The sequence below is a fragment of the Nerophis ophidion genome, linkage group LG08, assembly GCF_033978795.1.
Source record: "Nerophis ophidion isolate RoL-2023_Sa linkage group LG08, RoL_Noph_v1.0, whole genome shotgun sequence".
NCBI lineage: Eukaryota > Metazoa > Chordata > Actinopteri > Syngnathiformes > Syngnathidae > Nerophis > Nerophis ophidion.
This window is the reverse complement of record NC_084618.1, coordinates 44,861,256-44,933,344: the sequence shown is the minus strand read 5'-3', so window position 1 is coordinate 44,933,344 and position 72,089 is coordinate 44,861,256. Positions and strand designations below refer to the sequence as shown.

The 72,089-nt window shown below is 39.6% G+C and overlaps 2 protein-coding genes across 4 annotated transcripts in view; one reads left to right on the top strand and one right to left on the bottom strand.

Moving 5' to 3' along the window:
• Positions 1-22,769: 22,769 nt before the first annotated feature.
• Positions 22,770-61,081, top strand: csnk1db (casein kinase 1, delta b). Of its 3 annotated transcripts, none has more exons than XM_061908665.1 (10): positions 22,770-23,242; positions 35,462-35,572; positions 38,543-38,691; positions 47,599-47,827; positions 47,921-48,091; positions 48,195-48,343; positions 48,478-48,646; positions 50,969-51,102; positions 51,556-51,621; positions 59,811-61,081. In XM_061908665.1, exons 1-9 carry the CDS (start codon positions 23,167-23,169, stop codon positions 51,604-51,606), a joined length of 1,239 nt encoding a protein of 412 aa, XP_061764649.1. In that variant the 5' UTR covers positions 22,770-23,166; the 3' UTR covers positions 51,607-51,621; positions 59,811-61,081. The 3 variants fall into 3 exon arrangements, with proteins under 3 accessions (XP_061764649.1, XP_061764651.1, XP_061764650.1); XM_061908667.1 differs by having other exon boundaries at positions 22,771-23,242; positions 51,551-51,621; XM_061908666.1 differs by lacking the exon at positions 51,556-51,621 and having other exon boundaries at positions 22,772-23,242.
• A 4,473-nt stretch (positions 61,082-65,554) lies between these two features.
• slc16a3b (solute carrier family 16 member 3b) overlaps positions 65,555-72,089 on the bottom strand; it is a 36,475-nt gene continuing 29,940 nt past the window's right edge. The window contains exon 6 of the mRNA XM_061908664.1: positions 65,555-72,089. This exon is cut by the window's right edge and continues 778 nt beyond it. The gene's annotated coding sequence lies outside the window, so the exon portion shown is untranslated.

Genomic DNA, 72,089 nt, shown 5'->3' with positions numbered 1-72,089 from the left:
AAGTGTTTTCTAAGCTAGATGCATAAAAAGGGTTTTGGTAATGTGAATTAGCCCCAGATTCCAGACCACTAACAAGTTCATCACACATAGTGGATGCTACCGCTTCAGAAAAGTTCCCTTTGGTTTATCAAGGCCACCAAAAGCCTAAAAGACGGCTATGGACTCTATGTCGCATGCCTGGTACTGTTTGATGTGGTGATTCAGAGAGAACAAAGAGTAACTTGAAAAGGGACTGAGACAAGTCTTCCAGGGATTCCAGGAAAGAGCTCTAACACTCAACAGAGAGAAGTGTATATTTTCGGCTGACCATATTCTAATATCTCAAAAAAAGGGCACATATAAGCACGCCAAGGAAGGAACTTAGGTGAAAATTTGCCAATGATAATTGAACTTCCTTTATAAATAATATATTCATTTAAATAAAGCATTTTTTCCTCCTCTGTTGACAGCAGTGTTGGCGCTGGTAATTTTCAAAATGGGGTCCTATGGACCCCATCAAGTTTTAAAAATCTGGTCCCACAATAAATTTTTGGGGTCCCACTTTTTTGTAAGCGTTCTGAAAACAAATGATAAACGTATCCATTGTCCTGTTATATCTCACATTCTATATTGTGTTTTGGAAAAAGGTTGTCATAAATGTTACTTAATTCATTAAAAAAAAATATGTAAAAAGAAGACAAAATTGTATGCATATATAAATGTATTCAGTTATAAACATTCATTCAGTTTCTTCTTTTCTTCATGGATCTAAACTTTACCGCTGCTGTTAGTTTTTTTATGTTTTTATTTAATAAGTTGTAGGTGTATTTATTTCAGTATAAAAGTGTAAAAAGTGTTTTGCTTCGGTCATGAAATGATGATAATGGTGTGCCAGGGCATACATACATTTTTTATTTAACGCTTAAATCTCTGGAGTCGACATCAACTTCAGATCTATTCCTCATTTCAAAATGTTCTAGTTTTTTATGTTGTTTTTTTGGTTTGTTGGTTTTCCGCCCTTTTTTTGTCAAACAAAACTATGTTTTTTTATGGCAAACACAAAATATGCAAAATCTTCCACCAAAATTATTTTTCAAAGCGGAATATTTGATGTCACGTAATTGGGGTTGAGGTGGGAGTGGGGGGTAGGGAGTAGCGGGGAGGAGGGGGTATATATTGTAGCATCCTGGACGAGTCAGTGTTGCAAGGGGTTCTGGGTATTTCTTTTATTGTGTTTATGTTGTGTTATGATGCGGATGTTCTCCCGAAATGTGTTTGCCATTCTTGTTTGGTGTGGATTCACAGTATGGCACTTATTTGTAACAGTCTTAAAGTTGTCTTATACGGCCACCCTCAGTGTGACCTGCATGGCTGTTATCTAAGTATGCCTTGATTGACAATCAATCCACTACCTCGCTCTCTCTGGTCTGCCCCTCCCTCACGACTGTTGCTGCTTGCGCACAACTTCACAATTTTTTTTTTTAACCCTATACGTACATTGGAAATACACGCAACCTTGACACACAACGCCGGACATTTGAGGCAATTAAGAAACCCCGTCCGGACACCCAAGACAGTCGCACAAAAGAGGACATGTCCGGGGAAAAGAGGACGTATGGTCAGTATAGTATATTTGGACATGCATCAAACCAGATTCGAGAAAGTCTGCAAAGTACCCAGACCTGAGAATGTCCAGATACTATGCTCACTCCTGAGCACCTGTACATTCTTTATAAAATGCATTCTAAATTATGCAGATTTGTCAGAGCCAGTACTGAAGCTGACTAAAAAAGAACTAGTGTGGGAGTGGACAAGTGAAACTGATAAATCATTTCAAGCAATCAAAGAAGCATTGGTGAGAGAGCCATGCCTGGCCTACTTTAAATTAGTTGCATCCACATTAGTGATGCAAGCCCACTAGGACAAGGGGCAGTTTTGCTACAGACCCAGTTGGATGGACAAAGCAAGCCAATAGCTATGAAAGCTGTTCATTGACTCGCAAAGAACGCCACTTTTCTCAGATAAGAACGTGAGGCTTTAGAATGTGTATGGGCTGTAGAACATTTTAGAACCTACTCCAGTTTTTGGATATGTTTTTATTGAAGGGGATCCGCTTTCGGGTTATATCTCGCACTTCGAGACTGGCGCATGAGCGACAGAAGGGGTTCCTTTGTAGCATAACACACCCCATCTGGTTTTCGCATAATCGAGGTGTGTTAGTGCAGTGGTTCTCAAATGGGGGTACGCGTACCCCTGGGGGTACTTGAAGGTATGCCAGGGGGTACGTGAGATTTTTTTTTAATAATCTGAAAATAACAACAATTCAAAAATCGTTTATGCATATATTTCTTGAATAATACTTCAACAATATATGAATGGAAGTTCATAAACTGTGAAAAGAAATGCAACAATGCAATATTCAGTGTTGTCAGCTAGATTTTTTGTGGACATGTTCCATAAATGTGAAGAAATTTTTAGAATTGAGTTCATGAATCCAGAAGAATCTCTATTACAATCCCCAAAGAGGGCACTTTAAGTTGATTATTACTTCTATGTGTAGAAATCTTTATTTATAATTGAATCACTTGCTTATTTTTCAAAAAGTTTTTAGTTATTTTTATACCTTTTTTTCCCCATATAGTTCAAGAAAGACTACTACAAATGAGCAATATTTTGCACTGCTATACAATTTAATAAATCAGAAACTGATGACACAGTGCTGTACTTTACTTCTTAATCTCTTTTTTTCGACCAAAAATGTTTTGCTCTGATTAGGGGGTACTTGAATTTAAAAAAATTTTGACAGGGGGTACATCATTGAAAATAGGTTGAGAACTACTGTGTTAGTGTGTTAGTCCAACTTTTCAAAAGCCAAATACAAACAGATTAAGGTGTTTTCATGTGTTGTATAATGCTTCTTTAGAGTCAAATTATTTGAGAAATCAAACTAAATTAGTGCCCGTAAACATGAACTTTCTTAATCATATAACAGTCAAATAACAGTCAAACATGACCGGACTATGGTCTGAAAATACTGCATTAATCACAAATACATTGTCAACAGTTAATAATAAGTTAATATAGTATGTTAATACAAAGTCAGTCTAAAGTGTGTCTGTGACTTGGTGTAGGTCCAGTGACATTCTGTTGCAAATTAAAAGCATCAATCAATTCTAAAATGTCTCTCCCTCCTGACTTGTTTTATTCGTAGCACCCAGATTTTCATTCTCTGCAGTTGTGGAATCAAAATCAGACCACAAAATCACCGTCAACATGTTCAGTCTCTCAAGGGGATGCAGCCATTGCGGGCAGTGTTGGCATAAGCGACTTTGGCCTTGTTGTTTTTCTAAAGAGCCTTCCAAATTTGGTGTGTTGCAGATTGTGTTTGGGTTTGCTTTTCTGTCCCTGCCATGAAGCAAAACATGACTAAGCTGGTTGGTAGTTTGCCTTTGTTTCCTGCTTTTCATGTCCACGGTCAACTTGGCTCAAGCCCAGACACACTCACGCAAATGACGCAAGAGCAACTACACTAAAGCCCAGACTGACAGAGGAACAAGTGAGAAAAATCAGTGAGAATTAGTGGCAGTAGGTGTGGAAAATGTGTGTGGAAAATGTCTTGAGGGCATGTTGCCGATTGTGCAAGTGTGAGATACCAGCTCACAGGTTTAATTCATCATGCTAATACTAAGAAGCACAAAACAGCAAATTAGACAAGATGCATGAATGAGCTAAAATAGCCACGATGTAGCTTATCCTACATTAAGTTGGTTGTTGTTGTCTAAGTTTATTTTGAACATGCATACAGTTCCAATGTGATATACAGTGCATTCAGAAAGTATTCACAGCGCTTTAATTTTTCCACATTTTGTTATGTTTCCCCCAGTGACGTGCGGTGAGGTCCATGGCTGGTGAGGCACTGACTTCATCACAGTCAGATTTATAAACATATGAACCCTCTCGAGTATCTTATTCACCATTTGATTGGCAGCAGTTAACGGGTTATGTTTAAAAGCTCATACCAGCATTCTTCCCTGCTTGGCACTCAGCATCAAGGGTTGGAATTGGGGGTTAAATCACCAAAAATGATCCCGGCCGCTGCTGCTCACGGCTCCCCTCACCTCCCAGGGGGTCAACAAATGGATGGGTCAAATGCAGAGGACAAATTTCACCACTCCTCGTGTGTGTGTGTGACAATCATTGGTACTTTAACTTAATGTAGCAGGTACTTTAGCTACTATAGTAGAAGTTCTCAATATTTGGGGTAATCAGAAGTCTAGATTACGACTTGGAGAGAGTAGGACGGACACAATTAAATACTTTAAATGATACTGGTGTTCAGTTCTGTAATTCATCGTTGCAACGAGCTTCACGGTGGAAGAGGGGTTAGTGCGTCTGCCTCACAATACGAAGTTCCTGCAGTCCTGGGTTCAAATCCAGGCTCTTTCTGTGTGGAGTTTGCATGTTCTCCCCGTGAATGCGTGGGTTCCCTCCGGGTACTCCGGCTTCCTCCCACTTCCAAAGTCATAGACCTGGGGATAGGTTGATTGGCAACACTAAATTGGCTCTAGTGTGTGAATGTGAGTGTGAATGTTGTCTGTCTATCTGTGTTGGCCCTGCGATGAGGTGGCGACTTATCCAGGGTGTACCCCGCCTTCTGCCCGATTGTAGCTGAGATATGATGGATACTGGTGTTATTTAAACATGTAAAGTGCAACAAATAGTGGACAGACATTAATAGGAATGGCCATTCAAAACAAAAGAAAAAAACAGAAAGGAATCTCAACAAACAATGTTGGTTTAGTTCAGGTAATTCATAAAGAGTAATATCAAAAGTTCTTCAAGTTTATAGGAGCCATATGAGACTGATTGCAGTACATATGTGCATTCGCAGTTCATACAGCCACACGGGTTGGCGTTGTGGATATAGCAGTTTGTAGTGAAAGTTCAGTTTATGGGCAGGTTGTGTATGAGGTAGTGCAAAACACCGCAGAGCAATGAAGTGCGAGGCAAGGCGTTCGGCTATAAGCCTCCTACTGGCTCGACCAGAGCAGGTGGAGTTCAGGGGTTGAGGAGGTGGAGATCCTTGGGCTCGGGCTCGAGGTCTATCTGCAGCTCGCCATTCAAGACTTAGGGACCTGGCCTACGTAAACACAGGACCCGGAGTTCAATCAATGAACGCACATAAATATCAACATTAAGTCATCTATCGTTCGAACTTCAATAAATAAATTACACTTATTATTATCATTATTAGCGATAATACTGCTAACATTAACAATATTAAACAATTACATGTATGTACAAAATAAAAAACACGACAGTACACAGTGTTGTCACTATGACAGGTGTAACACAGTGTTGTCACTATGACATGTGTAACCGCGCTCCAGCGGCAGTGTTGTGAAGTGAATTATGTTTATATAGCGCTTTTTCCTCAAGTGGCTCAAAGCGCTTTACATAGTGAAACCCAATATCTAAGTTACAATTAAACCAGTGTGGGTGGCACTGGGAGCAGGTGGGTAAAGTGTCTTGCCCAAGGACACAACAACATTGACTAGGATGGCGGAAGCAGGGATCGAACCTGCAACCCTCAAGTTGCTGACACGGGCGCTTTACCAACCGAGCTATACCGTCCCATTCATTATCTTTACTGTAGCATAAAAAATGCAGATGGCCTTAAAACGCCACAATACTCAGTCACCATATTTAAGCACCCAAAATAAAGACTCGACATAAATATAATTTCAATCGGATCAGAAACATTGGAGGAAACAGGCTTAAAACCCGATGCTAACCGCCCATAGAAAATACATGGGTACGGCTAGTAGCTACTATTAGCAAACATATTCACTTACCAACTCGGCTTAATATCTCAACATCGACACACTCTTTCGTCGCAACTCGGCCCTGATGGTCAGCACCTATAAGTTTACAATTAGTTGTAAAATGTTGGACGGTTGTTTTTACGATATGCAGGCAAACGACAACTTTAAAACATACCGGCTTCAGATGTCCCCAGGCCTAGCCTGGTCGCAAGAATGATCTCTGGGATCACTAGTGGCCTCTACCACCAGGAGGCGAGCCTCACACAGTGCGTCTTTGCAGCCGTTTTATGATTGCCCAGCACAAGAAATACGTTACACACATAGAATTGTTGACAAAATACACTGTACATTATATACCTCGGCTAATTAAACTATGGAAAAGTATTATATAATTCATATAGCAATACGGTCTCACTGCACAGCAGCCAGCAGTTAACCGAGTCATTGCGCAATCCACGGGGAGGCTCAACTGGCTGTGACTCACCGCAAGTCTCTTCTCAGTATTTGAACGGCAAATGTGAAAATTCAGCGATTTTGAATAAAAATAATCTAAAACTGGTGAAGTTAAATGGAAAATAACTTTATGGTATAATCACTGGATACCTATAACAATTATTATTTTTTTTCTTTTTACATTTTTTTTCTTTCAATTATGGCACACGAGGCCCCGCCTCACCTGCCTCCCTTGACTGCACGTCACTGGTTTACCCCCTTATTCCTAAAAGGAATAGTTTAATTTGTGTTCTCAAAATTCTGCAGACAATACCCCATGATAGCAATGTGATTTAAATGCACATGTGTAAAAAATTAAACATTAAAAAATCCAATGTACTTAAGTATTTCAAACCCTTGCTCAATACTTTATTGACGCACCTTTGCAGCAATTACAGGCTCAGGTATTTTTGAATACGTTGCCACAAGCTTGACACACCTTTCTTTGGGCTGTTTCGCCCATTCCTCTTTGCCCATTCGTCTTTGCGGCACCTCTCAAGCTCAATCAGATTTGATGGGAAATGTTTCATCCAGGATTTCATTATATATTACTGTATTTATATTTCCCTCTATCCTGACAAGTCTCCCAGTTCCTGCCTCTGCAAAAAACTCCCCACCGCATTATGCTGCCACCACCATGCTTCACTGTAGGGATGGTATGGCCAGGTGATGAGCGGTTTCTGGCTTTCTCCAACATGATGCCTGGCATTCACACTAGAGATTTAAATCTGTGTCTCATCAGACCGGATCATTTTGTTTGTCATGGTCTGAGAGTCTTTCAGGTGCATTTTGGCAGAATTTGATGAAGGTATGGCTTCTGCCTGGCCACTCCACCAAGAAATGGCTTCCGTTTGGCCACTATACTACAGGGCTTGAAAATGTGACGTGAAAACGCATTGCATTGTGGGTCCTGCTGGACGCTTATTTATATGGCTGAATGGAAGACTCTGCTTCAGTTTTTTTTTTTCTTTAACAAGTTCAACACATTGCGCGAACGTGCAACATTATTAACAGCACAATGATGATCATGATCATGATCACTTCAGGGGAAAAAAAGATTTGGAGAGATTTTACTTATGTGTAGCATGAACGCAAAGCCGTAAGAAGTCGGGCTATGAAGCTGATAAAGAGTCAGCAAATAGTCTGGATAGCAGCCGTGAGACCACCAGACATGACTTTTAATGCCATCACCTGGTAGATGTTGGTGTGTTCATGGTCATTTCAGACTGGTACGTTTGAATCAAAGGATGTTTTATTCTGTTTCTTTCTGTTGAAATGCTTGTTTTCTGGGTCACGTGGCGCAGCCAAACTGTGCGCAATTTCCTCCTGTCTACTTAAAAGCTCTCCGGTACCTTCACTCGGTACCAGTACATTTCCCAATGGTTCACCCTTCTAGTCGTGTACGTCTCCTCAGCTTTGGCTCTACGCTCGGCTCTCATTCCCTGTGGCTTAGTCCTGGCGTTGCATCATAGTGTTAACTGTTACTTTCCCAAACCTTCTATCTACTATTTATGTTATTTTTACATGTGCATTGTTAGTTATTTTCCCTCACTCATTTTTGAGTGTCTTGTTGTTATTTTTCTTGTTTATTTTTTGCTCTGCGTTGGGGTCCTGCTGCAGCAAAGGCGATTGTGAGATAAAGCCCTTTAAAAAAAACTGCAAAAATACTTAATTTACATGTCGTGACCTGCATATTAACTCTACTATTAGCGATATTGTTATTATTAGCACTAATGCATGCAGACTTATGTGGCTATATTGACATACTGTGCGGGTGAGCTACTGCAGCACCTTTGAGGTGGTACAAGTTAAATCTTGAATGCATGCAATCATGCATTTTACAATTATAGTAGAAGGTTGTTATCATAAAATGAGAAGTTGGTCAACTTTGACATTCAACTTAAACAGACATGAAAAGACACTAATTTGCGCAAACCTTTTTTTTTTTTTTTACTTGTGTTAGGATTATGATAAATACTTCATCCAAACAGGGAAGCTATGAACATCCCATCAGTTAGCATCCCAGTGAGAGTAGAAATTGTACAGTAAGTGATTGTTTTATTAAGTTCATACTTTGTATTTCTTATGTCTGTTTCATTTAGCAATAGTGCTACTTGCAGGATCTGCTTATCACTCTGCTTCTAAAATTTGTAGCTCATCGTCAATATATTCAGGCTCAAAATTAGAGGTTCTGGATCATAAATTGTCCTAAAGTAGTCGTTGTTGGCTCTCATTAAGTCTGCCATGATTAGCGGTAGTTGTTGTTACTGAAGGAAATAGCGTCTGTGAAATTAAAACACAGCTGTATTCTTAAAATGACCAAAATACGCAAACATTACATGTTATTATGAATGTGCCTGTTACTTCATTACATACTTTACATTACAGCATGTATGTAAAACATTAATGGAGGTTTTTGAGGGAGCTTTTTAGGCACATAAGAGTGAATCCATTAAGCTGACTTTTGCTTGAGTTTATTTATGAGTAAAAGGACAATCTAAAACATTTTTGTTGTCTGACTTGTCTTCTGTTTTTCTACTATTGGTTTTGCGGAGCTTTCAGCTGATGTCCTGCCTGTTACGTGGATGTACAAACCTCGTTCCCATATGAATTGGGAAATTGTGTTAGATGTAAATATAAACGGAATACAATGATTTGCAAATCCTTTTCAACCCATATTCAATTGAATGCACTACAAAGACGATATATTTGATGTTCAAACTCATAAACTTTTCTATTTTTTTTTTGCAAATAATACTTTACATAGAATTTCATGGCTGCAACACGTGCCAAAGTAGTTGGGAAAGGGCATGTTTACCACTGTGTTACAACACATTTTCTTTTAACAACACTCAATAAATGTCTGGGAACTGAGGAAACTAATTGTTGAAGCTTTGAAAGTGGAATTCTTGTTTTATGTAGAGCTTCAGTCGTTCAACAGTCCGGGGTCTCCGTTGACGCTTCATAATGTGTCCAGACAGGTCTGGACTGCAGGCGGGCCAGGAAAGTACCCGCACTCTTTTTTTTACGAAGCCTCGCTGTTGTAACACTTTCTGAATGTGGCTTGGCATTGCCTCCTGAAATAAGCAGGGGCGTCCATGAAAAAGACGGCACTCAGATGGCACCATATGTTGTTCCAAAACCTGTATGTAGCTTTAAGCATTAATGGTGCCTTCTCAGATGTGTAAGTTACCCATGCCTTGGGCACTAATGCACCCCCATACCATCACAAGTGCTGGCTTAAGAACTTTGCATCGATAACAGTCTGGATGGTTCGCTTCCCCTTTGGTCCGGATGACACAATGTCAAATATTTCCAAAAACAATTTCATATGTGGACCACATAACACTTTTCCACTTTGCATCAGTCCATCTTAGATGATCTCGGGCCCAGAGAAGCCGGCGGCGTTTCTGGATGTTGTTGATAAATCGCTTTCGCTTTGCATAGTAGAGCATTAACTTGCACTTACAGATGTAGCAACAAACTGTATTTAGTGACAGTGGTTTTCTGAATTGTTCCTGAGCTCATGTAGTGATATCCTTTAGAGATTGATGTCAGTTTTTGATACAGTGCTGTTTGAGTGATCGAAGGTCACAGTCATTCAATGTTGGTTTCGGGCCATGCCGCTTACGTGTAATGATTTCTCCAGATTCTCTGAACCTATTGATAATATTATGGACCGTAGATGTAGAAATCCTTAAATTTCTCACAATTGGACTTTGAGAAAAGTTGTTCTTAAACTGTTTGACTATTTGCTCATGAAGTTGTGGACAAAGGGGTGTACCTCGCCCCATCCTTTCTTGTGAAAGACTCAGCATTTTTTGGGAAGCTGTTTTTGTACCCAATCATGGCACCCACCTGTTCCCAATTAGCCTGCACACCTGTGGGATGTTCCAAATAAGTATTTGATGAGCATTTCTCAACTTTATCAGTATTTATTGCCACCTTTCCCAACCAAATTATTGATTATTTGCAAAAAAAAATGTTTATCAGTTTGAACATCAAATATGTTGTCTTTGTAGCATTTTCAACTGAATATGGGTTGAAAATGATTTTCAAATCATTGTATTCCATTTATATTTACATCTAACACAATTTCCCAACTCATATGGAAACGGGGTTTGTATATCACGCGTATGTTGATACAAGCGTCGCATAATCTCCTCATTTATTTAGAAATGGATGACACCGAAGGAGTGAAAAGTGTACTCCGATGGGAGTGGTGGGTCTTCTGGTATCAGTCAATTATCTTGAATAAACAGATACTCCGTACAAACAGGCTTTACAAGGTAGGGAGGAGTTACACAAGAGCATTCCTGTGTGCCATTGTACCAGCATTATGCCCATGTGTTGAGCTATATTTTATAATTAATTGGGTTCAACGTCATGGAGAATTTTAGTTATTACCTTCAAAAAAAATGTTTGTGTACATTAAGGCAACTATTTTGCAGCGCAGTGGAATCAGGACACTATTTCCTTATCAAATGTAAATGCAGTTGTAGTTTTTAAATGCGTTCTTACAATGCATAAGAGGTTACAATTTATTTCCTTTTGAATGATGAATGGATACATATTTGTATTGTTATATTGCTCTTTGACTCTACCCGCGTTCTAGCCTTTATTTGAAGGTCAAAGGTAAATGTTACAGCGTTGGTCTCACTCCAGCAAAAAACGTAGATTTTTTACGTAAGCACCACGAACGGATGCCTCCACATGGAAGCTTCTGCCAAAAGGAGCACCAATTAAAAATGATTTACTGTCTTTTTAGTAGAAGACCAGACAAGTGATTTTGGTCAAAGAGTTCATAATCAAACAGTGGGGGTGAGTACAAAACTATAAACGAGGATTTTTTTCAAAAGTTTGGTAACTAATTATGATTATTAAGCTCCAGTGATCCCCCGCGACCATTGAAAAGGGACAAGTGGCAGAAAAATGGATGGATGGATGGATTATAACATAAATATATTACAATCTGAAACTAGTTTCTCCTTTCAGAGAGTGTGTGTGGCAAAATGTGCTCCACTTCAGGATCGATAATTTTACTCAGACAATATGGGGATTGTTTTTAAGTTGCCAAGTAAGCACTAAAACAGGTGCAGAACAAGCTGGGAGCCGCATATGGCTAGCCAACAAGTCAGTTGCATGTGTCATTGGAAGGTTGACTCCCGACTCCGAGCTGGAACGAGGGGGGTGTGTCGCTCGGGAGCGCTGGTTGTCAGTACACGCGGGACAATGAGTGATGGTATGTCTCTGTGGAGAGGCGCAGCCGGCTAACGAGCAGCGGGGCAGGGCACGCTTTAAGCCGGCCCCGCTGCTCTTCGCCGGCTGAGCCTCTCCACAGTACCACTTCACCACAACAGAGGTAGAGACACAAACGAGGCTGACGACTACTTTGTACTTTTAGCAGAGGTAAGACGGCTGCCACCCAGCTGCATGGCCTCATCCATAAACGGCGTGGCGGGATACTTTGCGGCAGGAAATGCCGGTGTAGACGTCAGCTGTCTGTAGGCAGAGACGTTCCTCCTGCTGCAGTCACCGGTGGGTCCCTGCTGCAGAAGCCGATCCTCCTCTGTTCACTGAGACGGCTCTTAACGATGAGGTCGTCAAGCTCGTTTGGGGTGTCCAAGTGGATTATCTGGTTTTGGATGTGGTCCGCGCGTGACCTAGGATATGAGCGTCCAATAGCACTGGGGCATTCCAATCATACTGGGAAGCAAATGCGCGGAAGTCAATGGAAAAGTCCAACACAGAGCCCTCCCCCTGCCGCACTCTCCACAGCGACCTTGCAGCCTCTTTGCCCAGTTCCACAATCTGCTCCATTGCTTTGCCGAATGCAGGGTAGGTGTAGCATACAGGTGTTCTGCAGTTCCACCCTCCAGTTGCCCAAGTGGCTGCCTTACCCGACAGACGGGACATGACGAAAGCCACTCACGCTCTCTTAGTGCGTAGGACGCCAAACTGCAGCTCTAAGTGCAGCTCACATTGAGTTAGAAAGGAGCGCACCTCACCTGTGTCGCCTGAGAACTTCTCGGGCCTTAAGAGCAGAGGACTGAGGGCTGGTGTGTGGAAGCAGAGATTGAATTTACAAAGTCTTTATTGCCATAGAGCAACAAAAGTCTACAAAAACTTGTTTAGCAGTACCATTAAAAATTAAGGAATATCAAAAAGACACAAAATAACCTAAGTCGAGAAGTCCGGCTCGAGGCGAAGCAGCACCAAAGCAGGGGAGACGCCAGAGTTAAGAGAATCAGTGATACGGGAGCTGATGTGGGAAACAGCAACAGGAAAGTAGTGTAGTCCGCCTGCAAGCGGAGAAAAGACAGGCTTCTCTGAGATTCAGCCCCTCAGCTTAAGAGGCTGATGAGGCAATCACCCTCAGCCGGCCTTAGAACGTCTGAAGAGAGAGGAACAGACTGGAGCAACCAGGCATTGTGGCCGAAACATAACATGTAACAGTTTCCATCTATTTACTGTATGTTCTAGTGTGTAGAGTCTCCAGGCGCTACAGTTTAAAGTTACAGGACATATTGGTGTGCTGGTTCCTAGAGCCAAGACAAACCTTTGTTGAAAAAAAAAAACTTTACAATATGCTGCTCCAAAGTCCATCCATCCATCCATTTTCTACCGCTTATTCCCTTTTGGGGTCGCGGGGGGCGCTGGCGCCTATCTCAGCTACAATCAGGCGGAAGGCGGGATACACCCTGGACAAGTCGCCACCTCATTGCAGTGCTCCAAAGTCATTGAATGAATTTCAAAAGGATCTGAATTCATCACTTTCGAGGAATTTAAGGATCAGCAAACTGGTTTTGGGCACTGTACTTGTTTTAAATTGTTTTAATTGTCTTTACTGAAACGTTTGATTTTTTTACCTATTGTTGGTTTTTTGTATATTAATGTTGTAAGTATTTAGTTTGTTGTTGTTGTTTTTGTTATGTTTTATGAAATCTGTTGTGCCGGCCTATTGGCCAGGTCACTCTTGTCAAAAACATTTTAATCTTGATGATTTTTTAATTTGTTGAATAAAGAAAATGAAAACTCAATAAATGAATAATTGAGACATTCCTCAAGGCATCTCTCTAAAGGGGAACTGCACTTTTTGGGGGTAATTTTCCCTATCATTCACAATCCTTAAGTAAGAGTGAACAGAAGTAATCGGATTCGCTCTTACATACACACTGTACTTATACAGTATATGTAATGTAGTAACAGGCACATTCACAATAACATGTAATATGGCATTTTGCTCATTTTAAGCATTACAGCAGCGCATTATTTTCACAGACCCATTGCAACGTTTGCTGTTTCTTTCAACAACAACTTCTAGTCAGGGCAGATTTCATGAGAGACAACGACTACTTTGGTACAAATGATGATACCGAACAATATTTTTGAGCCTGCATACGTAGGATGAGTGACAATTTTTAGACGCTGAGTGATAAGCAGATCCAGCAAGTAGTACTATTGCTAAGTGCTAAACAGGAAATACAAACTGCTAACATAATAACACAATACCTTACTGTACATTGACTGCTCTCAGAGGGATTCCAACTAATGAGATGTTTATATTTTCCCGTTTAGATGAAGAATTAATCATAATACTCACAAAGGTAAAAAAAATATTAATAATGGTAGGCGCAAACAGGCGTCTTTTCCGGGTCAATGTCAAAGTTGACCAACTTCTCGGTTTATGACCACAACCCTCTATCACACTATACAAGTGAGAGGCATGGTTTGTAATCTAGAATTAACTTCCACCTACTCAGAGGCGATAGAGCAGTTCGATATGTCAATAGCTACATAAACTAGTTACCTCTCTGTGATCACATCGCCGCTAAAATTATTTCCTCGGTATCAGTGCTTGTAATAAAAATATTGCTAGTAGTGGTTAATATTCAGGTCATGACATGTAATTAGACCACTGTTAGCAGTTTTGGATGTTTTTTGAGAAGGCTTTATGGGCGCACGCGCAGTGGGAGACGGTCCCTGGTTCAATCCCCACCTAGTACCAACCTCGTCATGTCCGTTTTGTCCTGAGCAAGACACTTCACCCTTGCTCCGGATGGGTGCTGGTTAGCGCCTTGCATGGCAGCTCCCTCCATCAGTGTGTGAATGTGTGTCTGAATGTGTGAATGTGGAAGTAGTGTCAAAGCCTTTTGAGTACCTTGAAGGTAGAAAAGCGCTATACAGGCACAACCCATTTTTCATTTATTTCTTTAGTCCCATTAGCGTTATTATTTGCCAACTCATATTTGCCGTATATTACAAATAAGAATGCATAAAAAAAAAAAACACATACATGTTGTTGTATTTTATGGGGATTGTGAATGATACGCAACATTTTTTTAAAAAAAAGTGCAGTTCCCCTTTAAGTTTTCTCCTTTTTGGCAGTTACACATCTTTTTCTGTAATGAGATTCAGTTACTAAGGTGCTGTTGTTGTCAGGAACTGTTGGTGATGAACTCCAAGATGCAGAGACGGCAGGCTGGATGCAGGGAAACATGATTTAATGTCCAAAAAATGCAGGAAAAACACAAAACGGGAACTAGGAACAGCAGACTGGAAACAGGGAAAAGGAACCAGCAAACAGGAAACGAGGAACAAGAAGAAAGCAAGCCAATCATGGCACCCACCTGATCCTAATTAGCCTGCACAACTGTGGGATGTTCCATATAAGTGTTTAATGAGTATTTCTCAACTTTATCAGTATTTATTGACACATTTCCCAACTTCTTTGTCACGTGTTGCTGGCATCAAATTCTAAAGTTAATGATTATTTGCAAAAAAAAACAACATTTATCAGTTTGAACATCAACTATGTTGTCTTTTTAGTATATTCAACTGAATATGGGTTGAAAATGATTTGCAGAGCATAGTATTCCGTTTATCTTTACATACAACACAATTTCCCAACTCATATGGAAACGGGGTTTGTATTTACAACCCGCAAAGCATGTAAAAATTCAGTCGGCCATTTTTAATATTCCGCCCCGAACATCTTCAGCAATTTCCGTAGCTTCTTTGTCACTGTAGCAACGTCCCTGCACTCTGACCATATTATTAGATCAGTCATACTGGAAATGCACAAAAATCGGAAAGAGCTGTGCCGTTTATCACTCAAAATCCTTCTGTAAGGCAAGAACACATATGCTTGGCTTTATTTATGCATTCAAAATTGTAAATAAATAGCTAACAATTGAGTCAACAGAATGAGTGTCCTCAATTGAGCCCATTAGGTGACTCTGTTAATCTCACCCAGTTGGTCACTTTCCCACCAAGCCTAAACCCAAAATTCCAGATATATCTACCTTGATTGATTTGATGTTAACTAATGTGCCTCATACTGTAAGTTATCTTCCTTTGGTGTATTCTGTAATGATTTGTGTGATCATTGTGTTATTGCTGCTTGTACCAATACTCGGATTCCGAACTGCAAACCTCTAATTTTTTCATCATAATTTGCCTATTGTAATAATAATAATAATAATAATAATAATAATGGATTAGATTTATATCGCGCTTTTCTATTGTTAGATACTCAAAGCGCTCACAGAGAAGTTGGAACCCATCATTCATTCACACCTATTGTGGACTGGGAACATATAAATCTAATAGCAGATGTAGAGCTAGCTTAGTATTTTTTTAAAGGAATTTTTATGCAAATTATTAAAAAATATGCACTTTTTAAGAAATACAAAGTGAAGGGATATGAAAATCGCAGTTTTTTCTCTAGAACTGGCAGACATCATTCATGAGCGTAATAAAACATAGGATAAGGCAAGACAAAATAACTCTGCAACTGATTTGTCATATTTTAGACAGCGTTGAAATCAATGCATTTTGCGTATCAAAAAGGCCAAATCAGAATATGTTTTGTCTGTGACCGCTGAGAACCTCAACAACCCACAGAAATTGTGGAAAGTGATCAAATATCTGTCTTTGAATAAAAATAACAAGCATTTTTTATCATCCGGTTCTATATTTGCCTTAACAGGGACAACTATAGGGAATCCTTGTACAGACTCTCTCATGTTTTCTGGAGATCCTTTCAATGTTGCTCCATTTACTTTTCTTGAAGTGCATAAAGCCCTAAAACCATTCGACCACGGAAAGTCCCCGGACCTAACTTGATTGAGCCTTATTTTTTAAAGCTAGCAGCTGATTTAATAGCAGAGTCACTTTCAATTATTTTTAATTTATCAGTTAAAAACAAAGACATTCCATCAGTTTGAAAATCTGCATTTGTCCTACTTGGGCTTCACGGTGGCAGAGGGGTTAGTGCATCTGCCTCACAATACAAAGGTCCTGAGTAGTCAGGGTTCAATCCCGAGCTCGGCATCTTTCTGTGTGAAGTTTGCGTGTCCTCCCCGTGAATGCGTGGGTTCCCTCCGGGTACTCCGACTTCCTCCCACTTCCAAAGACATGCACCTGGGGATAGGTTGATTGGCAACACTAAATTGGCCTTAGTGTGTGAATGAGAGTGTGAAAGTTGTCTATCTGTGTTGGCCATGCGATGAAGTAGCGACTTGTCCAGGGTGTACCCCGCCTTCCGCCCGATTGTAGCTGAGATAGGCACCAGCGCCCCCCGTGACCCCAAAGGGGATAAGCGGTAGAAAATGGATGGATGGATGGCATTTGTCCTACCTTTATTAAAAGGGAGGTGATCCAGAAGTTCTTTCTAATTATAGGCCAATATCGAATTAATGTATTGTCAAAAATTCTGGAATCTCTTGTTTGTGATCAGTTGAAAGAGTTATTTTATTTTAAAAAAAAAATTGTAAATATCAATCAAGCTTCAGGAAACCACAGCACCATCACTGCGACAATGAAGGTGGTATATGACATCATTGCAGCGCTTAATAAAAAACAGTACTGTGCCTCACTTTTGACTGATCTCTCCAAAGCGTTTGACACAGTAGACCACTGTATTTTAATACACAGGCTGTTTCTCATTGTACTATCCGAACATACGGTAGCTCGGTTTTCAAATTATTTAGAAAACAGGACCCAGTGTATTAAATGAGGGCCTTAGTTCGGAATTTTTCACTGTTCTTATTTATCCTATACATCAATGATCTCGAACAACATTTCTCTGATGCTAATATGTATTTTTATGCTGACGTTACAATTATATATTGCTCTGGATCATCTGTTGAACAGGCTTTTAATTCCCTGCAGACAGCTTTTGTCGCTGTGCAGAATTCACTTATTTACTTAAAACCGGCTCTCACTGCTGACAAGACAACACTTATGCTGTTTTCCAAACAAAGGAAGGTGCCTCAAACTCCTCCGGTAGTGTCCACTCTTGAAGGGAGTGGCGAAGTTGGGTGAGTGGCCGTGCCAGCAACCTGAAGGTTCCTGGTTTAATCCCAACCTTCTACCAACCTCGTCACGTCCGTTGTGCCCTTGAGCAAGACACTTCACCCTTGCTCTGATGGGTCGTGGTTAGGGCTTTGCATGGTAACTCCCGCCGTGAATGTGTGTGTGAATGTGGAAATAGTATCAAAGCGCTTTGAGTACCTTGAATGTAGAAAAGCGCTATCCAAGTATAACTCATTTATCATTTACAGTGCTAAAGTGTTTAAAAAAATCTACATTCGTTTAGCACTTGGCTTCTGAAACTTATTGCTCATCCTTTTCGTGTTCGGGCTCAAAAATATAAGGTCCTGGATCATTATTTGTCACAAGTAATCGTTGTTGGCTCTCACTGAGTCTGCTTGATTTGCATTGTTGTTGATGGGAAGGAATCTGTGGTTCATAGCTCTGCGCCACGGATCACGTGACTTACTGGCTTCCTCATTATCTCTCAAAATGGCTCGGGACTCTCCCTTCGATTGACACTATTTTGATCACTTATTTAGATTAGATTAGATAGTACTTTATTTATTCCTTCAGGAAAGTTCCTTCAGGAAAATTAAAATTTTCAGCACAATCCCATTCAAGATCAGACAAACGTTACAGGGAGACAGAACAGGATCACTGACGGGTCTGCCGGCTTCCAGCGCCACTTACAAAAAAGGTGAGATACAGGTACACAAGTGGGGCGAATGGGAGAAAAAAATAGAAGATTAAAATAAAAGAAAATATAATAAAAAAATCAGTCTAAGTCTGGGCCCTGGAGAGGAGGTCCAGACTGAGGCCAAGGGAAAAAAACAACAACAACTCATAGCCATAGTACACATCCCTCTCACATGTGTGTAAGAGGGAAACATCAAAAATCAAAGAATACAAAAGACATTAAAGACATTAAAGCAGCGGACACAACCAGCCACTTCTACACACAGCTATGAATAAAAACTAAAAGAAACATAACCACTGTGGTTGCCTCTGCGGTGTTCCACGCCATCGTCTGCTGGGGTGGAGGGAGCATAGCCAGGGACAGGAGCAGACCCAACAAAGCAACCAAGAGAGCCGACTCCACTCTCGGCCGCCAGCCAACTCTCGGCCAGTGTCCAGTCCCCATTATTCGCAAACTTTGGAAGTCTTTTGGTGTCCATCCATTTCCATCCATTTTCTACCGCTTATTCCTTTTTGGGGTCGCGGGGGGCGCTGGTGCCTATCTCAGCTACAATCAGGCGGAAGGCGGGGCACACCTTGGACGAGTCGCCACCTCATCGCAGTCTTTTGGTGTCATAAATCATATATATATATATATATATATATATATATATATATATATATATATATGTACACTTTATGTACATATTTATATACATATTTATATACATATTAATATAATATTTACATATTTATATAATATGTAACTACAAGCTCCATTCACAGACAGAGTCCCATTGCTATTATGAGCGGTCGAGCGAGTCAAAAGCCGAAAAAAAAAATATTTATTTTTATTTTTTATTTTTTTATTTGTGGTGGCCTTAATTCTTTCGTGGCGGGCTGCCACAAATAAATGAATATGTGGGAAGCCCTGCTTGATACTGAGTGTCAAGCAGGGAGGTAATGGGTCCCATTTTTATAGTCTTAGGTATGACTCCGCCGGGGGTTTGAACTCACAACCTATGTATCTCAGGACGGACACTCTCACCAAAAGGCCACTGAGCAGGTTGGTCCCTAGTGTGGCTGTCTATCTGAGTTGGACCTGCGATGAGGCGGCCACTTGTCAAGAGTGCACGCCGCCTTCCGCCCAAAAGCAACTGGGACAGGCTCCAGCCCCACAACCCAAAAAGGGACAAGCATGGATGGATGGATGTTTTGTTTTGTATATATGTTCTGATAAAGGCTGTGCAAAAAGAAAAAATCCAAGCATAATATGGCTGCTACCAAACAGTTCACAATAAAGGTGATATTTTGGTATGGCGATAATCAATATATTGCTCCTAATAACCTATGTTTATAGCTGTGAAAAAATGTCATAGTTTATAATACAGTAAGCAGCATCATTTAACATGTGATGAGATTGATTGATTGATTGAAACTTTTCTTAGTAGATTGCACAGTGCAGTATATATTCCGTACAATCGACCACTAAATGGTAACACCCGAATAAGTTTTTCAACTTGTTTAAGTCGGGGTCCATGTTAATCAATTCATGGTAGGCGGCGACTTGTCAAGAGTGTACCCCGCCTAGGGCTGGGCGATATGGCCTTTTTTTTAATATCTCGATATTTTTAGGCCATATCGCGATACACGATATATATCTCGATATTTTGCCTTGGCCTTGAATTAACACTTGATGCATATAATCACAGCGGTATGAAGATTTTATGTGTCTACATTAAAACATTCTCATTCATGCTGCATTAATATATGCTCCTTTTTAAACTTTCATGCGGAGAAGGAAATGACAACTAAGTTAATTGACCAAAACTGTATTTATTAAACAGTTATTAAGCAATGGCACAAACGTTCATGTCATTTTCAAAACAGAAAGTACAACATTGTCAGAGACATTTTAAGTGTCCTGCGATGAGGTGGCGACTTGTGCAGGGTGTACGCCGCCTTCCGCCCGATTGTAGCTGAGATAGGCACCAGCGACCCCAAAGGAAAGAAGCGGTAGAAAAAATGGATGTATTTTAAGTGTCAAATAAAAATTTGCTTCATAATAGGAAATCAAATAGTGCTCGTCCTTTGCTATGTTTTAAGTTACTATGGACGTTATTCTGTTGTTGACTATATCTGTTGTTGATCTGAAAATGTTTGCCTCGGCATTTTGATGGTGTGGGCGTGTGGCACCTAATGGAGATGTTGATACGCGGCATAAGCACTCTTCATTTTCTAGCAGGTGCCTTTTCAAATGATGCTACGCATTAGCAGTAATGGTACTTTTTATAGCAACACTTTTGCCGCATGCTTGACTTATTTTGGTTGTCTGTTCGACATATTCCCACTTGAAGCCAAACCACCGCCAGACAATGGACCCCCTGCTGTTTTTCTTGGGAATTACTTCTTTCTTCATTCGCACCTTCTTTCTCTCGTAGTACCACTCACACGGCTCTGCTAGCATCACAGCTAACATTAGCCATGCTGCTACCTCTCTGCTCCGCGAGGGCGTGTACGTATGTGATGTATGACGTGACAGTATGTGACGTGTGTAAGAAGGTGCGCTTTTCTGTGAGAAGGAGACACAGGAAAGAGCGAGAAGAGCCTGTAATGTAATGCCTGCAGCTAAAAGCAACTGCATTAGAACGTATACTCAAATATCATGATATAATCATTTTCTATATCGCACAGAGACAAACTCGCAATATATTGTTAATATCGATATATCGCCCAGCCCTAACCCCGCCTTCCGCCCAAATGCAACTGGGATAGGCTCCAGCCCCCCGGCGACCCAGAGAGGGACAAGCGGTAAGAAATGGATGGATGCATTAATTATTATTTTAGTCGATGCAGGTGCACCCACGCAACACAAAGGGGCAAAAATTCCCATATAGGTTTAAAAAAACAGAGGGAAATTTCAAAATGATACTCCAGTCACACTAGCATCAAGCCAATAGTTATACTATCCAACAGGAAACTAATTGGATATTCTAAAATGTGTTGTTATTGCTTGGCCTAAGTTGATTTTTGTCTGGGTTCCAATAGACTTCCTGGACTATAAAACAGCAGAGTACATGCACTAGGGCAGGTGTTCTCAAATGGGGGTACGTGTACCCCTGGGGGTACTTGAAGGTATGCCAAGGGGTACGTGAGATTTTTTTTAATATTCTAAAAATAGCAACAATTCAAAAATTATTTATAAATATATTTATTGAATAATACTTCAACAAAATATGAATGTAAGTTCATAAACTGTGAAAAGAAATGCAGCAATGCAATATTCAGTGTTGACAGATAGATTTTTGTGGACATGTTCCATAAATATTGATGTCAAAGATTTCTTTTTTTGTGAAGAAATGTTTAGAATTAAGTTCATGAATCTAGATGGATCTCTATTACAATCCCCAAAGAAGGCACTTTAAGTTGATGATTACTTCTATGTGTAGACATCTTCATTTATAATTGAATCACTTGTTTATTTTTCAACAAGTTTTTAGTTATTTTTATATCTTTTTTTGCAAATAGTTCAAGAAAGACCACTACAAATGAGCAATATGTTGCACTGTTATACAATTTAATGAATCAGAAACTGATGACATAGTGCTGTATTTTACTTCTTTATCTCTTTTTTTTAACCAAAAATGCATTGCACTGATTAAAGGGTACTTGAATTAAAAAAATGTTCACAGGGGGTACTTCACTGTAAAAAGGTTGAGAACCACTACAATAGGGCATCCCTATTTAATTTTTTTTTTTTTTTTTTTTAAACTACATGTGTCTTACATTTATTTCTCCCAAAGAAAATGTCCTTAACGTTTTGGATGGTTACATAAAGCGTGTATTCATGAACGTACGTCTTTACGGAGTGTAATTGGTCCAAGATGAACACTATCAGGTTGTGTTAAACCTTTAATCCTACAGGGTGTGACCACAGCATGCACACGCCATGAAGAACATTGGAGTACACGTGCCAGGCGGTTATCCAATCTGTACAACAACAGTTTGGCCATGTGAGCGTCCTCTGTCCGTATTCTGATTGGCCTGCTTGACAACCAATGAGAAAAAACCTCTGCAGTTGGAGCACCGTCGTCCAATCAGAAAATACCAATTGGCGGAGGTGACGACATATTTGGGCGGACTCGCGTTTACCATTATATTGTATATAAAATGCCTGCTAGAAATATAATTACGGGAGTTTGTATGCCAACATAAATATGTTTGGGTACCAATAAGCCTTAATCATTTTTCGATTGCAGTCTCCAAATATTGTTTGTATCTTCAGAAAATTAAAAAAACGCCCCAAATAGTGTTCATAGTTTTTGATAAAGACAACAATTACATTATTACACTGTTACCAAATTTATAAATTCTACTATTTTCAGGAAAACACTAACTCGGCACGCAAACATATGTTTTTATTTCCATATCTGCTCGTGGTTGCTAGGGGAAGTGACGTCAGTGACAACCAGCTAGCCCGACCTCTATGATCCCAACGAAGGGGGAAAAAAATAGCCTTACGCTAAAAGGGAGTTGTACGAGAACTGGTCCGGGGTTCCAATCCGTCTCAATCCTCTCGTTTTTTCCTCAAAATGAACCCCCAACATAAGAGAACATAAACTACGTGTTTTACACTATCGATTGATACCAAAATTATAGGTATCCGATATTCGGACAAGGAAAAAAGGGATGGTGAATTTTGGACTGCACAGAAGAATCCGAATCCGGGGAGACAAGAATTGAGCTTTTTTTTTTTTCCCCCGAGGTTGTCAAGTGAACAACCACTTTAGGACACAAATACAAGGAGGACATAGAAGACACGTAAAGGTTGAAAATAAATTAAGGATTAACTTGTGTAACGTTAGCCAGCAGCAGAATGGAGCTAAGAGTGGGAAACCGATACAGACTCGGCAGAAAAATCGGAAGTGGATCATTCGGTGACATCTATTTAGGTAAGAATTAAAATGCTATTTCTGTTTAATATCGTCTGTTTGTAGTTGGGGTGTGTGTGGTCGTTACTGGACTTGAGGATATAGAGAAGCTACCGTGTTAGCTTCGCTTGAAATTCGGCCAAAATTAACATTGTTGTTAAGTAATCACACTTTTATGTCTGGTACAACTGAAAGAAGGGCCACCCTCAAGTTGCAGTGGTTACAGCCATTACGCAAAGGTTGTTGTTTGGAGTGACAAAACAGTTGGCCGCGGTTGCACAATAAGCCCGTCGACAAGGCCGCAGGCTCGTCTTTCTCATGCTATGTGCGACTGGAAATGATAGCAGTTCCATTTGTTGGCGTCGTCATATGTTTAAATTGTTGTAAAATAGGCCTACTTTCAATCTACCTAACGTTCCTCAATTTTGTAATCATTACACAAATGTGTTGCACTGCTCACAAATGGCTGTCAGTTTGTGACTTAAGTCATTCGCTATTGCTATTTCGTTGAAAGCGTTAATTGTATTTTCATTGGTAATGATAATTCACCATGTCAATTACCTCAGATGCCTCCGTTGAATAAATAGATATCGCACATTTGTCATAAAGTACATCTAATCGTTGTTTATCTTCGACATGACCAGCTGACGTGTAGCATTTGTCTTTAGTCAACTGCTTTTGTTCCCTCATCATCTTGAGCCATTATTGGGTGTAAATGATGACATGACAATGCACCAGAGCAGGGCTTCTAAACCTCTTTGACCTGCTCTATTATTAACACTGAATTAATCATTTTACTCTTGATTTTAGTCGTATTCAACAATTATATCTAACTTACTTACATTTTACCTGGTTAATAACCTTGCCAAATGATATTGAACACAAACTTTAGGCTTTGGTCAGGCTGATTTAGGAAAAAAGCATTAATCATATATACTGCATAAGAAGGGATGCATAGATAACGGATGAAAAAATAAATGTGCATAAAACTGTTGTGCTATAAAGGTAAACTAAATTAATAAATAATATTAAATATACGTGGGTTCCCTACGGGTACTCTGCCTTCCTCCCACCTCCAAAGACATGCATCTGGGGATAGGTTGATTGGCAACACTATAACAAAATTGGCCCTAGTGTGTGAGTGTGAATGTTGTCTGTCTATCTGTGTTGGCCCTGCGATGACGTGGCGACTTGTCCAGGGTGTACACCGCCTTCCGCCCAATTGTAGCTGAGATATGGCGGCCCAACAACGGGCCCCCGCCCTATGGTTAAGAAACTCTGCACTAAAGATTAACATATTGCAGGTTTATGTGGACTGCAGATGTCTGGTCTGAATAGTTTCGTTATCATCCAGACATCCATTTTCTACCGCCTGTCCCTTTCGGGGTGGTGTGGGGTGCTGGAGTCTATCTCAGCTGCATTCGGGCGGTAGCCGGGGCACACCTTGGACAAGTCATACAACCCTTTAATTTTTTGAAGATGGAGCATCTATTTTCCAAAGGGGGTACCAGGGGGCTGACTGTTGTATGTTTTACACATTAAAAGGCCCCTTTGAAGACTATTTCAATTCCATCCATCCATCCATTTCTACCGCTTATTCCTTTTGGGGTCGTGGGGGGCGCTGGTGCCTATCTCAGCTACAATCGGGCGGAAGGCGGTGTACACCCTGGACAAGTCGTCATCTCATCGCAGGGCCAACACAGAGTGTTAATGTTGTCTGTCTATTTCAATTTAGCTTATTAATTATTTTATCAAATAATTTGTAGAGAGAAATAAAACGATCCACTTTTCAGAAAGTGTCTTTAGATACAGTACAGGCCAAAAGTTTGGACAACCCACCTAATTTCAATGCGTTTTCTTTATTTTCATGACTATTTACCTTGTAGATTGTCACTGAAGGCATCAAAACTATGACATCTGTGAAGTGAAAACCATTTCAGGTGACTACCTCTTGAAGCTCATTAAGAGAATGCCAAGAGTGTACAAAGCTGTAATCAGACCAAAGGGTGGCTGTTTTGAATAAAAGACAATATAAAACATGTTTCCGGTTTTTCACCTTTTTTTGTTAAGTACATAACTCCACATGTGTTCATTCATAGTTTTGATGCCTTTAGTAACAATCTACAATGTAAATAGTCATCAAAATATAGAAAACGCATTGAATGAGAAGATGTGTCCAAACTTTTGTTCCTTTACTGAATGTACCAATTAGAATTCAGATCATGCAGTGTACTCACAATCCTAATTAGGTTTTCCCCGAGATTGCCAAGATACCTGTGGCGGTGGGGGCGTGGTCTATAGGACGTCATCACACTATTTGTTCTTATAGTTTTAACATATTTGTTCCTTACAAAATATGGTGTTGCTTTATTTTTCAATTGTTGCTGTTTATTATGCAATGTACTTTGTTGAGAAGTTTTATTTTTCATGTAGATATTTCTCCAATCCTTATAGTTTTTTTTGGAACAATCTTAGTTAATTGAAAACGACTAAAAACAACTTTAGCATCTATTTCTGGTGTTATTAAAAAACTGTACTCGTGTTTACAGACTCTATACTTCTGTCTCTCCATGTATGCGACGAAAAACGAGCTGCAGAAAACCTGGCGTCACACTTCCGTCGCGCTAATTCAAACCTGTCTCTCAATAGTCAACACCGTCATCTTAAAGTTTGTTGATTGCTGTCCGCGGGTATATTCCAAATACATTAAAGTACGTCCACAATCCGAACATGCTGCATCTGCTTTGTGTATGGCTTACAGGTTCACAACATCCGGTTTCCAAGACGTGCGTGCGCGGAGGAAAAAAAAAACTTGTTGGAATTGGGCCCGCTAATCGCATACTATTGGCAATAAAAGCTTAGAAAGAGTGTCAGACTTTGTATGTCTTCTTCTAAATGCTACAATACATTATGTTACCTTATTTTATTTTCACTTTTAAAAAAAACCCTAATTTTTAAGGTGTGGCGGCTAATATGGTGCCATAACGCACCGCCACAGTACATCAAAGAGGAAACCCTGCTTGTGCAAGACAAGCTCACATATGTTTTTCTTTTTTATGTACTCTAACTAGTAAATAAATGCAAGCAAAAGTCCTCTTATAATGGAGCCTGAAGGAGTCGCTTTATTCTGCCCATAAAGCCCTTTAAAAAAACAACCAAACACTTCCATTAAGGTCTGCTGATTTCAAAAACGTATCACGACGTTTGTTTATATCCTTCAAAAACATCACTGGTAACAATTCCCTGCAGATTTCATGAGACTCAACAAACATAATTATACATCAATTACTGTACATTGTCTGCTCTCACTGGAATGCTGACTGTTGGGATGTTGATATATTCCTATTTGGATGAAAAATGACTCATAATCTACGCAAAGAAAAAAGGGCATCTTTTCGGATCTTTTTTGCCATTTCCGGTTCTAAGTTGGTTGACAAAGTGTACCAACTCCTCAGTTTATGTCCATATAATTTTGCTATCCAGATTAGCGGTATGATTTATAATCTCAAAATAACTTTCACAAGCTCTGAGGTGACAAAGCAGCTCACCAGCTCATGATGTCAGTACATCAGCATAAGGAAGTTGCCTCTTTCTGAGCAATGCGCTGTTAAGGTAGGTCCTTAACGTTAGCGCTTATAATAACTATATCACTAATAAATGGTTATCATTAAGGTTACAAAATGTAAATTGAGCGTTGTTGGCGCTTTTTGGATGGTTATTTATTGGGTTTTATGGTCAGAATAAATGCAATAGACGCAATGACACCATGGTTCCCAGTTGCTCCATTGTAAGCGTATTTATCTTTCCCTGTGTACGCAATTAACAGGGAAGGAAGGCCATGTGTTCCCAAACAAGGTTTTTCAAACCCTTCCACTATTGCTAGCCATGACTTGTGCTAGTTAAAGGATAGGCTGCACTGTTTTTGTTTGCCAAGTAGATGCATTGCATAATGCGAGGCACACTTCCTATCCCTCACTCAATGTGTATGCTGTGGAAACTTGATTAGTTTTTGTACCAAACTGAAGATTCTGTATCGATAAAACCAGAAAAGGAATCCATTTTACTACCTAAGCAATTAACACACTAACGTAACGGTTGATCCAGAAAGTTTTGCCATTTGGGGCTACTTTTTAGGTAGTGCAATGTAAATATAATCCACTATAGGCCAGTCACCCTTTCCTAATGTATACAAAGGAGATGTAACATTATGAAAATTGCATATCACGTTATCATGACCGAAATTCTCATGGTTATAATCATTATTGCCGTATTGTTGAATGTGTTTAAAAAGTATTTACACACACCAAAATCTTTTGACCAAGTTATTAATAATAAAACAACTAAAATAGACACACTTATCAACAACTATTTTTAATGTTATTGTGTTTCTTAGGCTTCACTGATAGTGTTTTAGTTTTAGTATTGTATCTGTTTTAATGGCTAAGCTTTTATTGATTTAAATATTGGTTTGTACCGTATAACTTTAAGATGTATTTAACTTAAAAGTGCATTACAAATACAAATATATCATTATTTTTTGCAGGCGTTGTGGCGTCCTACTCTGTTCAGCATTACTTGGACACACCGTAAAAACATCTCTGTCTTGTATTCCTCTAACTAGGGATGGGAATTGATAAGATCTTTTTGGTTCCGATTCCACTTTCGATTCTGCTCAACGATTCGGTTCTTTTTACCGATTTTTTGGGGGGGCGAAAAGGGGGAAAAACGTTGGGTTGGAATCAATTATGTTAATTTTAGAGGTAACATGACCTTACAAAGCCGACAGTGACGCCTCAAGAGACACACGTGGCAAAAAGGAAAAAAATAAACTTTAAAAAAATACATCAGAAATTAATATTGATCTGTAGAATTTAATCATGTGCAAATTACACAAGAATGGAGCATACAGTATTATGTGATATTAACTTATCACAAGCAAATAATAAATGGGTTGTACTTGTATTTTGTTTTTCTACCTACAAGGCTCTCAAAGCGCTTTGACACTATTTCCACATTCTTCCATTCACACACACATTCACACACTGATGGTGGGCACTGTCATGCATGGTCCTAACCACGACCCATTAGGAGCAAGGGTTAGATGTCTTGCTCAAGGACACAATGGACGTGACAAGGTTGGTAGTAGGTGGGGATTGAACCTGGAACCCTCAGGTTTGCACGGCCACTCTCCCAATTCCACCACGTTGTGACACAGTGAGAGTAAAAAGTATTTGATCCTTTGCTGAATTTGTTGGTTTGCCCACTAATAAAGACATGATCATTCTATACTTTTAATGGTAGCTGTATTCAAACATGGTGAGATAGAATATCAAAAAGAAAATCCAGAAAATAACTTTAAGGAATATATTTTAATTGATTTGTATTTCATTGAGGGAAAAAAGTATTTTATCCCCTTGTGTGCATTAGGATTTCTGGCTTTCACAGAGCAGTTAGACACTCCCAATCAACTTGGGAATAGAAGACTGAATTGAAGAAACCTGTTCTAACTAATCACTTGTATAAAAGACACCTGATCAGAGACTCAAACAGATTCCAAGCTCTCCAACATGGGTAAGACAAAAGAACTCTCTCAGGACCTCAGAGGCAGGATTGTTGACCTGCACAAATCTGGAATGGGCTACAAAAACATTAGCAAGATGCTGGGAATCAAAGTAAAAACCATCTGTCCAACTGTCAGAAAATTTAAAAAGTATAACATGACCATCAACAGACCTCAATCTGGTGCTTCACAGAAGATTTCACCTCGTCGGCTTGCAATGATCATGAGAACTGTAAAAAATCGTCCTGCAACCACTCAGCAGGAGTTAGTGAATGACCTCAAGTCAGCTGGGACCACAGTCACCAGGAAAACAGTTGGCAACACTTTGCGACGGAATGGGTTAAAATCCTGCACTGCCCGAAAGGTACCCCTGCTTAAGAAGGCACATGTGGAGGCCCGCCTAAAGTATGCCAATGATCACCTCAAAGATGCACAAAGTGATTGGGAGAAGGTTCTATGGTCAGACGAGACCAAAATTTAACTATTTGGCCTAAACTTTACACGTCGTGTGTGGAGAAAGAAAAATGCTGCCTATGACCCAAATAACACTATGCCCACCATCAAGCATGGATGTGGAAGCATTATGTTTTGGGGGTGTTTCTTTGCCAAGGGCACAGGGCTACTACACCGCATCAGTAGGAAGATGGATGGAGCAATGTACCGTGCAGTCTTGGGGGACAACCTCCTCCCCTCTGCCAGGAAGCTGAAAATGGGCCGTGGTTGGGTCTTCCAACATGACAACGATCCAAAGCATACAGCAAAGGCAACAAAGGACCTCAATCCTATTGAAAATCTATGGAGGGAGCTGAAGGTCCGAGTTGCCAAGCGACAGCCCACCAACCTGAATGATCTCGAGAGGATCTGCAAAGAAGAGTGGGCCAAAATTTCCCCTGATATGTGTGCTAACCTTGTGGTTAACTACCACAAACGTCTGACCGCTATGCTTGCAAACAAAGGCTTTGCCACCAAGTATTAACTGCTTTTGTCTCGAAGGATCAGATACTTATTTCCCTCAATGAAATACAAATGAATTAAATATATTGTTGAAAGTTTTTTGGGGGATTTTTGTTTTGATATTCTGTCTCTCCATGTTACAATACATCTACCATTAAAAGTATAGAATGATCATGTCTTTATTAGTGGGCAAACCAACAAATTCAGCAAGGGATCAAATACTTTTTACTCTCACTGTATATGTCAAGCCCTCATTGGTTATGATTAGGGCAAACTTTGAATTGAAAATCTCAGAAAATGTATGGTTTCAAAAACTAACCCACAATGATCAGAATTATAGCCACTAAAGGCTTGGCAAATCTCATTTTGCATGTAATGAGTTAATATCACAAATTAGTTTCACATTTGAAGTTAATTGCTGACATGAATGGACTTTTACACCAAATTCAAATTTTATGGGTTTCAAATGTATATATAATATGAAAGAGAAAATTTAGTCGCAGAAAAACATGCAACTTTTCTCTCACTACAATTGAACATTCACCTACCGAAAATGCTAACTTTTGACCACAAACTTAGTCGCTGCTCGGTGACATTCGTCTAGCGGCACACGTGAATTGGGGCTTGCCACCTTGAAGCCAGTCAGAATGTGTTTCTCGTCATGCTCATCTAAATGTGAAGGCATTCATTTCAATTTAACAAATAATAGTGGTAACATGATAGGTGTGAGTTAGTACCTGTTGTATTCAGGTGACTTTACTGCTACTGGGATGAAATAGGAGTGGATAAAAATGCGACTTTCATTCATAATTATTGCATGCTGAGTTTAGATGTTTAAGCATATTGCACGTATGTCCTCCTCTTGATGAACTCGCAACCTTAAAATTATTATAAGTAGCGCTGTTGCAATCTTTTTCTGCAAAATGTAGTCAACTTTAGAGCAGTTGTTGCGCTGTGCTCCGCCATTTTGAGACCTGATGTGACTACGCACGTCACATAAAGATTCATACCCACCCGGAAGTAGGGCTGGGCGATAAATCAGGTCTTAAAATGGCGGAGCACAGCGCAACAACTGCTCTAAAGTTGACTACATTTTGCAGAAAAAGATTGCAACAGCGCTACTTATAATAATTTTAAGGTTGCGAGTTATTGCCCAGCCCTACTTCCGGGTGGGGATGAATCTTTATGTAACGTGCGTAGTCACGTCAGCTCTCAATATAGATTATATCAATAGATCGCAAGTTTATCTCTGTGCGTTATAGAAAGTTACTATATCGTGATCTGCGAGTATATGTTCTCACAGTTGCTTTTAGCTGCGGGCATTACACTGCATGCGTTTCCCTTTCTTTCTTGTCTCTCCTTCTCACAGAGAGACAAACAAACGCACCTTCTCATATACGTCACGCGTGCAACGTCACATGCCCTCCCCAAGCAGAGAGGTAGCTACATGGGTAACATAAGCTGTGATGCTAACGGTGCGTTGTGAGTGGTAATACAAGAGAGAGAAGCTGCGAATCTGGTAACAAATGGAGGAATAATTAATTCCCAAGAAAAACAGCATCATCTGGCGGTGGTTTGGCTTCAAGCAGGAATATGTTGAAAAATTATGCGGCAAAAACGTTGCTACAAAAAGTAGCAGCACTGCTAATTTGTAGCATCATTTGAAAAGTCACCCGCTAGAGAATGAAGAGTGCTTGAAACTGCATGTCAACATCTCCATTCGGTGCCACACTCACAAAATGCTGAAGCAACAATTTCCAGATCAACACCGTATGAAAAAAATAAAATCAACAACAGGAGATAACGTCCGCAGGAACCTACCACAGGACGAAGGACATGCATTGTTTGATTTTCTATTATGCAGCTAGTTTTTATTTGACAGTTTTTGATATATCTTGTGACATATGCACAGAAATGCACTTTATTTGTGTTTAGCTATTGTAGTGGCATTCTGTACAAAAAGTGCACTTTAATTTAGTATTGTTTTGGTATGTCATCTTAGTGAAATCATGCACAAAAAGTGCACTAATACCTTGTTTTAAAATGTCTCTGACAATCTTGCACTTTATGTTTTGGAAATGACGTGAGTGTTTGTGCCACTGCTTGATAATTGTTTAACAAACACAGTTTTGGTAAAATGACTTAGTTTGGATTTCCCTCTCAGCATGAAAGTTTAAAATGAGCATTTATTAATGCAGTATGAACAAGAATGTTTTAATGTAGACACACATCATCATACTGGTGTGATTATATGCATCAAGTGTTCATTCAAGGCAAAATATCGCGATATACAGTGGGGCAAAAAAGTATTTAGTCAGCCACCGATTGTGCAAGTTCTCCCACTTAAAATGATGACAGAGGTCTGTAATTTTCATCATAGGTACACTTCAACTGTGAGAGAGACAAAATGTGAAAAAAAATCCAGGAATTCACATTGTAGGAATTTTAAAGAATGTATTTGTAAATTATGGTGAAAAATAAGTATTTGGTCAACCATTCAAAGCTCTCACTGATCGAAGGAGGTTTTGGCCCAAAATCTCACGATACATGACCCCATTCATTCTTTCCTTAACACAGATCAATCGTCCTGTCCCCTTAGCAGAAAAACAGCTCCAAAGCATGATGTTTCCACCCCCATGCTTCACAGTAGGTATGGTGTTCTTGGGATGCACCTCAGTATTCTTCTTCCTCCAAACACGACGAGTTGATTTTTTTGTACAAAAATGGTTACATGGATGAAACAGCAGAGGATTGGCAACTCGTCGTGTTTGGAGGAAGAACAATACCGAGTTGCATCCCAAGAACACCATACCAACTGTGAAGCATGGGGGTGGAAACGTCATGCTTCGGGGCTGTTTTTCTGCTAAGGGGACAGGACGATTGATCCGTGTTAAGAAAAGAATGAATGTGGCCATGTATCTTGAGATTTTGAGCCAAAACCTCCTTCCATCAGTGAGAGCTAAGCTTTGAATGGTTGACCAAATACTTATTTTCCACCATAATTTACAAATAAATTCTTTAAAATTCCTAAAATGTGAATTCCTTGATTTTTTTTTTTTCACATTCTTTCGCTCACAGTTGAAGTGTACCAATGATGAAAATTACAGACCTCTGTCATCATTTGAAGTGGGAGAACTTGCACAATCGGTGGCTGACTAAATACTTTTTTGCCCTACTGTATATCGTGACATGGCCCAAAAATATCGAGATATTAAAAGGCCGTATCGCCCAGCCTTTCCCGGAAGGATTTGATAAGAGAACCGTTTGAATAAAAGGCAAACGATTCCAAGGAATTGATACATTTCGATTCCCATCCCTACCTTTGAGTATAGAACAATGATTTTGTTCTAAGGCCATGTCCACACGAACATGGAGAGTTTCAAAAACGCATATTTAAGGTTAAAACGATCTCCATCCACACAAGTGTAGTTTCAAAACTGTATGTCTACAGAAGCATATACTTGCTGTCATGCACAGCAGGTTATTCAATCAGAAGCCTGTAAAAGCAGCAACAGCTAACTTGGTGACATTACACCTGTTAGTATAATGTTTATTTTGATATACCAGACATACAGTGGACATGTACATTATCTTAAAAACCTGCCTGCACTCACACAGAGACCTGGGACCATTATTAATCTTTTTTTAGCCTGTGCTGCTGAAACCCAACACTAATGGAATTACAACATGTTTAATCAGCAACATGGTGATATATTACATGTGCAGTGAAGTGTGCATTATTTCTAAAATCAGCACGTACTAACAAGCTAGGGAAATCTAATCATTTGTTATAGTACATGTGCAATAAAGTGTGTATTGCCTTTAACATCAGTACACACCAACAAGAAGGAAGCTTCATGCTGTTTTTTTTTAGTTGTTCTTTGTCTTTTTACGCACATGCGCTGTCGTTCCGGCTCCATCTACACATATGGAAGTAATACATGTAAGTTAACTTCATGATCTGTCGTTAGTCAGGGATTAAAAACAAGAGATAATGTTGCACCTTTCTTATGACACAAAGCAAAAAGTCTTGCTTGTTACAGCTGTTATTGTCACTGACGGGAGTGTCACAAAGCCCGTTTTGATGCGTCTTTTTTGTTAATGGAGAGTTAAAATAGAATGTTTACGTTAAAATATACGGAAAGTCTACTTAACATGTGTTTAAAGGCAACAAGCCAGTGTTGTTGAGCTCTGGTAATGACAGCACACAACCGTGACGTCATCAGAGGAGTACTAATCTCCGCTTGTGCTGTCGACACACATACGCTGGCTGAGTGTAGAGCTTTGGAACTCTATACTTTGGCCAGCATTTGCAAAAGCCTGCATTTTTAAGGACAAAAGTATGCATTTGCGTGCGGACAAGAGGCCTAAGTATGCTTATATTAAGTATGCCTGTTTGTGTGGACATGGCCTTAGTTGCTCAGACAGCAATGTGTTTATTTATAACGTTTAGATTGGGATATGTGGTTTCTTAATCAGGAAATATATTAATGCCACTTTTTTCGCAGTCAGTCAGTTTATCAAAGTGCAGTTATCAATCGTGGTTTTTCAATTATTTAAATTTAATCGGGTAAGACTAACGGTCAGAGTTTTACCGCAGTTATCGTTAATACTGTTTACAGTATTAATTGTATATTACTAGGGGTGTAACAGTACACAAAAAATTCGGTTCGGTACGTACCTCGGTTTAGAGGTCACGGTTCGGTTGATTTTCGGTACAGTAAGAAAACAACAAAATATAAATGTTTTGGTTATTTACTTACCAAATTTGTAAACAATGGCTTTATCCTTTTAACATTCGGAACACTATAATAATTCTACCCACGTTAATCCACATTAAACTGCCTCAAATTTTTGCTTTGATTAAATAAAACGACAAAACCTTTCTTGTACATATAAAAAGTGCAACATTAAGCAGTTTCAAGTCAACTCATGCTTAATTTATTACAGCAATTGGGAAGCCTGTAGTTGACTTTTATTATACACGCACACACACACACACAGCAAAATGAGCTAACGTAACGCTAAAAGCTAATTAGCCTTCACCTCAACCCAGAACTATGAGAGAGCTGGGCTGCAGTTTGACCTCATAGCGATGTTTGTAATAGTTGGGACTGGGAAGTGTTTTTTATAATTTGGGGAGTTTACGATGTCAGCTGCTCACCTGCTAAACACCTATCTGCTCATCTCAACGCTGGAGCACTGACTCCATGCGCTCTGAATACGCACTGCTGATTGGCTTTTACATCGCTCTGAATACGCCCTGCTAATTGGCTGTTACATCGCTCTGAATACGCACTGCTGATTGGCTTTGTATGTAACCAATCAGATGGTTGTGTGGGCGGGACAATGCTGGGTGCTCACTGCTCAGACAGAGGCAGCTGCAGAGCAGCTTGTTAAGAGTTTAGTTTACAAACTCGTTCGATACACCCTCGTACCGAACCGAAACCCCGCATCGAAACGGTTCAATACAAATACACGTACCGTTACACCCCTATATATTACTGTTACATCCCAAATATACAATGACAGCCATGTATCTCGTGAACAGATTTACACAAGGTACTATGTCTTCTTCAATGAATTTTTAGGCTACTTAAATAAGTCAATTATTTGTATACCTTTTAATATTAATTACATGGACGTGTTTTGATACAGCCTGATTTTATGGGAGGTGAAAAAATGTATGTTTACCATTTTATGCCAATGTTTTTTTCTATTTCTAGGCACAGATATTTCTGTGGGGGAAGAGGTTGCGATTAAGTTGGAATGTGTGAAGACCAAGCACCCCCAGCTCCACATCGAGAGCAAGATCTACAAGATGATGCAAGGCGGAGGTGACATATTGTTTTCATTTTCCCTCACCTATTTTCTTCTACTCCTAACTCTTTTATGGTTCCATCTTGTTAGTTTGCCACTGACTTCTCATGTTTTTAAATTTAAGATGTGAAATTTCTGATACCATAAATATGTTTCATTAGTCAGGTGATCAGAAGTTTGAGATATGCTGCCAACCAAAAATATGAAACCTAATGCCCGTCCAGTCACCAAATCCCTGCTCTTGACACGTGTGCATGCGTGCAATATATATACCATTTAAGTTGAGCCAACATTTTTTTATATGTATGCCATCTTCTTTTTTATATGTTTTATTTTTTGTCTTGGGCTTTTTCTGGAGTTTTGAAACACTAATTTTAAAGGATGGCGAAGTAAGAGACAGAATACCATTTAGTTGTAGGCAAGTAAGTAGACATAGATTAAAGGCAGAAAATACTCCAGGGATGTCCAATTACTTTATAAGTATGGCAAAACAGAGTGTTTGAATGCCGCAATATCATGTTTATACTGCCATTATATTAGGTGGGCCTACATTTTATGTTGCTGTTAATACACTCAATTGCGATAAAAATGGGTTTGCAATTTGGCTCTGCCACCTGACCCTCGCTGAAAATTCTTGCTCACTGGATATATTGGATTACAAACACTAAATTACATATAGTAACACTATATTTAATATAGTCCATTTGTAAATCAAAAAATGTATAAATAATAGTGATGTGAATCTAATGACAACTTACGATCTGATTCTTGGGTTGACTGTTCGAGTCAGAATCGATTCTCGATTCAAACAGATTCTCGCAATATGTTTTTGTTACTGTATATACCAGGGGTGTCAAACGTACGGCCCGCGAACAGGTTTTATCCGGCCCGCGGGATGAGTTTGCTAAATATAAAAATGAGCCGAAATCTTTGAATGAAAGAAACGCCAGTTCTGAGTGTGTCCACTAGATGTCACATTAGCAATTCTATGCATGTTTGTAGATCAGGGTTCGCAACGCTGGTCCTGAGCCACATGCAGCTCTTTGATCACTCTGATGTGGCTCAGCTGCATACTTGCCGATCCTCAAGATTTTTTTGAGACATTTTCCGAATTTCAGTGCTTTTCCCAGTGAAATTCCTGGACTAGCATCCTCCAGTTTTTACCCGCATAACTTTTTTTGTGGGTGTGTCGTGATGACAATGCTTTTATTGTTCTCTTACACATATCGTCGTGCCCGCCTACCTTCATGTTAGCTGCGTGCCAGCCGGTTACATGTAACATGCGACCCCTAATTGCACACATCAATTGCAAGGCATACTTGTTCAACAGCCACACATGTTACACTGATGGTTGTGATATAAATAACTTTAACACTCTTACTAATATGTGCCACACTGTGAACCCACACCAAAGAAGAATGACAAACACATTTCGGGAGAACATCCGCACTGTAACACAACATAAACACAACAGAAGAAGTACCCAGAATCCCATGCATCTCTTCCGGGTCACATTATACACACCTCCCCCCCATCACGCCCACCTCAACCGACGCATGGAGGGGGAGGTGTGTATAATCTATTTGTTCTTTCATGTTTGTGTTGTGTTACAGTGCCGATGTTCTCCCAAAAATGTCATTCTTGTTTGGTGTGGGTTCACAGTGTGGCGCATATTAGTAAGAGTGTTAGTTATTTATATCACAACCATCAGTGTAACCTGTGTGGCTGTTGAACAAGTATGCCTTGACTTACATGTGTCTGCAGTGACCACAATCAACATGTGACAGAGCTGCCAAGCTGTTAGCAAAGGTTGTAAGGGGCGTTAAAGGTTCCCCCATTATAGCATCCCCTCATTATTGTTGTCAGGATGAAAACCAGCATACATCCACCAGAACAGAGGCTCTGAAATTCGACAATCTCCCGGAAAAATTAGGTGGGTCGGTAAGTGTGATGCTGTCAAGCGGCATTCATATAAATCTCGCGGGCGGCACTAACGTTAAATTTTCATATTAAGGTGCGGGCCGCGTGTCTGAGACCCCTGGTTTAGACATAGCACAAAGCAAAAAAAAAACTATATGCAGTGTTATTTTATTTTAAATTTCAAAAGAGTTTTGTGGCTCCCATTGTTTTTCTTTATTTTGTGAAACGGGTCAAAATGGCTCTTTGAGTGGTAAAGGTTGCAGACTCCTGTTGTAGATGATGCTACATATGGAAAAAAAACCACATAATGTTAATGTAGCAGTCGAGGAAAATTTGCAAACTACATAAATAACATCCTGTAATTTGATGTTGATATTTTATTATCTTGATAGATTGAAAATAAATACCAATGAGTGGACTGATGAACATTATCACATCATTTATTCAGAAATTATAAATAACGACTAGAGATGTCCGACAATGGCTTTTTGGCCGATATCTGATATTACGATATTGTCCAACTCTTAATTACTGATTCCAATATCAACCGATACCTATATATACAGTTGTGGAATTAACACATTATTATGCCTAATTTTGTTGTGAAATCTGAAGTTGTCTTTGCTTTTAAGTTATCGTGCCGTGATTTTACCAGTCCGGCCCACTCGGGAGTAGATTTTTCTCCATGTGCCCCCCCCATCTAAAATGAGTTTGACACCCCTGGTATATACATTTGAATAAAATGTTTTCAATGCATGTCACAGATTACAAAAGCTCTTCTTGGCTGCTAATGTAAACATGGAGATGGCATAACCGTTTTTCTAGGGGAGTCTTATACATTTTGAATCAAGTCAGAATCATAAAGAAAAATCTAAATTTTTGCCCGTTTCCCCTAATAAGAAAGAAGGTTATGAGGCATCAATTTAAGACCAGCTTAATGTCTCAACCTAAAGACAGATTAAACACAGGAAGAGTATCAAAATCCCTGAGTTCCAACATTTCCCCCCCACTTTTTGTTCTGTAATTCTTGTAATCTTAATGAAATTATTGTTTTCCTTTTCTTGTAGTTGGAATTCCAACAATAAAATGGTGTGGTGCAGAAGGTGACTACAATGTAATGGTGATGGAACTGTTGGGACCCAGCCTGGAGGATCTCTTCAACTTTTGCTCCCGCAAGTTCAGCCTCAAGACAGTTCTTCTGCTTGCTGATCAAATGGTGAGCTGACTGACTGACTTCCCACGCCGTTTTTGTTCTTTTACTCTTCACCACATCAAGATTTCATTATGCTACGACGACGTCACTACACTTGCCCTTTTGATAGCGTCTTGGTACACCGCAACCAATATTCGATAAGTCAATTAATTAAACGATGAATGAAAATTAACTGAATAATTTTCCCAGCCTCCAAAACCGCCATGTGCAGTCAGTATTACCGTATTAAAATAAAATGACCACAAAGCGCTCAAAACTACCGATACAACAAAAATGACAGGGAGAACACACAGTCAAAAGTAGAGACGGTCAGAAAGTGGCTTGATGTTTTGTAAAACATAATCTTTGCAACATTTTGACCATTCCTTATGTATAAACCCCTTTTCCATATAGTTGGGAAATTCTGTTAGATGTAAATATAAACGGAATACAATGATTTGCAAATCATTTTCAACCCATATTCAGTTGAATATGCTACAAAGACAACATATTTGATGTTCAAACTGAACAACTTTTTTTTTTTTGCAAATCGTTAACTTTAGAATTTGATGCCAGCAACTCGTGACAAAGAAGTTGGGAAAGGTGGCAATAAACACTGATAAAGTTGAGGAATCCTCATCAAACACGTGTATGGAACATCCCACAGGTGTGCAGGCTAATTGGGAACAGGTGGGTGCCAGGATTGGGTATAAAAGCAGCTTCCATGAAATACTAAGTAATTCACAAACAAGAATGGGGCGAGGGTCACCACTTTGTAAGCAAATAGTCGAAGAGTTTTAGAACAACATTTCTCAATGAGTTATTGCAAAAAATTTAGGGATTTTACCATCTACTGTCCGTAAAATCCTCAAAAAGTTCAGAGAATCTGGAGAAATCACTGCAGGTAAGCGATGATATTACCAACTTTTGATCCCTCAGGCGGCACTGCATCAAAAACCGACATCAGTGTGTAAAGGATATCACCACATGGGCTCAGGAATACTTTATAAAACCACTGTCAGTAACTACAGTTGGTGGGTGCATCTGTAAGTGCAAGTTAAAACTCTACTATGCAAACCCAAACCCATTTATCAACAATATCCCGAAACGCTGCCGCCGTGGAAAGGTGTTCTGTGGTCTGACAAGTCCACATTTCAAATTATATTTGGAAACAGGGGACGTGGTGTCCTCCAGAACAAAGAGGAAAATAACCATTCGGATTGTTATAGGCGCAAAGTTCAAAAGCCAGCATCTGTGATGGTCTGGGAGTGCATTAGTGCCCAAGGAATGGGTAACTTACACATCTGTGAAGGCACCATTAATGCTAAAAGGTCCATACAGGTTTTGGAGCAACATATGTTGTCATCCAAGCAATGTTATCATGGACACCCCTGCTTATTTCAGCAAGACAAGTGTTACAACAGCATGGCTTCATAAAAAAAGAGTGCGGTTACTTTCTTGGCCTGCCTGCAGTCCAGACCCATCTCCCATCGAAAATGTGTGACACATTATGAAGCGTAAAATACGGCAGCGGAGACCTCGGACTGGTGAACGATTGAAGTTCTACATAAAACAAGAATGGTAAATGGGTTGTACTTGTATAGCGCCTTTCTAGCCCTTTTTAATGAGCCCAAAGCGATGACAGTATTTCCACATTCGCCCATTCACACACTGACGGCGGGAGCTGCCATGCAAGGCGCTCACCAGGACCCATCAGAAGCTAGGGTAAAGTGTCTTGCCCAAGGACACAACGGACATGACTAGGATTGTAGAAGGTGGGGATTGAACCAGTAACCCTCAGATTACTGGCACAGCCACTCTACCAACTTCGCCACGCTGTCCCCCGACACTTTAAAGTTTCAACGATTAGTTTCCTCAGTTCCCAAACGTTTGAGTGTTGTTAAAAGAAAAGGTGATGTAACACAGTGGTGAACATGTCCTTTCCCAACTACTTTGTCACATGTTGCAGCCATGAAATTCTAAGTTAATTATTATTTGCAAAAAAAAAACAAGTTTATGAGTTTGAACATCATATATCTTGTCTTTGTAGTGCATTCAATTGAATATGGGTTGAAAAGGATTTTCAAATCATTGTATTTTGTTTTTATTTACATCTAACACAATTTCCCAACTCATATAGAAACGGTGTTTGTATACCAGGGGTTCCTAACCTTTCTCTAACTTTTTCACTACAGAGTGTCCCGGGCCCTACTTAAATATTAACACTGAATTAGTAATCTTGATCTTGATTTTATTCATATTCAATAATTACAGTGAAGAAAATAAGTATTTGAACACCCTGCTATTTTGCAAGTTCTCCCATTTAGAAATCATGGAGGGATCTGAAATGTTCACGGTAGGGGCATGTCCACTGTATGAGAGGTAACCTAAAAACACAAATCCAGAAATCACAATCTATGATTTTTTTTAACAATTTATTTGTGTGATGAAGCTGAAAATAAGTATTTGAACACCAACATTAATATTTTGTAGAGTAGCCTTTGTTTACAATTAGAGAGGTCAAACATTTCCTGTAATTCTTCAGCAGGTTTGCACAGACTGCAGGAGGGATTTTGGCCCACTCCTCCACACAGATCTTCTCTAGATCAGTCAGGTTTCCGGGCTGTCGCTGAGTAACACATACTTTCAGCTACTTCCAAAGATTTTCAATTGGATTTAGGTCTGGAGACAGGCTAGGCCACTCTGAAACTTTGATATGGTTCTTACAAAGCCACTTCTTGGTTTTCCTGGCTGTGTGCTTTGGTTCATTGTCATGTTGGAAGATCCAGCCACGAGTCATCTTAAATGATCTGACTAAGGGAACGAGGATTTTGGCCAAAATCTCACAATACATGGCTGCAGTCATCCTCTCCTTAATACAGTACAGTCGTCCTGTCCCATGAGCAGAAAAACACCACCAACGCATGATGCTACCACCCCCATGCTTCACAGTAGGGATGGTGTTCTTGGGATGGTACGCATCATTATTTTTCCTCCAAACACACATAGTGGAATTATGACCAAAAAGCTCAATTTTGGTCTCATCTGTCCACAAAACTTTCTCCCATGACTCCTCTGGATCATCCAAATGGTCATTGGCAAACCTAAGACGGGCCTTAACATGTGCTGGTTTAAGCAGGGGAACCTTCCGTGCCATGCATGATTTCAAACCATGACGTCTTAGTGTATTACCAACAGTGACCATGGAAACAGTGGTCCCAGCTCTTTTCAGGTCATTCACCAGGTCCTGTCGTGTAGTCCTGGGCTGATTCCTCACCTTTCTTAGCATCATTGAGACCCCACCAGGTGATATCTAGCATGGGGCTCCACTCCGATTGAGATTGACCGTCATGTTTAACTTCTTCCATTTTCTAATGATTGCTCCAACAGTGAACCTTTTTTCACCAAGCTGCTTGGCAATTTCTCCGTAGCCCGTTCCATCCTTATGGAGTTGTACAATTTTGTCTCTGTTGTCTTTGGGCAGCTCTTTGCTCTTAGCCATGCTGAATGTTTGGGTCTTACTGATTGTATGTGGTGGACAGGTGTCTTTAAGCAGCTAACGACCTCAGACAGGTGCATCTGATTCAGGATAATACAGCAGAGTGCAGGAGGACATTTAAAGGCGGACTAACAGGTCTTTGAGGGTCAGAATTCTAGCTGATAGACAGGTGTTCAAATACTTATTTTCAGCTGTATCACACAAATAAATTGTTAAAAAATCATAGATTGAGATTTCTGGATTTTTCTTTTTATGTTATCTTTCATAAAGTGGCCATGCACCGACCCTGAAAATTTCAGACCCCTCCTTGATTTCTAAGGGGGAGACCTTGAAAAATAGTAGGGTGTTCAAATACTTATTTTCTTGACTGTATATCTAACTTTCTTACAATTTACATCTGTGTCAAATGAAATGAAAGAGTGTGTTAATCACAATTATTATTTATTTAACACAAAAAACTTACTTAGGTCAGGCTGATAAGAAAAATAAGTATTTACCAAATATACTGCATAAGTAACTGACAAAAAATACATTTACATTGGTTGTGCTACATTAAATTAATAATGAATGTTTGTTAAGGGAGCCATATATTATAACATGGCCAGATATGGTACTGCAATCACGGTCAAAATTCTGTAGTCTTCTCCCTGACTGAGGTTGCCAGATATGGAGCCGAATCCAGCTCGATCGACTGGGCTACTCCAAGGAACTTCAAACTTCCACTGCGTCTTATGAGGGGTCGAGGTGCTGGTACCATAATAGATGAATAGACAAGCTATTTGTCAATAACAAGTCTCTAACCAAAACATTTTAAACATAAATTAGGCTATTTTTAGGAAAAAATACGTAATGCCTGCGTACAATATCACAACAAATGGCAATCATATGGTTATTGTCAGTACTGTCAGAAAACAAAGACTAAAACAAATTACAACCAAGGATAGCAATGGTGGGTAAAATAAGTAGAGCATGCTTAGCAGCCTAATGTAAGCCCAAAACTAAAGAGGAGACATTTTACCAAGGTATGCCTATAGGCTACACAAATGGTATTCTTTTATCATGTGATTTAGCTGTCTCCATACGCTTCACATTGCCTGACAGCCATGCTAATGTTTGAACCCATTTCCTCAGCGTATCAGCATATTGAGAACAAAATAGGCACTGACGCTACCTATAACCACATAGGTCTTATTTGTCAAAAATAAATTTTGCCCTGTCGGTTCAAATACCCGACATACATCGGATATCAACATACAGGCTAATGGGCATATATTTCCCCCGTTAGCCTGTATGTCGATGTGCCATTGATAAGGGCTAGCATGCTAAGCATTCGTTGCACGAACATACTAGCTTTGTTAGACAGGTTTATAGACTCTACTGGACAATATAGTTTACGTACGAAATGTCCATTTCCATTAATTACAAGTAATATTAAAACGTAAAAGCCTGACTTACCTATCTAGCAATAAATTAGTAAGTTTGGCGTCAGATGAAAATATCTTTTCCGCCTTCATTCGTCTCCATCTTTCAAAGGCATCCCCGATACATATCCTCGTTTTGTTCCTGGCTTTGTCATAAATTAGTTGAGAATCATAGCGACGTTTTTTAGATTTACTAAGGTCTGACATGTTAAGTAACTTTCCCAGTGGCAGTAGCCAGACGAAGAGTGCGGTACGGAACTGGAAACTTGGATGTGACACACTCAAAAAGACTTTCTAATTGGTCAAACGGTGAATGGCGGGACATCAAAATGAAAAAAATAAGAAGATTTCGGGGCTGTAAATCTAATTTTGAAATGAGCATATCCCATCTGAACTACTGTTATCAATTATAGAAGTATTTGAAAATAACATGATTTATTATTGCCTTTTGACATATCGGGGCAATTTAATGATGACTTGACATGAAATTATTTCACATTAACTAAACTGTCAATACAATTAAAGTGCAAATTAAAATATAGGTCCACCACTTTGGTCATAATTTCTGTGCTTAAGAAAACTCTCTGTGACTTAAGCTCTAGACTTCTTCTGTTTGTTTGATATTGTCATTACTGCCATATGTCATTGAAAAGTGTATTACAACTGAGTACCTCTGCGGCCCATAAAGACCACAGCTGAGAAACGTGTTTTTGATGGCCCGCTTGGGAAGAAAGTGTTTTAAATGTAAAACAAAAGTTATAATATGACCCATTTATGCTGCTTTTAATCCGGTGCGCCTTCTGTATAAATATACAACTGAAAAGACCCGCTCATTGGCAGCACGCCTTAAAAACCGGTGCACACCATGGCTCAAAAAATACGGTATGTATTATTATTTGATCAGTGGTTAATTTAGTCTCAAAATAACCTTGACAATATTATGGTTTATTGGCAATAATTTGTAGATCAATGTATTGTCAAGCAAATAGTGTTCTCCTCCTAGTCCTACGTTTGGATGTGTTTATACTTTGAGCGCCGGACTTGCAATTCTCTGCCAACCGGGGTAGTGTTTTCCTTTCAAGAATTAACCATAGATATTGCAGGCTGCAATTTTAGCTTTGTATGTAGTAAACAACGGCGACTGAAGTGACATCCAAATTGTTTCTGGGGCTGAAACTAATTAATGTGGATTGTCAGTCACTTTTATTGTACGTGTTTCTCTAAAACCGATTTATCCATCCATTTTCTACTGCTTATTCCCTTTGGGGTTGCGGGGGGCGCTGGTGCCTATCTCAGCTACAATCGGGCGGAAGGCGGTGTACACCCTGGACAAGTCGCCATCTCATCGCAGGGCCAACACATATAGACAAAATTCACATTCACACACTATGGCCAATTTATATTATAAGTTAAATGTTGCAAGGCTGCAACAATTAATCAATAAATGGGATTCGAAAAAATCTACAATCTATATTTCGTTGCTTCGATTAATCATTTAATGGGTGAAACAAATAAAAAGCTATCAAATCCACACTGCATGGAGTGCTTGGAACTTTAAATACGCGGACATAATTGTTGCACAGCCGCTGCAAAAGTGCACACATAAGAGCGATGGTGTGTGGGTGCACTGATCAGTGTGGCAGTTGACAATTTTTTATTAGTAATTAATACACACATGTTGAAATTGCAATTTCAATGTTGATGTGAATTGATTAGCAAAAATAATTAAAGTTTATGGAAATTCCTTGAAATGCTCATGAGGGGGCGTGTTTTATCCGATTACTCAAATAACCATAAAAATATTGCATAGATTACTCGGTTACTAAAATAATCAATAGCTGCAACCTTAATGTGTAGTGTTGGAGTTTAAGATGTCCCACTTTGTAACCAACCGACAGTAACCTTTATTGCTTGTAAAAGTGATTGTTGGAGACGTCAATATCCTTTTCAATAATCATATTTTAATAATATTTTTAACTTTTAACTTTAACATATTCAGTTCGTATCACAATCTCATGTTCATATAACTGCTCATATCTGCATATATTTTTTTTTTTAGAACAAAGCTAACCAATCACAGGCTTCACAGGTGACATGAGATTAGAATTTTTTTGGATGGGCTCATCAAGGTCCTATGAAAGTGTTGTCAAACCGCCATCATCGACGCTGGCGCCGTGACGCTGTAATTCTGAAGGCGAGGTCCTTAACACAAAAAGTGGTCAGAGTTGTGTCGTAAGGGTTCGTAATTTTAATTGATTGACTTGCAATTGAATTCATGCAGATACTGTCACACACAAAACCATTTAATTTTTGTTTACTAAAATTCCAATTCAGAGCCACTTGACAACAACAACTAAACTCAATGCACATAATAAAGTGAGCAACTATTTTTTTCATCACAGCCTCTTTTGATAGATTAAGGCAATGACTATCTCAGCCCATGAGGACTAATGGTGAAAAATAAAGATACATTTATAAACTCAATCTCACCCTTTCTTGGCCAATGCCTTGCCTCTTTATAAAGTTTTGTGGAAAATGAATATGTACTTCTTGCATAATCCTGTTATTAACCAACATACACCAATCAAAACCTTACCGCAGTCACTCTTTGCCAAGATAAATATCACATGCTGCTTTTAATTAATTCCCACAAATAAGGCTGTGTGGATTACAATATATTATAGTTCGACATAAAAAGGTCTGTTGTGCGATATAATTCTGTTGTTTATAATATAGTTTTAACGTCTAGCTGCAGCTGCTAGCATGGCTTTTATAACAGCAGCAATGCTTTTGCTTTTTTTTACATTACCTGAAATAACTTTAGGTGTTTTATACATCAAATACATTGTGTGCGGGATAAGGCGAGATAGACAGTGGTGGTAAAAATGTTGAATGGTATGTGCATCTACAAAAAGAAAGACTAAGGGGTCATCAGAAAAATCCTTGTTTAATTCAACTATTTTCCCTAAAAGAAGCATTGAGGTGAGACAGTGTTTTTATTCGATTTATCCAACAAATTCATCGAAAGAAAAATGATTACTGAAATAATCGATAGCTGCAGCCCTAGTGCGAGAGCCTGGACTTCAACAACCTGTCAGAGACTGAGAGAGCACAATAACAATTTAACCAACAAAACCCGAAGGGGATTTGGTGCCAAAGAAAAAAGGAATAGAAACAACGCTTTTGTTTGGTTTGGATTTTAAAAGTCAGACACCTACCAGAAATTGGTAATCTGCAAGATTAGCTGCAAACGGGTTGTTCGTATCGACTCATAAACACGTCTTAATGTTTTCTTTTACTTAAAAGACACGACATTAGAGCAGTATAGAGACAGCAATAACATGCGATAAAGTGTTAACATTATGTCGAAACCACAAAGTGATTAAACGAAAAGCACCAAATAAGCCTTACAGAGATGTTGCCCAAATACATTGATTGTCCTTTTTATGTTTTTAAATCAGAAGTGAATGGTGATTCAAAATAGGCATTCATTTCCTATGTGTGTATATAACAAATATTACATTGGGACATCTATCGTTATCAGAATATAAAGTTGCCCATATCAGCAATATGTATTTTTTTGCAGTACACACTATGAAGGAAGCAATTTCATATGATATTGCTAAGTTAAACTATTTTGTGATATAATCACCAAGCTTGAAAAGAACTGCCTGGTCTTTCTCAGTTCATACCAACAGGGCTGCAAAAATGACTTTACATCAGACGTTAGAGCTCTCACTTTTATTCGTAGGTGTGTGTCCCAAATTCACTGCATTTTTCTGTAGACTCTGCTCGGACACGTTTCGCAGTTATTAACTTGGTAGTTATTGTGCAATCTCCCAGAAAAAAACAAAAAAGCACTGCAAGTCAGCAAAAATGGCCTCCCTGGTCAGGAATGACAAAACACAAACACAATTGTTCACTGTTATACATTTTACGCACCTGGGCCTGCGCTGATTGATTTAGAAACAAATATTGACAGGATACCTTCTTCTCTTTTCCCCACTTCAGATCAGTCGCATTGAATACATTCACTCCAAGAACTTCATCCACAGAGATGTGAAGCCAGATAACTTTCTGATGGGACTCGGCAAAAAGGGAAACTTAGTCTACATCATTGACTTTGGCCTGGCTAAAAAGTATCGTGATGCCCGCACTCACCAGCACATCCCCTACCGCGAGAACAAAAACCTGACTGGCACTGCACGATACGCCTCAATCAACACTCATTTGGGGATCGGTAAGAACGCACAGTTGCACAGATGGAAGAGGCCTGTTTTGACGTCAACATGCTTAAACTTGTCTAACCTCCATCTTTATTTATCTTCTACAGAGCAGTCAAGGCGTGACGACCTTGAGTCTCTGGGCTATGTTCTTATGTATTTTAATTTGGGCTCCCTGCCTTGGCAAGGCCTCAAGGCTGCCACCAAGAGGCAAAAGTATGAACGCATAAGTGAAAAGAAAATGTCCACCCCCATTGAGGGTCTATGCAAGGGATATCCATGTGAGTCAACTTCTTGTACCGTTTTATCTTTTGAAATGTTTTTGTGTTATTTTATTAAATTTCGACCTCAGAACTGACAGTAGCGTTTGCTTCTCTTTTACAGCTGAATTTGCAACATACCTGAATTTTTGTCGTTCATTGCGCTTTGATGACAAGCCAGACTACTCATATCTACGCCAGCTATTTCGGAACCTGTTTCACAGACAGGGATTCTCTTATGACTATGTGTTTGACTGGAACATGCTCAAGTTTGTAAGTATTATGCGATAAAAGTATCACCAGCTTATTGGTTTGTCAATGTCTGTTTTGATTTATTTTTTTTAAATCAATGGCAAGTGAAGATGATTGTCCCATTATGTAACAAGTTGTTCTCTTTTTCTAAACAGGGTGCCAACCGTGCAGCAGAAGAAGCAGAGCGAGAGCGTCGGGACCGGGAAGACAGGCTGAGACATGGAAGGAACCCAGGGGCCAGGGGTGTGCCTGCTGCCTCAGGACGACCACGAGGGGCTCAAGATGGAGCTCCGCCCACCCCACTCACACCCACCTCGCATACAGGTAGGTAAAAGCCAGCATCCCACAGATTGCACTCAGACATTTTGTCTTCTTTGCACATAGTGTGTGAGTGTGAATTTTTTCTGTCTGTGTTGGACCTGCGATAAGGGGGAAACTTGTCCAGGATGTACCCCACCTTTTGCCTGAGTGCAGCTGGGATAGGCTCCAGCACCCCCGAGACCCTGAGAGGGACAAGCAGTAGAAAATGAATAGATGGATGCGCGTAAAGTAACTTCATAATTGACTCACACAATAGCAACAGTGTTATCTAGCGACTGTGGTGCGATGTGTTGCAGCCGCTGCTTCTGTTTACATCATGTCTAATGTTGAGTAATTATCTAATAGTTTTGGGCTTTGGGTTCAGATCGACGGGTTCTATTTTTTTTTTTTTTACAAATAACTGCTATGGTAAATTTGGCCACACACTGATTATCATGTGTCTGATATCGCAGAATATTTTTTTTAAACTGGTTACAATTTGATTTGGAACATAGATATTTTGTTTGTAGTGATAATGATTATGAATTATTGTTTTTGAATACACTGCTAAGAGTCTTTGACCTTTCGGACACGAAAAATGCAAGCATAAAATGTGCCCTGGCATGATGCCACAGCTAAACCGACTGTACCGTTCAACTCAAATCGAAAGTGAAAAGACTTTAGACTTTCTACAAATCTTTTTGAATTATGGAAATATTTAAGTGAGGTCGATTTCATGATAAATATTGTTCATCATAATTTGGCCTTCCGCCCAAGTGCAGCTGGGATAGGCTCCTGCAACACCGAAAGGGACGAGCGGTAGAATATAGATGGCTGAATGGAAGAATGGTTTTGTTCTTTTGTCCTCACGGTATTTGTGGTTTGCTAGTGCTTTCAGAGCAGGAAGTCAGCCGCTTTAGAAAAAAAAAAGGTAATGAAACACCACCTTGTAGTTGGTAGAAAAACATGAACAGACATTTGGTTGCAGAGAGCTAAGGCAAGCCAACAGTGCCATCAAGTGGCAATATGTCATGGCTTTGTAAGGCCAACACAGGTCTGACTTTTCCCTCTTGGTGATCAAAGATACTATATTTGGCTTTTTTTGAGGCAGACCATTTTTCATTTTTTGTTGTACACATAGTTCAATAGTAACCACCTGAGGCCTCACATGGCTTTGAAGGTAAATAATGATGAACTATTTACCATTGTTTGCGAAATTTCACCATTCGTTTTTAATTAAAACAATTTTGAATCCATCCATCCATCCATTTTCTACCGCTTATTCCCTTTCGGGGTCGCGGGGGGCGCTGGCGCCTATCTCAGCTACAATCGGGCGGAAGGCGGGGTACACCCTGGACAAATCACATTCTAAATTCATAAGTAGGTCAAATAAAACATTTTTAACCAAAATAAATTGCAGCTCTAATTTTACATTTTTCTGTGTGCTTTTAGGTCTCAAGTGTTAATGCACTGTCAAAATTACTCTGTTACTCTGATCTTACTGGCGGACACATCCCTGTAGCAGCGACAACCTTTCCATGAGAAGTGTGCAACAATACCACATAGGCATACCCACAATTTTTCCTTCAATGAGTTGGGCTTTTTGACGGAGGCTTCAAACCAGAAATAGCCTCAGCTGAGGTAGCTTAGCAGCTAGCTAGCTGAAAGTGAATCGGGGAAATAAAGAGAGCAAGTGCTTTGTAAATTTGATAAGACCACCAAATGTGTTGGAGAAGGGCCAAACAAGGTTATGAAATATTTGGAAGCACACAAAATAGCATCGGGAAAAAGAAAGGGTTTTTATATAAATTTATCTCATAAAAACGCAATCAGTATTTTAGACCACAAAGAGCACATTATATTGAACTTTGAGTGTGCGTTCAGATCTGGAGATATTGTTAAGCTTCCCCATTGAGCTTCTTTCAAAAAGGCATTTGCGATTCTGGAGTTTTAGGACTCTATCACGTTTAAAAACTGCCAAGATTTTGAAGGAGGGCATTATGCTTGCACTTGTAATATGTAATAGATAGCTATATGTAGCACATATGATGTGTAACTCGTGAACTATGCAGCCCCAGACTGTGATGCTATCACTACCTTGCTTGACTAACACCACCATACATGTTGTACACCATCTAAGCCAAACAACTTTGTATTCAGCCATGCTGGAATATCGCTCCACTTCTCCCTTTCTTCAGTATTTTGAGTCTCATTCATTTATATCGTGATATGTGGCAGTTGTCTTCGAACTTTAAACGTGATTTCACTTAGTATTGTATATTTTGGTCACATTTTTTGCAAATGTCTTTTGTTTGGGATTTTGAAGTTCCTCTTTCTGTTTTCCAGCTTCCCCACGTCAAGCCTCTGGCATGGAGCGTGAACGAAAAGTCAGCATGCGACTGCACCGTGGTGCCCCTGTTAATGTTTCATCTTCAGATCTTACTGGACGTCAAGACACTTCACGCATGTCCACTTCACAGGTATAAGACACATACTGTGCAATTTATATATCCTGTTTATACTGCCTGTCCAACAGTTTCTGTTATAATGGAAAACTACTTTGGTTTCATATTTGTTTGAGAACTAACCATAAATGCAAACAGACGCTTTCTTGCTTTGGTTAGGGGGAGCGATTATTGCTTTCTGCGCTGTGCGTTGAAGGTCACCTGGGAAAAAAATCGCAATGAATGCATGTCATCAAAAAGTTGTTTGTTGCTGTAACAAGAGTTAAGGTGTGATTGTCATCCCCATGTCAGAAAACATGGTAGTATTTCACACTCATAAACTGACTAACACCTTCTTGTGCAGCACATCGGCCTTGTATGAAGTCCAGCTCTTTAGCCTGTTTGCACCAGTAACACAGTTGGTACACGACAAGGTTTCTGACTTGACATATTGGGCCTTGTCTCTCCCTTCCCCCAACCTCAGAATAGCATTCCCTACGAACATCACGCCAAGTAGAGGCTCGCCATGTCCTTGTGTGACAGCGACAGCACTGGGTGAGTCGCACACCCCTCAAAGCACCAGGAATGCATTTATCCAACTTCAAGTTTTACCTGGACTGCCTTAGAATAATTTTTCTGGTTATTAATGTATAACTCTTACATTAATTGTAAACATAGTGATTCACTGAGAAGAAGTTATCGGTTAACCGTGGCCAGTTACTATAACCTAGTATGTAGTTCAGGGGTGTCCAAAGTTCGGTTTGTAGCTCAAGTTTTGTAGGCCTGCAGCATATTGTTGAAACAAAACCTGAGAACAAAAAGAGCGACAAGTACTGAGAAAAGTCGGAATTGTGCTTTGTCACTTATAACACAAAGATGTATTTAAATATCCAGTACAGTGGAACCATTAACATTTTGTTAATTTGTACACAATGCTTAGAAACCATCGGAAAAGATTTTCACAAAGGTAAGCTGTGATGACAAAAAAATCACAGCTCTTTTTCTTCTAACTTTATTTCAACAACAATATTATAAATAAAATCAGAACATACAAGTAAACATCTCTTTATACATATTTTTCAAAGTATGCTCATCCAGTAATTGTTTTCTATATTTTTTTAAATTTTAATGAGGAAAATAATAAACAAATTAAACATGTGCCAGGTATTTAAAAAAAAAAAGTAGAACAAAGGCATCATATTACATTTTTGTTTTGTCTTTAATGGAAACTGCCTATATTAGTATGTTATTTATGTAACAGTATTACCGCTGTGTTTATACACAAACACACCGTGTTAGTGTGTATATATATGTATGTATATATATATATACATACTGTATGTATGTATGTGTATATATATATATATATATATATATATATATATATATATATATATATATACATATACACTATATCAAAAATTATGTAAACAATATATACATGTAAATATATTTAGATAGATACAGAATGCCACGACCATGTGATGGCAACAAAAAAAAGACAACCCAACGTATTTTTCCGTACGAATATTTGTGACATGCAAAGGACAACAAGAGACGAAGTCAGAGATACGAGGCAGAGAAGAGAGGAGGGGCAGTGTGCCTTTTTTTCAGGCTGGTTTCTTGTCTTTTTGAACACACATTGAGTAAGCAAAATAGATAAAACTTTTTGAATGGCGAAAAAAGACACGCTGAAACACTGGAGAATGACGACCGAGTACTGGAATTAGTAAACAGGATGTAGAGGACTTCGCATCTCTTAAATGGCGGCGCTCCATCTGTACTGTGCTGCACAGAAAGGGATGACCCCAAAATTAATTCTTCCAGCGGTACACCGAGACATGGTTCGCTCACTGGGGCATTCAGTATTTGGCTGAATATAAAAGTTTGTAAATCCAAAAGTTAGCAAAAAGGTTTGGTTTGTGAATCACGGTTCCAATGTATGTCTTGAGCTTTTTTTTTTTCCTTTTTTTTCCTTTTTCTTTTTTTTACAAAATGGTAAAAGTCAATGGCCCCCACATGCTTTGACTTTCCAGTATGCGGCCCTTGGTGGAAATAGTTTGGGCACCCCTGATGTAGTTATAGCTGTTATCAGATGTTGACCCAAGAGCCTGGACACCAGGGTCAATGAGATGGATATTGAGTAGGAGTTTGCAGTCCTGAGAACTGTTCTGGATAATGCATCACAGTGTGTACCCTAGTCCAAGAATGTAATTCCCCAATTGCCTTCTCAGACCGTGAAAAAATGCCCTTTAATCAGCTTTGTCCTTTTGGCTTGTTGCTTGCAGCACTGGTTTCACGTAGGGCTGCACGACTCTGGAAAAAATGTACATCACGTTTGTCTGAGACAATTTTGTTTCATGTTTGTGTGTGTTTGTGTAGGATAGGTGAAAAATTCTGTACTTTTATATGGACAGACCAAATTCAGTCTGTATTAGGAGTGCCTATTCACGTAAAATACACAGTTCCAAATTGTGATACCTGTGTTGCACCACGTCTGTTGCACACTTTGCACGGGCTCAATCACTTGGCGGACAAGGAGGCGTATTCATCGCGGCCTGCCTCTTTGTATGTTGCAATTTTCCATGCAAACAACACAAGCGTGCCTGATTGAAAAAGCTTGAAGAAAAACGTTAACGTTTTTAAGTTGGCTCATTAGATTTGACTTATACATGCTACTGATTAGGATTGGCCATTTCAGCACCTCCAAATTTGTTAATCAAAACTACAAGATGCATGTTGCAATGAAACAGCTGGTAGTGTTATAAGTACAATACTTGGAGTTCAAAAACTTAGTAGGGCTCAACAAAAGATGTAAACGTAAATGCATGGATCTATTTTGTATATTTGAAATAGTATGCGTGTCTAGTACGGGTGCAACAATTTTTCGGTACATTTCGGAACAAATTTAAACCAAAAAGTGCTTTAATTTTTAATATCAATTATATTTATAAAAAAAAAAAAAGAAAAACTACAAACTGCTGGCAATTGAATGTTAAATGAATAGAATTCTCAAAATTAAAAAAAAAATGTATCTACTTCCTAATTTGCTCTTCTTAGTTGGTTACTCTGTGCTTTAACGCAGTTCCAGTTAGACTTCTGTTAAGTGTAATAAATAACTTATTCTATTGTTTCACTACTCCACATGCAAGCTAGTTTTATCTTCTCCTCAGACTGGAGGCTCTGGTATTTTACTCTGTACATTTGGCCTCCTAGTGGCCACCGTGATTCTAAATGTATTTTATTCCTGTAAAATGGCTTCATGTTCAGGCCATGTTTTTGAAGAAAGCACACAGTTTTTTCATCAGGCTCGATCACACTATTTATTGCTTTACAGCCTTTTGTAATAGGAGGTCCGAGAAGTACTTTTGACACGAGACTTTATTAATAAAAATAAACAGACCCAAATGGGAAAAAAATCCATCTAGTCAAAATCATCAATCATGGCCCGCAACATTACAGTCATGCATGTAATAAAGACGTCAAAAAATTAATGCCATCACTCACTCAGCAAGTCCAATGATAGCCGCTACCGGCAGACCTCCCTTGAAAAACAGGAAAAGCGAGATGCTGTCATGCCCGCATGAGGGCAGCATAAGGAAGAATCGTCGTCATTTTGATTAATTGTTAGTGAATTGAGATCTATTTTTATGTATTCTGAGAGTTTTAGTGCAGCCCTATTTGATACCACATACATCAGTGGCAGGCCCACAGCTCACCTGCCCAAAAAACTCCCAACACCTTTACCCACCCCTCCATTGTGGATTGGTACAGTCCTTATTTTTCTTGGTTTTGATTTCCTTTTTTACCTCCAAAGTTTTACCTTCCCACATTTCCCTTAAATTTTCACTGCTTAACACTTAACCGCTTCTTGTTTTTCATCTCATTTGGAGCTTCCTCATGGCTTTGGCTGAAAGCACGTCATCCAATCAGCCGTACATGGAGTGTTCAATGTTTTAGAGGGGAAGGGGATAAAGTACTTGAACCATAATGAAAGCTCAACTATCAATATTTATACACTTATACACCATGTTGAACAAATGACTGGATGGCTGCAAACCTTCCTTCTGGCTGTGACCTAATTCTTCCAAGTTCCCCTTCATGTATATTGTGAAAAAGTTTTTGTTTTTTCCATTACGTTTGACAGCATATGACATTCGGAGGGAGGCGGGGATTAATGGGTGGATGGGTAACATGGCTGAACAGGTGCACACAAGCACGTACAGTGTATTCAACTGTTTTTCAATCTTTAGTTTTCATTAACTTTCATTATTGAAAGCAATACAAATACAAATGATCTACAAAGTTATTTAATAAATGCAATTGTTTCTCTGCACACGATGCAGAGAGATGATAATCTCAATTTGTAGACAGAAATGACATGCTGTCTTAAATAATATACTATTTAGTTTGTAGAGTAAAATAATGTACTGTATGTACTTGTTCTATATCTTTAAAGAGCAACTGCACTTTTTTGGAGAATCGTTAACAATCATTATGAAAGACATGACGACGGATGTATTTGGTTTTTTTATGCATTCTAAATATTGAATAATTGTGATCAAGAGTCGGGAGTCCGTGGGAGCCATTCTATTCTGCCTATAAAGACCCTAAAAACATCCCAACCCCTCCATCAAGGTTTTATATACATGATGTAAGTATATACGGTCACAGTCAAAAGTTTACATACACTTGTGAAGGACATAATGTCATGGCTGTCTTGAATTTCCAATAATGTCTACAACTCTTATTTTTTTGTGATAGAGTGATTTGAGCACATAGGTACTTGTTTGTCACAAAAACATTCATGCAGTTTAGTTCTTTTATGAATTTATTATGGGTCTACTGAAAATTTGACCAAATCTGCTGGGTCAAAATTATACATACAGCAATGTTAATATTTGGTTACATGTCCCTTGGCAAGTTTCACTGCAATAAGGCAATTGTAGTAGCCATCCATAAACTTATGGTTGAATTTTTGACCACTCCTCTTGAATTTGGGAACACATTGAAGTGTACTGACAGAAGTATTCTATTTGATTGCCACACTTTCCTAGTTACAGTACATTAAGCCTTCAGAATACAAATCCTATTATCCGGGCTATTGAGTGCACTGGTATGTAGGCCACACTCTCCGGATTTTAGAAGAAAAATATTTTTACATTAATTAGCTGCACCAGACTATAGGTCGCCGATACATACCGGTACAAAAGATTTTGTAAATGTTTACTTGCATGCCTTGATTTTTCCCAAACAGTGTCTGTCTCACTGCAGTAAAACGGCTGATCAAACAAAACAGAAGTCATTGTCATGGACCCACTAGCTGCGGAAGCTCGCTCTCCAGTCAGCTAAAGAGACTCAATAACTCCACGGTGGCGTTTTGGGGAATTAACAAAACTGAAACCATACAAAAATAATGCCAGTGTAAGTTAATAATACTAACACACACTTGTACATGTGTTAAAATATCAGCTAATACTAACAATGATAGCTTGATGATAGCACGTACAAAAATGCATGAAAACACATCAGGTATTTTAGACGGTATAGTAAGTATGTATTTTAGTTATATTTTATAACTTACAAACGTTGCTTGGAGTGATTATTAAAGAATCATTTCGAACAGAAACGCTATGGACGAATAAACTTTCAGCAGGAAACAGGAAGTACATTTTTAAAGCGCGGCACCTGCAGCAAGCGAACTCTTCCTAAAGAAGGCGCCGTAGCACAAAAAATAAATAAAAAAACATGAATGTCTCTGTCAGTGTTACTTGAATACTATTTGTTGGAATATAAATCACTATGGCCATTAGTGATGAAAAATCTATAAATTTGCTGCACAGTTTTATAAGCCGCGTGGTTCAATGCGTGGAATAAAGTAGTGGCTTATATTCCAGAAAATTTGTTAAAACGCAGAAGTAGGCTGAGACTGGTATTCGATAAGTCAATTAACCGACGATAAATGAAAATGAACGTCAGTAAGTTTTCCAGCATTGATAAATTGCCGTGTGCAAGCTTCAAAAGCATTCGTCCTTTTGGTCGCTTTTAGTGGCCATAGCGATTCTGCCATAGCGGAATGAAAAGAAGTGGGTGAATTTTCTTGTCCTCATTCAGTGCCTTTGAGTCTTTGTGCAGCAATGCGGGGCCGCTAGCTCGCTAGCATCATACAATGAAACTAGTTAGCATTAAGTAGCTAACATGGACAAAATTATTGCAAAACCAAATGTTACCAAAACAGTGTCGGAATATTTCAGTTTAAACCTTTTGGAGCAAGATGAGCCTATCAACACCAAGGAGTCAGTTTGCCGAATGTTCGCGACTACAGCAAACCTGTAACAACCACCTGACAATCCACACTCCCTTGGGGTTTGGTGAACAAGCCAGGTCAGTGTAAACAAAACAGTGCAAAATGGTGTGCCCTCACAGAAAGTGTGGTTAAAGACATCGCCAAAGACATGCTGACATTTAATACCGTTATAAAACCGGCATTTCTAAAAGTGATGCAAACATGTTGACTGATATTTCTCATATGTCTGTTTGAACTGTTGTTTTTATATTTTTACTTTGCACTTTTCTTTAAGAAGGTCCTAACTTGATTGTGAGTTAAGTAATGTACCACTCTCTGTGCCTGCATGTTCAATATTGAAGTGAAAGTTTGTTAGTCAACACTTTATCCAGCTATTTTTTATTGTTATAGTTGTGTATATTTGAGGCCTCAATTCCCTCCCTAACATATTGTATTGCTTTTGGTTGTTGTTTTTATTGAATTGCACAATTTTGCTAGCAGAAAGTTTTATTTAACTTGGAGATTTAAACATTTTCATTGCAATTACAATGTTAAAACACAAGTTTATTGCATTTAAAATGATATACATGCATTATTATTATTATTATATATTATCATTAAACCAATGGTTATTTTGGTCTCATGAAAATAATAGCAATAATAGTGTTTATTGGCAATGACCAATATATCGTCAAGCAAAATTTATTATCACCCCAGGCCTACGCAGAAATTTGACAATATCCAGTGTACTTTTGAATCTAGATGTATACTCAAAATGGTGAGTGTGCAGTCCTAACACTTGCCACACTCCAGTCTCCATTTGGCTTCATAGTGGAACTGACTTGACATGACAGCGGCTAAGGTCCTACCCGAATCTGTGGAAAGTGGTGAAGTAGAAGGGAGTATATACAGGTTGTCCTTGACTGTTTATGGTTACAGCCCACTCCAATTTTGTCAACCTAAGCAGATTGGTGCATCAACATGAGACTCGCTTTTGAGAACTTAAAAAAAAATATCTGTATCTGCACTGCAACCACACAATGTCTCCATTGTGGGATGAATAAATATTATCTCTCTCCCAAAGAATGTTAAGTCGAGCGCTGCTGCACAGAGGAAGAATGTTGCCTCGCTCTCGTTATAAAAGTTCAGTTCTTCATTCTCTCCCATGCTCAAAGGCAGACAAGTGAAACCAGACTTTTATGATGAAAGGAGAATTGTGGATAAACATTGGCTTTATCCTTGGTCCAGGTCGCTCGCCTGCTGCTACCGTCATTAAAAATAATAAATATGGTATCCTTGATCATGTGAAACGATAGAATAGAATAAAGCGCTTAATTGTCATTAAACGTGAGATTGTGACGATCTGCTGCTCCTGTGAAATTAACAGCTTGAGTCTTTATTGTTTTGTTTAGTTTTGTATTTACATGATTTTTGTTTTACTTAATTTTACATGTCCATGTTTTGTGTTCAATGTTGGTTACTAAGGTGTTATTGGGTAGAACGGAAAATCAACTAACCGCGTGTCATGGTACAAAATGCAGCTGCTAGACTTTTGACAAGAACAGGAAAGTTTGATCATATTACGCCTAAACTGGCTCACCTGCACTGGCTTCCTGTGCACTTAAGATGCGACTTAAAGGTTTTAGTACTTCCGTATAAAATACTAAACGGTCTATCCTATCTTGCTGATAGTCTTGTACCATATGTCTTGGACAGAACTCTGCGTTCTGAGAACTCTGGCTTATTAGTACCTCCCAGAGCCCCCCCAAAAGTCTGCAGACATTAGAGTGTTTTCACTTTTGGTTGTGAAAACAGTTAAAGATGCTACCTCAGTAGAAGCAATTCATGTCCAATCTTAAATCTCATTTATACACCCTAGCCTTTAAATAGACCCCTATTTAGACCGATTGATCTGCCGCCTCTCCTTTCTGCTCTGCCCTCTTCTCCTCCGTGGAGAGCTTATCAGGTGGCCACGGATCAATTTCCATTGTTTCTATTTGGTTTGAGTTGACCAAGAAGAACGCGTAGTTGGAATATAATTACAACACGTTATGTACTCATTTATATACATATTTATATAATATGTAACTACAAGCTCCATTCACAGACAGAGTCCCATTGCTTTTATGAGCGGTCGAGTGAGTCAAAAGCCAGGAAAATAAATAAATAAAATATATATCTATATATTTTTTTGTGGCAGCAGTAATTCTTTCGTGGCGGGCCGCCACAAATAAATGAATGTGTGGGAAACCCTGGACCTCCTTCGTCAAGTGCGCAACAACATTAATGGATTTAGTACAGCACTACACTGTCAACATTGGCTTACTCATAAATTAAGTACACAATCTACCTTTAGAAGTGTATTGATAGTGCATATGTAGAGAAGCCGTCACTAAAACAACTTTGTAAAATAACTGGCTTGTTTACTTTCCCTTTTTCTGTCTGGTGTTTCCTCTAGATGGTGTCAAGCGCACTGCCTGGTGGTCTCCATCCCCTCGCTCCTCGATGAGCCATTTACCACACAGCCTCACAGTCCAACCCTGGCCCACTGAGACACGATCAGACACTAACAGTACCACCGCTACTCTGCAATCACTTGTGCAACAGCTAACATGGATGCCAGCGTACGGGAAGTGCTTTCTTACTGACTGCTGTCAGTATGGTCACCTCACCAGAATCTTGTACACACTCTTTACTGTCATTACCCCCTTTTTTTGTTTGAGTCTCAGGACGGTTTCCTGTCCACTTTTTTTAAACAGAGGTATCAGGACAAGTCAGACAGCCCAATCAGGTCATGCACGCCTTTTTGTAATCACATTTGAGCAAGACAATGATCGTGGCAACCTTTCAGTGACACTCTGATCATACACATCCAGTCTGTGGGTCGAAACCCAACTGCTTGGCGCGACGTTTCTACTCTTTTGTTACACTTGAAAGTACCAATCATGTTTTGGTATTTCAGACGCAGGAGGCTCATATACTCACCAGGTAGTTTCTGGTTCCCAGCCCAGTGCTCCTTTTCTTAGTGTACTGACACTGCACTTTTTCAAGGGTGCAAGAGCTTCATTTTGACACTTTTGATCAGATTTCTATTCACTGTGTACAGATGTAAAAAAAAAAAAAAAAAAAAAGACAAAAAAGAAATTGCGCTGTCTTATTTGTATTGTTTTGAAGCTGTGAAATACTTGCAATATAGATGTGTAAATATCTTTTGTCTTTTTGATTTACTTTCATAGTTAGGGATGAGTCTAAGCATTCTTTACAAGCTTTGATTTAGGAGGCCGGCTGCAGCAAAGTTAGGCAGCCATAAATAAGTGTAGTGTCTACTTGTCAGCGTGTCCCCTCACCCTTTTCTCAGACTTTGTCTTTTTCATACACTTTGCAGTCAAGGACACCCTTGTCAGTAAAAGAGGTTCACTGATTCTCTCCCACATCAGTGGTGCATTATTTTGCTCAATCCTTCTTTGATCAAGAGATGTTTTCTTTTTTTGCATTGTTTTTACAGGGTTGGATGAACCTCTCAGACATGGCTGTTAGTCGCCATGTCTGTTTGGAGTGTTGCTGCTCGCTCTCTCTCTTTCTCTCTCTCGTTTTTCAATTTCATGCTTCTCCAGTCAGCCAGTTGATGTACGTAAGTAACTGGGCCAGCAGCGTTTATGTTGTCTCATTTATATTTGCCACTGTATTTGTGTACCTAAATTGTAAATAAATTAGCTCCTTGTAACAGTTTGTGCCTTGACTGCATTTGTCTTTGTTCAAATTAATGTTTCTTAATTTTTCAAGCAACAATAAATTACAGGGCATCTGGAAATTATTCACAAAGCTTCACATTTTCCACATTTAATGTTCCAAAATGGAATAAAATATTTTTTTCTCTCAAAATTCTACAGACAATACCCCATAATGGCAATGTCAAAAGTTTTGTTTTGTTCTTTTAATTTTGCAAATTTATTTAAAAAAATCCCATATACATAAGTTTTCAGATCCTTTTCTCAATACTTTGTTGATGCACCTTTGGCAGAAATTACAGCCTTAAGTAATTTTGAGTTTGATGCCACATGCTTTCCACACCAATCTTTGGACAGTTTGGCCCAAGCTCCTCCAGGTTGGATGGGAAGTGTTGTTTTTTACCTAGGATGTCTCTGTACATTGCTGCATTCATTTTTCTCTCTATCCTGATGAGTGCCCCTCTTCCTGCAGCTGAAAAGCATCCCCACAGCATGACGCTTCCACCATCATGCTTCACTGTAGGGATGGTATTGGCCTGTTGATGAGCGGTGCCTGGTTTCCGTCAAACATGATGCCTGGCATTCACGCCAAAGACTTCAATCTTTATCTCATCAAACCAGCGAATATTGTTTTCATGGTCAGAGTCTTTAGGGTGCATTTTGGCAAACGTTTTACTAAGAAAAAGCTTCCATCTGGCCACCTTGTCATCCAAGCCTGATTGGTGGATTGCCGCAGAGATGGTTGTCCTTTGGAAGGTTCTCTCTCCACAGAGGAATGCTGTAGTTCTGACAGAGTGACCACCAGGTTCTTGGTCACCTCCCTGACTAGACTAAGATGAATGCAGCAATGTAGAGGGACATCCCAGATGAAAACCAACACTTCCCATTTAAACATACGGCGTCTGAGAGGTGCTGCAAAGAGGAATGGGCCAAACTGCCAAAGATAGGTGTGCCAAGCTTGTGGCATCATATTCAAGAAGACTTGAGGCTGTAATTTCTGCCAAAGGTGCATCAAAAAAGTATTGAGCAAAGGGTCTGAATACATATTTACATGTAATTTTATACAAACCCCGTTTCCATATGAGTTGGGAAATTCTGTTAGATGTAAACATAAACAGAATGCAATGATTTACAAATCAATTTTAACCCATATTCAGTTGAATATGCTACAAAGACAACATATTATATGTTCAAACTGATAAACATTTTTTTTTGTGTGTAAATAATCAACTTTAGAATTTGAGGCCAGCAACATGTGACAAAAAAGTTGGGAAAGGTGGCAATAAATACTGATAAAGCTGAGGAATGCTCATCAAACACTTATTTGAAACATCCCACAGGTGTTCAGGCTAATTGGGAACAGGTGGGTGCCATGATTGGGTATGAAAACAGCTTCCCAAAAAATGCTCAGTCTTTCACAAGAAAGGATGGGCCGAGGTACACCCAGTTGTCCACAACTGCGTGAGCAAATAGTCAAGCGGTTTAAGAACAACGTTTGTCAAAGTGCAATTACAAGAAAATTAGGGATTTCAACATCTATGGTCCATAACATCATCAAAAGGTTCAGAGAATCTGGAGAAATCACTCCACATAAGCGGCATGGCTGGAAACCAACATTGAATGACAGTGACCTTCGATCCCTCAGATGGCACTGTATCAAAAACCGACATCAATCTCTAAAGGATATCAACAAATGGGCTCAGGACACTTCAGAAAACCACTGTCACTAAATACAGTTTGTTGCTACATCTGTAAGTGCAAGTTAAAGCTCTACTATACAAAGCGAAAGCCATTTATCAACAACATCCAGAAACGCCGCCGGCTTCTCTGGGCCCGAGATCATCTAAGATGGACTCATGCAAAGTGGAAAAGTGTTCTGTGGTCTGACGAGTCCACATTTCAAATTGTTTTTGGAAACTGTCTCCTCCTGAACAAAGAGGAAAAGAACCATCCGGATTGTTATAGGCGCAAAGTTGAAAAGCCAGCATCTGTGATGGTATGGGGTTGTATTAGTGCCCAAGGCATGGGTAACTTACATATCTGTGAAGGCACCATTAATGCTGAAAGGTCATACAGGTTTTGGAGCAACATATGTTGTCGTCCAAGCAACGTTATCATGGACGACCTTGGTTATTTCAACAAGACAATGCCAAGCCACGTGTTAAAACAGCATGGCTTCATAGTAAAAGATTGGGGTACTAGACTGGCCTGCCTGTAGTCCAGACCTGTCTCCCATTGAAAACGTGTGGCAACGGAGACCCCTTTCTTGTGAAAGACTGAGCATTCTTTAGGAGGCTGTTTTTATACCCAATCACGGCACCCACCAGTTCCCAATTAGCCTGCACACCTGTGGGATGTTCCAAATAAGTTTTTGATCAGCATTCCTCAACTTGATCAGTATTTATTGCCACCTTTCCCAACTTCTTTGTCACGTGTTGCTGGCATCAAATTCTAAAATTAGTGATTATATGCAAAAAAAAAAAAAAATGTTTATCAGTTTGAACATCAAATATGTTGTCTTTGTAGCATATTCAACTGAATATGGGTTGAAAATGATTTGCAAATCATTGTATTCCGTTTATATTTACATCAAACACAATTTCCCAACTCATATGGAAACGGGGTTTGTATATACATATGCATGTCTATATACATTTGCCAAATAAGTAAAAAAAAAAGGGGTATTGTGTGTATAATTTTGAGGGAAAAAAGTAATGTTTTCCATTTGAAGGCTGGAACATAACAAAATGTGGAAAAAGTTAAGTGCTGTAAATACTTTCTGGATGCACTGTATGCTGTATAGTGGAGGAAAAAAGGGCTACTTCCTTTCAAGGAAATGAGCAATTCAGAATTGTTATGGTGGATTTATTTTGTCTGATAAAAACATGAAAGTTGTAAATTGATATGTATTTTGGTCAGAGTTAATTTTGTAAGGTATTATTGATGTTAAAATTGTTTTGCACACAAAAAAATTGAACAATGTAGTTTTACAAAAAATGTTTGAATGGGTAAAGGGGGGCCTCCAAAGAAAATTCTGCTGAGGGCCCCACTTTAGCCTGAAACAGCCGTGCTGATGATCGTCATTGAATTAAAGAAAGACATCATGACATGGTGAAGCAGTTGGAGAGTAGCACTGCTCATCTGCACCATACTGAAGCAGAATAAGTCGATAACGCCACCAAAAGATGTTAGAATCATTTTTAACCGGCGCACATGTATCCATGAAAATATGGAGAAGCTGCTGATGGTGTGTTTGACAAAGAAGCAGCTGGAAAGAGATACAGTAGAAGTCCACTCCCCAAAAGTAAATGCTGTATATCGTTATGTTATAAAACTACTGCCTTTTTTTTGCAGTACATTCTATTCTATTGTTTTATACAATATTGGTTCACTAAAAGTGTATTTTTCTTTTTAAAAGGCATGTTACAATTATGTTTTTTTGGGGGGGGGGGCAATCACCTGATTTCAATACATTGCAATGGACGACCTAATATGCTCCTAAATTGAGGTATGACTGTACTTTGTTTCATCGCCACCTTGCCTGTTAGAGGGTCAGAATGTTTGCTGGTTGGTCGGAGATTATACACATTTCCTTCAGTGGAATACTTTTATTCAAACCAGGAACTTTAATTGGGAAATTTCTACTACAATAAACCTACCATAAACAAGACAAATGCCTCACGCATCACTTTCCATGTGGACAAAAGCTTACTCTACGCTCAAAACGCAAATATATATATATATATATATATATATATATATATATATATATATATACTTTTATTAGATTACAGTGCAATAAAGAGTCACACAAATGTTTGCAAACAGAAGAAGGTGTGCTGCCCAAGATGGACTCACACTAAGTCATGTGATGGATAAGTTGACATACAGTAGTGCACACACATCACAGCATCTTTGTTGCACAGAAAAAAACACAAACCAGGTTGACTGCACAGTTTGAACTCACATCAAGGCAAATGCAGTGCTAGAAAATCTAATTGCAGCTGAGCAAATATGTGAATTATTATTGTGTTCAAGCGGACGTTTATTGATGGAAAATATTGGCGATTAAATAACATAGTATAAGTATGTTCTTACACTACTTCAAGAGGGACTGCACCTTTTTTGGGGAATTTTTGCAACTAATGTGCTCATAAAGCCCTCTAAAAAACATCCAAAAATCGCCAACAACAATCCATTGATATCCATCCATCCATTTTCTACTGCTTGTCCCATTTGGGGTGGCGGGGGGTCGCTGGAGCCTATCTCAGCTGCATTCGGGCGGTAGGCGGGGTGCACCCTGGACAAGTTGCCACCTCATTGGAGGGCCCCATTTATGTCCTCTAACGCAGTGGTTCCCAACCTTTTTTCAGTGATGTACCCCCTGTGAACATTTTTTAATTCAAGTACCCCCTAATCAGAGCAAAGCATTTTTGGTTGAAAAAAAGAGATAAAGAAGTAAAATACAACAATATGTCATCAGTTTCTGATTTATTAAATTGTATAACAGTGCAAAATATTGCTCATTTGTAGTGGTCTTTCTTGGACTATTTAGGGGAAAAAATAACTAAATACTTGTTGAAAAATAAACAAGTGATTCAATTATAAATAAAAATTTCTACACTTAGAAGTAATCATCAACTTAAAGTGCCCTCTTTGGGGATTGTAATAGAGATCAATCTGGATTCATGAACTTAATTCTAAACATTTCTTCAATCTTTAACATCAATATTTATGGAACATGTCCACAAAAAATCTATCTGTCAACACTGAATATTGCATTGTTGCATTTCTTTTCACAGTTTATGAACTTACATTCATATTTTGTTGAAGTATTATTCAATAAATATATGTATAAAGGATTTTTGAATTGTTGCTATTTTAAAAAAAAAATCTCACGTACCCCTTGGCATACCTTCAAGTACCCCCCAGGGGTACGCGTACCCCCATATCTCCCGTCCAAAGGCAAAACCTAGTAACTCACTTCTAGCTGATTTTGAGAAAACAAAGGAAAACCAATCTATCTTGATGCTGTCTTACAAAGATCTACAAAGTCATCAAACGTGTAGATGTTTTCTCAAGCTTTCAATTTCTTGCCGATTGAGCCATGGATTGAATCTGCCCTCATGAACGTGTGCCCTTTCTCCAGATATTTTATCACAATCTCGGGTGGGCCCCATTCTGCGTTTGCACATTGGGCAAGAGCCGTGTACAGCGTCCAGTTTTTATTTGGACCTCCACAGTTATCCGGCCAAAAGTGTATGCAAGGGGAAGAATCAAGAACAATACATTTAATGAAGGTGCTTGCAACGTCCTGGGCCAATCTTACAAATATCCCCTCGTGCCATAATATCACATAATCAGGTTGACCGTCGGCCCCCATTCGTGCAAATGTCTCTTTAAAGACAATAAGGCGACTGACAAAGAAGCTCCGATTGGTCCCTTGAGATACTAGGTTTTTCTGTTGTATCTACGCGGTTATGTGGTAGTTGCTAGGTCCTGCCATGCGCGTAACAGCTTACTTATGGAACAAATTACAATATCGCATACACTAATGTAAAGCATATCACCTAGGAACTCCAAAATTATTATCAGCTCAGTTTTGACCAAAATTGAGTTATTGGGTTTTGCCTTTGGACGGTAGATTTGAGAACCACTGCTCTAACCTGAATAATAGTTAATTAAAAGTATTAGTGATATTGTTATAAGCACAAACGCTGAGGAACTATACTTTTTTGCGGCGGAAGCTGCAATTGACACACTGGAGTTGGCGAAAATTAATTCTAGATTATAAATCACTTGTATAATTGAAGGGCTTCACGGTGGCAGAAGGGTTAATGCGTCTGCCTCACAATACGAAGGTCCTGCAGTCCTGGGTTCAAATCCAGGCTCGGGATCTTTCTGTGTGGAGTTTGAATGTTCTCCCCGTGAATGCGTGGGTTCCCTCCGGGTACTCCGGCTTCCTCCCACTTCCAAAGACATGCACCTGGGGATAGGTTGATTGGCAACACTAAATTGGCCCTAGTGTGTGAATGTGAGTGTGAATGTTGTCTGTCTATCTGTGTTGGCCCTGCGATGAGGTGGCGACTTGTCCAGGGTGTACCCCGCCTTCCGCCCGATTGTAGCTGAGATAGGCGCCAGCGCCCCCCGTGACCCAAAAAAAGGGAATAAGCGGTAGAAAATGGATGGATGGATGTATAATTGAAGGTTGTGGCCATAAATCGAGAGATCTGTCAACATTGATGTTAAAGTTGGACCTGTAGATGGTGAGAATGACACAAAAAGACATTTGTTTACGCCCACCTTTTTTTTTTCCTTTTTCTTTGAAACGACCCCAGTTTGTACTAGAAATTTAATTTCATTGTACTTTTTAAGAGCAATGAAAATAAAGTTCCGTCCATCTATCTGTTCCGTAGAAATCATTGTTGAAAGCAAGTAAGTACATTTTATTTATAAAGCGCTTCTCACAGATAAAATCACAAAGCGTTGCACAAAACATAGGTGAAGTAAAACAACAATTCAATTAAAACAACAGGGGCAACATCATGAAAATGATACAAAGTGGATTAAAAAAGATAGTTAAAAGGTGCATTAACTAAAAGCTTTACTAAAAAGAGAAGTTTTTTTAAATGTTTCTTAAAAGTTTCAACACAGTCAAGATCACAAAGAGACTGGTGCAAATTGTTGCAGAGTTTGGGAGCTATAGCCTGGATTGCCAGGTCTCCACCAGTTTTAAAACAAGTTTTTGGGATCTTTAGAAGACCCTGGCCTGAAGACCGGAGGCTGCACCCTGAAGAGTAGGGGGCATAGCCTCGTCTCGTGTGAAGTCTGTCATGATTAGTTATATTAGTTATTGTTGAAGGAAACTAATGCACCTCTGTATGCTAAAAATGAGCAAAATACGTGAAGATGACATGTTATTGTGAATGTGACAGATACTACATTACATATATACTTACAATGTGCATATAGAACATTGATGGAGGTTTTTGGAGGTTTTTTAGAGCACTTTATAGGCGCGAAAAACCCATTACTTCCGTTGTTAGCTGACTTTCATTTGGCGTTTAATTGAGTTGGAATGCATAATAAATAACACGTATGTGGTTTCCCATTAATTTTTTTCTCCTTTACTTCTTCTGTTGGGCTCGACTTTTACTTGACAATACTGTATACTCAAAATAACATTTATATTTTACTTTGAAATATTACTGATGAGCTTCGTCGATATTTTTCATGTATTTTTTGGCAGCCAATGGCAGCAAGGAACACTGATGTTGCACGGCAATCAATCCAAAAAAGAAGAAGGTGCATGATTGGTTGTCCGTGAGGAACAGAAAGTTATGACCTGGTTTGCAGCATTAACAGGTTTACGCGCAGTTACTCAGACAACAACAACAACTTTTTTATTTGGCTCAATCAGGGGTCTCAAACTCAATTTGACCTGCGAGGCCGCTGAAGTAAGTCTGAGTGAGGTTGGGCTGCATCGAGTATTCACTTTAGAATCACTTTTTAACCACTTGACTACATTTGTTAAGGACTTCTACTTCTAAGGTACAAATGATATATTTTGACATAGACATTTTAGCTTGCTTAGTGCAGGTTGCTCTTTGTGATGCCCAATACTTGTGTAGTGTGAGCTGTAGGCAGCGCTGTCTGTAGGAGCAAAAGTCACCACCGCTGTTCAGGGTGCTGAGGACGAGCACCATCGGGCAGGGGCGGGGCACGTTCTGACGGCGAGACACAGCTGGCAGGTGATTAGATTTCACAGGTGGCACGTGTTAATCTAATCATCTGTTGTCTTTAACAGTAAGCGGCCGGGAGCAAATGAGGAGAGAGGATATGAACGTGACTGAAAAGTCACGTTCTGAGAGAGAAAACTTTGTATAAAAACATATGAGCAATAAAAACCTGGTAAAACCTGCACGCTGGTCTTTGTAGTGTTTAGTGGGATACAATATTGCCACAATATATATATATATATATAACTATTGAGTGCACGAGCTGGAACGACGCTGAACAACAAAGTTAAGTCAAGGGCCACAAAATATGGCCCTGCAGGCCTCCAGTTTGAGACCCCTGAACTAAATGGTTTTGCTGACTGAGCAATAGTCATATAGCTGTTACACATAGATGTTAACTCCAAGTTAGGACCGCTAAATGGAAGTACTTTTTATGTGACAGGTATATTTTGCATTTAATTTTGGCATAGACATAAATAAACTTTTGTTTTAAAAAAAAATTGTGCTTAAAAAAATTAGATTGACATCAAAATTGCAATTCTCATTTATTGAGATTCAAAATCGATTCCTAATTTTCAAAAATTGCTAATATATATTTTTTTAAATATATTTTTTAGGCCAGCTTTTTCAGTGCTCGTATATTTCACGTCAGCAGGCAAGAAGATATTTTGTACCCTACACCTATCCATCCATCCATCCATCCATCCATCCATCCATCTTCCTTCTTATGCTTATCTGAGGTTCGGTCATGAAGGAGGCAGCAGCCTAAGCAGAGTAGCCCAGACTTCCTAACCTGACTCTCGCCACATTCTTGTAGTTTGCTGAGTTCCACACAAGGATCTGGGACTTCTCAATAGGAGATGTATTTCAGAAGGCGGGGCCTTGTAAAAAAAAATCATTGTATGTGATTGGATAAACCATTTGTCTGTTATCTTGAATGACGTGCTACTTCTACCACTCATATCCAAATCAACCCATGATGCTGATGAGAGCGACGCTGGGAAATCCAAAACAGAACAGCCGACACATTGGATGACAACAGAGCAGAAAGTTCTCTGTTTATCTTTTAAATAATTATTATTCGACAAAACAATTGCAATAGCAGAATCAATGTCAGCACACGACTCCTCGTTGCGTGCCGCCATTGTTGTTTGAATCAAACAGTCGCTTCAGCGCTACCTCACATCTATGAAATCCCGTCTGGCGATCCTGATTGGTTCATTATTTTTTGCGAACTTGAAGGAGTTAGCAATGACCTTGAGCCCAGATCCTTGTGTGGAGCTCAGCGAACTACAAGGATCTGGCAAGAGTCAGGTTACAGACTTCCCTCTCCTCAGCTACTTCATCCAGCTTCTCCCGGGGGATTCCGAGGTGTTCCCAGGCCGGCTGGGAGACATAGTCTCTCCAACGTGTCTTGGGTCTTCCCCGTGGTCTGTTACCGGTCAGACCCGCCCTAAACACCTCCCAGCGAGACGTCCTGAGGGCATTCTGACCAAATACCCAAACCACCTCATCTGGCTCCTCTCCATGTGGAGGAGCAGCAGCTTTACGTTGAGCTCCTCAAGGATGACAGAGCTTCTCACCCTATTTCTAAGGTAGAGCCCCGCCACTCAACGGAAGAAACTCATTTTGACCTCTTATACCCGTGATCTAATCTTTTTGGTCATAACCCAAAGCTTATGACCATAGGTGAGGTTGGGGATGTAGATCGACCGGTAAATTCAGAGCTTTGCCTTCCGGCTCAGCTCCTTCTTCACCACAACGAATCAATGCATTGTCCACATTACTGAACACGCCGCACCGATCCGCCTGTTGATCTCACGATCAACTCTTCCCTCACTCGTGAACAAGACTCCAAGCTACTTGAACTCCTCCACTTGGGGAAGGATCTTCTCCCCAATCCGGAGATTACACTCCACCCTTTTCCGGGCAGGAATTATCAACTCGGACTTCGAAGTGCTGGTTCTCATCCCAGGCGCTTTACACTAACCTGCGAACGGATCCAGTGAGAGCTGAAGATCCTGGCCAGATGAAGCCACTAAGACCACATCATCAGCAAAAAGCAGAGACCTGATCCTACATCCACCAAACTGGATCTCCTCTTTGCCCTGACTGCGCCTATAAAATCTGTCCACAAAATTTGTAAATGGAATCAGTGAAAAAAGGGCAACCCTGGCGGAGTCCAACCCTGGCGGAGTCCAACCCTCACAGGAAAAGGGTCTGGCTTACTGCCAGCAGTGCAGACCAAGCTCCAACACTGATGATACATGGAGCGGACCGGCACAATTAGGCGGTTCAATACCTCATACTCTGTGAGCGCTCCCGACAGGACTTCCCGAGGGACAGGATCGAATGCCTTCTCCAAGTCCACAAAACACAACTCTCCGGTGTAGCCTCCCCTTTGTACACCTGAATAGACCTTTCCGGGAAAGCTGAAAAGTGTAATTCCACGATAGTTAGAACCCACACTTCGGTTCCCCTTCTTAAAAAGAGGAACCACCACCCTGGTTTGCCAATCCGGAGGCACCGCCCCTGATGTTCACGTAATGTTGCAGAGTCTTGTCAACCATGAAAGCCCCACAGCATCCAGACCCTTAAGAAACTCTGGGTGGTTCTCTTCCAACCCGGGGGCCCTGCAACCGATGAGCCTTTAACTACCTCGGCATCCTCAACCCCAGAAATAGGAGATCCCATCATAGATTCGCCAGGCACTGCTTCCTCATAGGAAAACGTGTAGGTGGGATTGGAGAGGTCTTCAAAGTATTCCCTCCACCGATCCACAACATTCAGCAAGGAGGTCAACAGCACACCATACAACACGGTGTTGACACTGCAATGCTCACCCCTCCGGAGGCGGCAGATGGTGGTCCACAATCCCTTAAAAACATCCAGAAGTAATTTTCCATGGCTTCATTTAACTCCTCCCATGTCCAGGTTTTTGCCTCTGCGAACCCCCAAATCCGTGCGCCGCTTATTCTGTCGTTGGTACTTGTCCGCTGCCTCCGGGGTCCCATAAGCCACAAGGATTCGACAGGACTCCCTCAGCTTGACTGCATCCCTCACCAGTTCTGGGATTACCGCCACAACAGACACCGACCACCTTGCGGCCACAGCTCCCATTGGCCACTCCGACAATAGAGGCACGGAACACGGTCCACTCGGACTGAATGTCTAGCGTGGAGGCGGGAATTGAAACTCTCTCTGAAGGGAGACTCTGCTAGACGTTCCCAGCAGAAACCTACAACCTGTTATGGAAATATGATAATTTTT

What these genes read in the sequence shown, in the direction of transcription:
- csnk1db (XM_061908665.1), top strand. Translation starts at nt 23,167, where the DNA reads ATGGAGCTAAGAGTGGGAAACCGATACAGACTCGGCAGAAAAATCGGA. An exon ending in TTCTGCTTGCTGATCAAATG is followed by an intron (nt 38,692 to 47,598) that starts GTGAGCTGACTG and finishes TCCCCACTTCAG; the next exon opens with ATCAGTCGCATTGAATACAT. An exon ending in TCTATGCAAGGGATATCCAT is followed by an intron (nt 48,092 to 48,194) that starts GTGAGTCAACTT and finishes TCTCTTTTACAG; the next exon opens with CTGAATTTGCAACATACCTG.